This window comes from Gorilla gorilla, chromosome 21 (assembly GCF_029281585.2).
Source record: "Gorilla gorilla gorilla isolate KB3781 chromosome 21, NHGRI_mGorGor1-v2.1_pri, whole genome shotgun sequence".
In the NCBI taxonomy this organism is placed as follows: domain Eukaryota; kingdom Metazoa; phylum Chordata; class Mammalia; order Primates; family Hominidae; genus Gorilla; species Gorilla gorilla.
The window spans coordinates 1,002,566-1,074,654 of NC_073245.2; positions in this window are offsets into that span (position 1 = coordinate 1,002,566).

Sequence of the window (72,089 nt, forward strand, 5' to 3'; positions counted from 1 at the left end):
TATAAACATGGAAATATCTACACCGCCATCTGTATAAACATGGAAATATCTATACCGCTATCTGCATAAACATGGAAATATCTACACCGCCATCTCTAGGAACATGGAAATATCTACACCACCATGTGTACGAACATTTAAATATCTGTACCGCCATCTGTATGAACATGTAAATATCTACACCGCCATCTGTATGAACATGGAAATATCTACACCGCTATCTGTATGAACATGGAAATATCTACACCGTTATCTGTATGAACATGGAAATATCTACACCGCTATCTGTATGAACATGGAAATATCTACACCGCTATCTGGACGAACATGGAAATATCTACACCGCCATTTGTATGAACCTGGAAATATCTACACCACTATCTGCATGAACTTGGAAATATCTACACTGCTCTCTGTATAAAATTGAAATTATCTACACTACTATCTCTATAAACATGGAAATATATACACTGCTGTCTGTATAAACATGGAAATATCTACACCGCTATCTGTATAAACATGGAAATATCTTCACCGCTATCTGTATAAACATGGAAATATCTACAACGCTGTCTCTATAAACTTGGAAATAACAACAAAACTATCTCTGTAAACATGGAAATATCTAGACCGCCATCTCTATATACATGGAAATATCTACACCGCCATGTGTATGAACATGGAAATATCTACACCGCTAACTGTATGAGCATGGAAATATCTACACCGCTATCTGTATGAACATGGAAATATCTACACCGCTATCGGTATGAACATGGAAATATCTACACCGCTATCTGTATGAACATGGAAATATCTGCACCGCTATCTGTATAAACATGGAAATATCTGCCCAACTATCTGTATACACATGGAAGTATCCACACCGCTATCTGTATAAACATGGAAATATCTACACCGCTATGTGCATAAACATGGAAATATCCACACCGCTATCTGTGTAAACATGGAAATGTCTACACCGCTATCTGTTTAAACATGGAAACATCTACACCGCCATCTGAGTAAACATGAAAATATCTACACCGCCATCCCTATAAACATGGAAATATCTACACCGCCATTTGTATGAACATGGAAATACCTACACCGCCATCTGTAGCAATATGGAAATATCTTCACAGCCATCTGTATGAACATGGATATATATACACCGGCATCTTGATGAAGATGGAAGTATCTACACCGCTATCTGCATGAACATGGAAATATCTACACAGCTATCTGAATATACGTGGAAATATCTACACAGATTTCTCTATAAATATGGAAATAACTACAGCGCTATCTCTATAAACTTCGCAATATCTACACCGCCATCTGTATGAACATGGAAATATCTACACCGCCATCTGTACAAACATGGACATATCTACACCGCCATCTGTATTAAGATGGAAATATCTACACCGCTATCTGTATAAACATGGAAATATCTGCCCAACTATCTGTATAAACATGGAAATATCCGCACCGCTATCTGTATAAACATGGAAATATCTACACCGCTATCTGTACGAACATGGAAATATCTACACCGCTATCTGTATGAACATGCAAATATCTACACAGCTATCTGTATATCAATGGAAATATCTACACAGCTATCTCTATTAACATGGAAATACCTACACTGCTATCTGCATAAACATGGAAATATCTACACCGCCACCTGTATGAACATGGAAATATCTACACTGCCATCCGTACAAACATGGAAATATCTACACCGCCATCTGTATGAACATGGAAATATCTTCACCGCCATCTGTATGAACATGGATATATCTACACCTCTAAATGTATGAACATGGAAATGTCTACACCGCTATCGGTATGAACATGGAAATAACTACGCTGCTATCTGTATGAACATGGAAATATCTACACCGCTATCTGTATGAACATGGAAATATCTACACCGCCATCTGTATGAACATGTAAATATCTACACCGCCAACTATATGAACATGGAAATATCTACACAGCTAACTGTATGAACATGGAAATATCTACACCGCTATCTGTATGAACATGGAAATATCTACACCGCTATCTGTATGAACATGGAAATATGTACACCGTTAACTGTATGAACATGGAAATATCTACACCGCTATCTGTATGAACATGGAAATATCTACACCGGTATCTCTATGAACATGCAAATATCTACACAGCTATCTGTATGTCAACGGAAATATCTACACTGCTATCTCTATAAACATGGAAATAACTACACTGCTATCTGTATAAATATGGAAATATCTACACCGCCATCTCTATGAACATGGAGATATCTACACCGCCATTTGTATGAACATGGAAATATCTACACCGCCATCTCTATGAACATGGAAATATCTACACAGCCTTTTGTATGAACATGGAAATATCTACACCACCATCTGTATGAACATGGAAATATCTTCACCGCCATCTGTATGAACATGGATATATGTACACCGGCAACTGTATGAACATGGAAATATCTACACTGCCATCTGTACAAACATGGACATATCTACACCGCCATCTGTATTAAGATGGAAATATCTACACCGCTATCTGTAGAAACATGGAAATATCTGCCCAACTAACTGAATAAACATGGAAATATCCGCACCGCTATCTGAAAAAACATGGAAATATCCACACCGCTATACGTATAAACATGGAAATATCTACACTGCTATCTGCATAAACATGGAAATATCCACACCGCTATCTGTGTAAACATGGAAATGTCTACACCGCTATCGGTGTAAACATGGAAATATCTACACCGCCATCTGCATGAACATGTAAATATCTACACCGCCATCTGTATGAACATGGAAATATCTACACCGCTAACTGTATGAACATGGAAATATCTACACCGCTATGTGTATGAACATGGAAATATCTACACCGTTATCTGTATGAACATGGAAATATCTACACCGCTATCTGTATGAACATGGAAATATCTATACCGCTATCTGTACGAATATGGAAATATCTACACCGCTATCTGTGTGACCATGCAAATATCTACACAGCTATCTGTATATCAATGGAAACGTATACACTGCTATCTCTATAAACATGGATATAACTACACTGCTATCAGTATAAACATGGAAATATCTACACCGCCAGCTGTATGAACATGGAAATATCTACACTGCCATCCGTACGAACATGGAAATATCTACACCGCCATCTGTATGAAAATGTAAATATCTACACCGCCATCTGTATGAACATGGAAATATCTACACCGCTAACTGTAAGAACATGGAAATGTCTACACCGCTACTGGTATGAACATGGAAATATCTACACCGCTATCTGTATGAACATGGAAATATCTTCACCGCCATCTGTATGAACATGGATCTATCTACACCGCTAAATGTATGAACATGGAAATGTCTACACCGCTATCGGTATGAACATGGAAATAACTACGCTGCTATCTGTATGAACATGGAAATATCTACACCGCTATCTGTATGAACATGGAAATATCTACACCGCCATCTGTATGAACATGTAAATATCTACACCGCCAACTATATGAACATGGAAATATCTACACAGCTAACTGTATGAACATGGAAATATCTACACCGCTATCTGTATGAACATGGAAATATCTACACCGCTATCTGTATGAACATGGAAATATGTACACCGTTAACTGTATGAACATGGAAATATCTACACCGCTATCTGTATGAACATGGAAATATCTACACCGGTATCTCTATGAACATGCAAATATCTACACAGCTATCTGTATGTCAACGGAAATATCTACACTGCTATCTCTATAAACATGGAAATAACTACACTGCTATCTGTATAAATATGGAAATATCTACACCGCCATCTCTATGAACATGGAGATATCTACACCGCCATTTGTATGAACATGGAAATATCTACACCGCCATCTCTATGAACATGGAAATATCTACACAGCCTTTTGTATGAACATGGAAATATCTACACCACCATCTGTATGAACATGGAAATATCTTCACCGCCATCTGTATGAACATGGATATATGTACACCGGCAACTGTATGAACATGGAAATATCTACACCGCCATCTGTACAAACATGGACATATCTACACCGCCATCTGTATTAAGATGGAAATATCTACACCGCTATCTGTAGAAACATGGAAATATCTGCCCAACTAACTGAATAAACATGGAAATATCCGCACCGCTATCTGAAAAAACATGGAAATATCCACACCGCTATACGTATAAACATGGAAATATCTACACTGCTATCTGCATAAACATGGAAATATCCACACCGCTATCTGTGTAAACATGGAAATGTCTACACCGCTATCGGTGTAAACATGGAAATATCTACACCGCCATCTGCATGAACATGTAAATATCTACACCGCCATCTGTATGAACATGGAAATATCTACACCGCTAACTGTATGAACATGGAAATATCTACACCGCTATGTGTATGAACATGGAAATATCTACACCGTTATCTGTATGAACATGGAAATATCTACACCGCTATCTGTATGAACATGGAAATATCTATACTGCTATCTGTACGAATATGGAAATATCTACACCGCTATCTGTGTGACCATGCAAATATCTACACAGCTATCTGTATATCAATGGAAACGTATACACTGCTATCTCTATAAACATGGATATAACTACACTGCTATCAGTATAAACATGGAAATATCTACACCGCCAGCTGTATGAACATGGAAATATCTACACTGCCATCCGTACGAACATGGAAATATCTACACCGCCATCTGTATGAAAATGTAAATATCTACACCGCCATCTGTATGAACATGGAAATATCTACACCGCTAACTGTAAGAACATGGAAATGTCTACACCGCTACTGGTATGAACATGGAAATATCTACACCGCTATCTGTATGAACATGGAAATATCTACACCGCTATCTGTATGAACATGGAAATTTCTACACCGCTATCGGTATGAACATGGAAATATCTACACCGCCATCTGTATGAACATGTAAATATATACACCGCCATCTGTATGAACATGGAAATATCTACACCGCTATCTGTATGAACATGGAAATATCAACACCGCTATCTGTATGAACATGGAAATATCTACACCGCTATCTGTATGAACATGGAAATATCTACACCGCTATCTGTATAAACAAGGAAATATCTTCACAGCTATCTGTATAAACATGGAAATATTTACAACGCTGTGTCTATAAACTTGGAAATAACTACACCACTATCTCTGTAAACATGGAAATATCTAGACCTCCATCTCTATAAACATGGAAATATCTACACCACCATCTGTATAAACATGGAAATATCTATACCGCTATCTGCATAAACATGGAAATATCTACACCGCCATCTCTAGGAACATGGAAATATCTACACCACCATCTGTACCAACATTTAAATATCTGTACCGCCATCTGTATGAACATGTAAATATCTACACCGCCATCTATATGAACATGGAAATATCTACACCGCTATCTGTATGAACATGGAAATATCTACACCGCTATCTGTATGAACATGGAAATATCTACACCGCTATCTGTATGAACATGCAAATATCTACACAGCTATCTGTATATCAATGGAAATATCCACACTGGTATCTCTATAAACATGGAAATAACTACACTGCTCTCTGTATAAACATGGAAATATCTACACCGCCATCTCTATTAACATGGAAATATCTACACCGCCATCTGTATGAACATGGATATATGTACACCGGCATCTGGATGAACATGGAAATATCTACACCGCTATCTGCATGAACATGGAAATATCTACACAGCTATCTGAATATACATGGAAATATCTACACAGATTTCTCTGAACATATGGAAATAACTACAGCGCTATCTCTATAAACTTCGAAATATCTACACCGCCATCTGTATGAACATGGAAATATCTACACCGCCATCTGTACAAACATAGACATATCTACACCGCCATCTGTATTAAGATGGAAATATCTACATCGCTATCTGTATAAACATGGAAATATCTGCCCAACTATCTGTATACACATGGAAATATCCGCACCGCTATGTGTATAAACATGGAAATATCTACACTGCTATCCGCATAAACATGGAAATATCCACACCGCTATCTGTGTAAACATGGAAATGTCTACACCGCTCTCTGTGTAAACATGGAAGTATCTACACCGCCATCTGTGTAAACATGAAAATATCTACACCGCCATCCCTATAAACATGGAAATATCTACACCGCCATCTGTATGAACATGGAAATATCTACACCGCCATCTCTATAAACGTGGAAATATCTACACCGCTACCTGTATGAACTTGGAAATATCTACACAGCTCTCTGTATAAAATTGAAATTATCTACACCACTATCTCTATAAACATGGAAATATCTACACTGCTATCTGTATAAACATGGAAATATCTACACCGCTATCTGTATAAACAAGGAAATATCTTCACAGCTATCTGTATAAACATGGAAATATTTACAACGCTGTGTCTATAAACTTGTAAATTACTACACCACTATCTCTGTAAACATGGAAATATCTAGACCTCCATCTCTATAAACATGGAAATATCTACACCACCATCTGTATAAACATGGAAATATCTATACCACTATCTGCATAAACATGGAAATATCTACACCGCCATCTCTAGGAACATGGAAATATCTACACCACCATCTGTACCAACATTTAAATATCTGTACCGCCATCTGTATGAACATGTAAATATCTACACCGCCATCTGTATGAACATGGAAATATCTACACCGCTATCTGTATGAACTTGGAAATATCTACACTGCTCTCTGTATAAAATTGAAATTATCTACACCACTATCTCTATAAACATGGAAATATATACACTGCTATCTGTATAAACATGGAAATATCTACACCGCTATCTGTATAAACATGGAAATATCTTCACCGCTATCTGTATAAACATGGAAATATCTACAACGCTGTCTCTATAAACTTCGAAATAACTACACCACTATCTCTGTAAACATGGAAATATCTAGACCGCCATCTCTATATACATGGAAATATCTACACCGCCATCAGTATGAACATGGAAATATCTACACCGCTAACTGTATGAACATGGAAATATCTACACCGCTATCTGTATGAACATGGAAATATCTACACCGCTATCGGTATGAACATGGAAATATCTACACCGCTATCTGTATGAACATGGAAGTATCTACACCGCTAACTGTATGAACATGGAAATATCTACACTGCTGTCTGTATGAACATGGAAATATCTACACCGTTATCTGTATGAACATGGAAATATCTACACCGCTATCTGTATGAACATGGAAATATCTACACCGCTATCTGTACGAACATGGAAATATCTACACCGCTATTTGTATGAACATGCACATATCTACACAGCTATCTGTATATCAATGGAAATATCCACACAGCTATATCTATTAACATTGAAATAACTACACTGCTCTCCGTATAAACATGGAAATACCTACACCGCCACCTGTATGAACATGGAAATATCTACACTGCCATCCGTGCAAACATGGAAATATCTACACAGCCATCTGTATGAACATGGAAATATCTTCACCGCCATCTGTATGAACAAGGAAATATCTACACCGCTAAATGTATGAACATGGAAATGCCTACACCGCTATTGGTATGAACATGGAAATATCTACACCGCTATCTGTATGAACATGGAAATATCTAAACCGCTATCTGTATGAACATGGAAATATCCACACCTCTATCTGTATGAACATGGAAATATCTACACCGCCATCTGTATGAGCATGGAAATATCTACACCGCCATCTGTGTGAACATGGAAATATCTACACAGCTAACTGTAGGAACATGGAATTATCTACAAAGCTATCTGTAGGAACATGGAAATATCTACACCGCTATCTGTATGAACATGGAAATATCTACACCGCCATCTGTATGAACATGTAAATATCTACAACGCCATCTGTATGAAAATGGAAATATCTACACCGCTAACTGTATGAACATGGAATTATCTACACCGCTATCTGTATGAACATGGAAATATCCACACCGCTATCTGTATGAACATGGAAATATCCACACCGCTATCTGTATGAACATGGAAATATCTACACCGCCATCTGTATGAGCATGGAAATATCTACACCGCCATCTGTGTGAACATGGAAATATCTACACAGCTAACTGTAGGAACATGGAATTATCTACACCGCTATCTGTAGGAACATGGAAATATCTACACCGCTATCTGTATGAACATGGAAATATCTACACCGCCATCTGTATGAACATGTAAATATCTACACTGCCATCTATATGAAAATGGAAATATCTACACCGCTAACTGTATGAACATGGAATTATCTACACCGCTATCTGTATGAACATGGAAATATCTACACCGCTATCTGTATGAACATGGAAATATCTACACCGCTATCTGTATGAACATGGAAATATCTACACCGCTATCTGTATGAACATGGAAATATCTACACCGCTAACTGTATGAACATGGAAATGCTACACCGCTATTGGTATGAACATGGAAATATCTACACCGCTATCTGTATGAACATGGAAATATCTACACCGCTATCTGTATGAACATGGAAATCTCAACACCGCTATCTGTAGAACATGGAAATATCTACACCGCCATCTGTATGAACATGTAAATATCTACACCGCTATCTGTATGAACATGCAAATATCTACACAGCTATCTGTATATCAATGGAAATATCCACACCGGTATCTCTATAAACATGGAAATAACTACACTGCTATCTGTATAAACATGGAAATATCTACACCGCCATCTCTATGAACATGGAAATATCTTCACGGCCATTTGTATGAACCTGGAAATATCTACACCGCCATCTCTATGAACATGGAAATATCTACACCGCCATTTGTATGAACATGGAAATACCTACACCGCCATCTTTATGAACATGGAAATATCTTTGCCGCCATCTGTATGAACATGGATATATGTACACCGGCATCTGGATGAACATGGAAATATCTACACCGCTATCTGCATGAACATGGAAATATCTACACAGCTATCTGAATATACATGGAAATATCTACACCGATTTCTCTATAAATATGGAAATAACTACAGCGCTATCTCTATAAACTTCGAAATATCTACACCGCCATCTGTATGAACATGGAAATATCTACACCGCCAACTGTACGAACATGGACATATCTACACCGCCATCTGTATTAAGATGGAAATATCTACACCGCTATCTGTATAAACATGGAAATATCTGCCCAACTATCTGTATAAACATGGAAATATCCGCACCGCTATCTGAATAAACATGGAAATATCCGCACCACTATCTGTATAAACATGGAAATATCTACACTGCTATCTGCATAAACCTGGAAATATCCACACCGCTATCTGTGTAAACATGGAAATGTCTACACCGCTATCCGTGTAAACATGGAAATATCTACACCGCCTTCTGTGTAAACATGAAAATATCTACACCGCCATCCCTATAAACATGGAAATATCTACACCGTCTTCTGTATGAACATGTAAATATCTACACCGCCATCTGTACGAACATGGAAATATCTACACCGCTAACTGTATGAACATGGAAATATCTACACCGCCATCTGTATGAACATGGAAATATCTACACCGATATCTGTATGAACATGGAAATCTCTACACCGCAATCTGTATGAACATGGAAATATCTACACCGCCATCTGTATGAACATGTAAATATCTACACCGCCATCTGTATGAACATGGAAATACCTACACCGCTAACTGTATGAACATGGAAATATCTACACCGCTATCTGTATGAACATGCAAATATATACACCACTATGTGTATGAACATGGAAATATCTACACCGCTATCTGTATGAACATGAAAATATCTACACAGCTATCTGTATATCAATGAAAATATCTACACTGCTATCCCTATAAACATGGAAACAACTACACTGCTATCTGTATAAATATGGAAATATCTACACCGCCATCTCTATGAACATGGAAATATCTACACCGCCATTTGTATGAACATGGAATTATCTACACCGCCATTTCTATGAACATGGAAATATCTACACCGCCATTTGTATGAACATGGAAATATCTACACCACCATCTGTATGAACATGGAAATATCTTCACCGCCATCTGTATGAACATGGATATATGTACACCGGCATCTGGATGAACATGGAAATATCTACACCGCTATCTGCATGAACATGGAAATATCTACACAGCTGTCTGAATATACATGGAAATATCTACACAGATTTCTCTATAAATATGGAAATAACAACAGCGCTATCTCTATAAACTTCGAAATATCTACACCGCCATCTGTATGAACATGGAAATATCTACACCGCCATCTGTACAAACATGGACATATCTACACCGCCATCTGTATAAAGATGGAAATATCTACACCGCTATCTGTTTAAACATGGAAATATCTGCCCAACTATCTGTATAAACATGGAAATATCCGCACCGCTATCTGTATAAACATGGAAATATCTACACTGCTATCTGCATAAACATGGAAATATCCACACCGCTATCTGTGTAAACATGGAAATGACTACACCGCTATCTTTTTAAACATGGAAATATCTACACCGCCATCTGTGTAAACATGAAAATATCTACACCGCCATCCCTATAAACATGGAAATATCTACACCGTCTTCTGTATGAACATGGAAATATCTACACCGCCATCTCTATAAACGTGGAAATATCTACACCGCTATCTGTATGAACTTGGAAATATCTACACTGCTCTCTGTATAAAATTGAAATTATCTACACCACTATCTCTATAAACATGGAAATATCTACACTGCTATCTGTATAAACATGGAAATATCTACACCGCTATCTGTATAAACAAGGAAATATCTTCACAGCTATCTGTACAAACATGGAAATATTTACAATGCTGTCTCTATAAACTTGGAAATAACTACACTGCTATCTCTGTAAACATGGAAATATCTAGACCTCCATCTCTATAAACATGGAAATATCTACACCACCATCTGTATAAACATGGAAATATCTATACCACTATCTGCATAAACATGGAAATATCTACACCGCCATCTCTATGAACATGGAAATATCTACACCGCCATCTGTACGAACATGGAAATATCTATACCGCCATCTGTATGAACATGTAAATATCTACACCGCCATCTTTATGAACATGGAAATATCTACACCGCTATCTGTATGAACATGGAAATATCTACACCGTTATCTGTATGAACATGGAAATATCTACACCGCAATCTGTATGAACATGGAAATATCTACACCGCTATCTGCATGAACATGGAAATATCTACACAGCTATCTGAATATACGTGGAAATATCTACACAGGTTTCTCTATAAATATGGAAATAACTACAGCGCTATCTCTATAAACTTCGAAATATCTACATCGCCATCTGTATGAACATGGAAATATCTACACTGCCATCCATACAAACATGGAAATATCTACACCGCCATCTGTATGAGCATGGAAATATTTACACCGCCATCTGTATGAACATGGAAATAACTACACCTCTAACTGTATGAACATGGAAATATCTACACCGCTATCTGTATGAACATGGAAATATCTACACCGCTATCTGTATGAACATGGAAATATCTTCACCGCTATCTGTATGAACATGGAAATATCTACACCGCTATCTGTAAGAACATGGAATTATCTACACCGCTATCTGTATGAACAAGCAAATATCTACACAGCTATCTGTATATCAATGGAAATATCCACACTGGTATCAGCATAAACATGGAAATAACTACACTGCTATCTGTATAAACATGGAAATATCTACACCCCCATCTCTATGAACATGGAAATATCTGCACCGCCATTTGTATGAACCTGGAAATAACTACACCGCCATCTCTATGAACATGGAAATATCTACACCGCCATTTGTATGAACTTGGAAATAGCTTCACCGCCATCTGTAGGAACATGGAAATATCTTCACCGCCATCTGTAAGAACATGGATATATGTACACCGGCATCTTGATGAACATGGAAATATCTACACCGCTATCTGCATGAACATGGAAATATCTACACAGCTATCTGAATATACGTGGAAATATCTACACAGATTTCTCTATAAATATGGAAATAACTACAGCGCTATCTCTATAAACTTCGAAATATCTACACCGCCATCTGTATGAACATGGAAATATCTACACTGCCATCTGTACGAACATGGACATATCTACAAAGCCATCTGTATTAAGATGGAAATATCTACACCGCTATCTGTATAAACATGGAAATATCTGCCCAACTATCTGTATATACATGGAAATATCCGCACCGCAATCTGTATAAACATGGAAATATCTACACCGCTATCTCTACGAACATGGAAATATCTACACCGCTATCTGTATGAACATGCAAATATCTAAACAGCTATCTGTATATCAATGGAAATATCTACACAGCTATCTCTATTAACATGGAAATAACTACACTGCTATCTGCATAAACATGGAAATATCTACACCGTCGCCTGTATGAACATGGAAATATCTACACTGCCATCCGTACAAACATGGAAATATCTACACCGCCATCTGTATGAACATGGAAATATCTTCACCGCAATCTGTATGAACATGGAAATATCTACACCGCTAAATGTATGAACATGGAAATGTCTACACCGCTATCGGTATGAACATGGAAATATCTACACCGCTATCTGTATGAACATGGAAATATCTACACCTCTATGTGTATGAACATGGAAATATCTACACCGCTATATGTATGAACATGGAAATATCTACACCGCTATCTGTATGAACATGGAAATATCTACACCGTTAACTGTATGAACATGGAAATATCTACACCGCTATCTGTATGAACATGGAAATATCTACACCGCTATCTCTATGAACATGCAAATATCTACACAGCTACCTGTATATCAATGGAAATATCTACACTGCTATCTCTATAAACATGGAAATAACTACACTGCTATCTGTATAAATAAGGAAATATCTACACCGCCATCTCTATGAACACGGAAATATCTACACCGCCATTTGTATGAACATGGAAATATCTACACCGCCATCTCTATGAACATGGAAATATCTACACCGCCTTTTGTATGAACATGGAAATATCTACACCACCATCTGTATGAACTTGTTAATATTTTCACCGCCATCTGTATGAACATGGATATATGTACACCGGCATCTGTATGAACATGGAAATATCTACACCGCCATCTGTACAAACATGGACATATCTACACCGCCATCTGTATTAAGATGGAAATATCTACACCGCTATCTGTAGAAATATGGAAATATCTGCCCAACTATCTGAATAAACATGGAAATATCCGCACCGCTATCTGAAAAAACATGGAAATATCCACACCACTACGTATAAACATGGAAATATCTACACTGCTATCTGCATAAACATGGAAATATCCACACCGCTACATGTGTAAACATGGAAATGTCTACACCGCTATCTGTGTAAACATGGAAATATCTACACCGCCATCTGTGTAAACATGAAAATATCTACACCGCCATCCCTAAAAACATGGAAATATCTACACCGTCCTCTGTATGAACATGGAAATATCTACACCGCCATCTCTATAAATGTGGAAATATCTACACCGCTATCTGTATGAAGCTGTTAATATCTACACTGCTCTCTGTATAAAATTGAAATTATCTACACCACTATCTCTATAAACATGAAAATATATACACTGCTATCTGTATAAACATGGAAATATCTACACCGCTATCTGTATAAACATGGAAATATCTCCACCGCTATCTGTATAAACATGGAAATATCCACAACCCTGTCTCTATAAACTTGGAAATAACTACACCACTATCTCTGTAAACATGGAAATATCTAGACCGCCATCTCTATAAACATGGAAATATCTACACCACCATCTGTATAAAAATGGAAATATCTATACCGCTATCTGCATAAACATGGAAATATCTACACCGCCATATCTATGAACATGGAAATATCTACACCGCCATCTGTACGTACATGGAAATATCTATACCGCCATCTGTATGAACATGTAAATATCTACACCGCCATCTGTATGAACATGGAAATATCTACACCGCTAACTGTATGAACATGGAAATATCCACACCGCTATGTGTATGAACATGGAAATATCTACAACGTTATCTGTATGAACATGGAAATATCTACACCGCTATCTGTATGAACATGGAAATATCTACACCGCTATCTGTACGAACATGGAAATATCTACACCGCTATCTGTGTGACCATGCAAATATCTACACAGCTATCTGTATAACAATGGAAACGTATACACTGCTATCTCTATAAACATGGATATAACTACACTGCTATCTGTATAAACATGGAAATATCTACACCGCCACCTGTATGAACATGGAAATATCTACACTGCCATCCGTACGAACATGGAAATATCTACACCGCCATCTGTAGGAACATGTAAATATCTACACCGCCATCTGTATGAACATGGAAATATCTACACCGATAACTGTAAGAACATGGAAATGTCTACACCGCTATTGGTATGAACATGGAAATATCTACACCGCTATCTGTATGAACATGGAAATATCTACACCGCTATCTGTATGAACATGGAAATCTCTACACCGCCCTCTGTATGAACATGGAAATATCTACACCGCCATCTGTATGAACATGTAAATATCTACACCGCCTTCTGTATGAACATGGAAATACCTACACCGCTATCTGTATGAACATGGAAATATCTACACCGCTATCTGTATGAACATGGAAATATCTACACCGCTATCTGTATGAACATGGAAATATCTACACCGCTATCTGTATATCAATGGAAATATCCACACTGGTATCTCTATAAACATGGAAATAACTACACTGCTCTCTGTATAAACATGGAAATATCTACACCGCCATCTGTATGAACATGGATATATGTACACCGGCATCTGGATGAACATGGAAATATCTACACCGCTATCTGCATGAACATGGAAATATCTACACAGCTATCTGAATATACATGGAAATATCTACACAGATTTCTCTGTAAATATGGAAATAACTACAGCGCTATCTCTATAAACTTCGAAATATCTACACCGCCATCTGTATGAACATGGAAATATCTACACCGCCATCTGTACAAACATGGACATATCTACACCGCCATTTGTATTAAGATGGAAATATCTACACCGCTATCTGTATAAACATGGAAATATCTGCCCAACTATCTGTATACACATGGAAATATCCGCACCGCTATGTGTATAAACATGGAAATATCTACACTATCTGCATAAACATGGAAATATCCACACCGCTATCTGTGTAAACATGGAAATGTCTACACCGCTATCTGTGTAAACATGGAAGTACCTACACCGCCATCTGTGTAAACATGAAAATATCTACACCGCCATCCCTATAAACATGGAAATATCTACACCGCCATCTGTATGAACATGGAAATATCTACACCGCCATCTCTATAAACGTGGAAATATCTACACCGCTATCTGTATGAACTTGGAAATATCTACACAGCTCTCTGTATAAAATTGAAATTATCTACACCACTATCTCTATAAACATGGAAATATCTACACTGCTATCTGTATAAACATGGAAATATCTACACCGCTATCTGTATAAACAAGGAAATATCTTCACAGCTATCTGTATAAACATGGAAATATTTACAACGCTGTGTCTATAAACTTGGAAATAACTACACCACTATCTCTGTAAACATGGAAATATCTAGACCTCCATCTCTATAAACATGGAAATATCTACACCGCCATCTGTATAAACATGGAAATATCTATACCGCTATCTGCATAAACATGGAAATATCTACACCGCCATCTCTAGGAACATGGAAATATCTACACCACCATGTGTACGAACATTTAAATATCTGTACCGCCATCTGTATGAACATGTAAATATCTACACCGCCATCTGTATGAACATGGAAATATCTACACCGCTATCTGTATGAACATGGAAATATCTACACCGTTATCTGTATGAACATGGAAATATCTACACCGCTATCTGTATGAACATGGAAATATCTACACCGCTATCTGGACGAACATGGAAATATCTACACCGCCATTTGTATGAACCTGGAAATATCTACACCACTATCTGCATGAACTTGGAAATATCTACACTGCTCTCTGTATAAAATTGAAATTATCTACACTACTATCTCTATAAACATGGAAATATATACACTGCTGTCTGTATAAACATGGAAATATCTACACCGCTATCTGTATAAACATGGAAATATCTTCACCGCTATCTGTATAAACATGGAAATATCTACAACGCTGTCTCTATAAACTTGGAAATAACAACAAAACTATCTCTGTAAACATGGAAATATCTAGACCGCCATCTCTATATACATGGAAATATCTACACCGCCATGTGTATGAACATGGAAATATCTACACCGCTAACTGTATGAGCATGGAAATATCTACACCGCTATCTGTATGAACATGGAAATATCTACACCGCTATCGGTATGAACATGGAAATATCTACACCGCTATCTGTATGAACATGGAAATATCTGCACCGCTATCTGTATAAACATGGAAATATCTGCCCAACTATCTGTATACACATGGAAGTATCCACACCGCTATCTGTATAAACATGGAAATATCTACACCGCTATGTGCATAAACATGGAAATATCCACACCGCTATCTGTGTAAACATGGAAATGTCTACACCGCTATCTGTTTAAACATGGAAACATCTACACCGCCATCTGAGTAAACATGAAAATATCTACACCGCCATCCCTATAAACATGGAAATATCTACACCGCCATTTGTATGAACATGGAAATACCTACACCGCCATCTGTAGGAATATGGAAATATCTTCACAGCCATCTGTATGAACATGGATATATATACACCGGCATCTTGATGAAGATGGAAGTATCTACACCGCTATCTGCATGAACATGGAAATATCTACACAGCTATCTGAATATACGTGGAAATATCTACACAGATTTCTCTATAAATATGGAAATAACTACAGCGCTATCTCTATAAACTTCGCAATATCTACACCGCCATCTGTATGAACATGGAAATATCTACACCGCCATCTGTACAAACATGGACATATCTACACCGCCATCTGTATTAAGATGGAAATATCTACACCGCTATCTGTATAAACATGGAAATATCTGCCCAACTATCTGTATAAACATGGAAATATCCGCACCGCTATCTGTATAAACATGGAAATATCTACACCGCTATCTGTACGAACATGGAAATATCTACACCGCTATCTGTATGAACATGCAAATATCTACACAGCTATCTGTATATCAATGGAAATATCTACACAGCTATCTCTATTAACATGGAAATACCTACACTGCTATCTGCATAAACATGGAAATATCTACACCGCCACCTGTATGAACATGGAAATATCTACACTGCCATCCGTACAAACATGGAAATATCTACACCGCCATCTGTATGAACATGGAAATATCTTCACCGCCATCTGTATGAACATGGATATATCTACACCTCTAAATGTATGAACATGGAAATGTCTACACCGCTATCGGTATGAACATGGAAATAACTACGCTGCTATCTGTATGAACATGGAAATATCTACACCGCTATCTGTATGAACATGGAAATATCTACACCGCCATCTGTATGAACATGTAAATATCTACACCGCCATCTGTATGAACATGGAAATATCTACACCGCTAACTGTAAGAACATGGAAATGTCTACACCGCTACTGGTATGAACATGGAAATATCTACACCGCTATCTGTATGAACATGGAAATATCTTCACCGCCATCTGTATGAACATGGATCTATCTACACCGCTAAATGTATGAACATGGAAATGTCTACACCGCTATCGGTATGAACATGGAAATAACTACGCTGCTATCTGTATGAACATGGAAATATCTACACCGCTATCTGTATGAACATGGAAATATCTACACCGCCATCTGTATGAACATGTAAATATCTACACCGCCAACTATATGAACATGGAAATATCTACACAGCTAACTGTATGAACATGGAAATATCTACACCGCTATCTGTATGAACATGGAAATATCTACACCGCTATCTGTATGAACATGGAAATATGTACACCGTTAACTGTATGAACATGGAAATATCTACACCGCTATCTGTATGAACATGGAAATATCTACACCGGTATCTCTATGAACATGCAAATATCTACACAGCTATCTGTATGTCAACGGAAATATCTACACTGCTATCTCTATAAACATGGAAATAACTACACTGCTATCTGTATAAATATGGAAATATCTACACCGCCATCTCTATGAACATGGAGATATCTACACCGCCATTTGTATGAACATGGAAATATCTACACCGCCATCTCTATGAACATGGAAATATCTACACAGCCTTTTGTATGAACATGGAAATATCTACACCACCATCTGTATGAACATGGAAATATCTTCACCGCCATCTGTATGAACATGGATATATGTACACCGGCAACTGTATGAACATGGAAATATCTACACCGCCATCTGTACAAACATGGACATATCTACACCGCCATCTGTATTAAGATGGAAATATCTACACCGCTATCTGTAGAAACATGGAAATATCTGCCCAACTAACTGAATAAACATGGAAATATCCGCACCGCTATCTGAAAAAACATGGAAATATCCACACCGCTATACGTATAAACATGGAAATATCTACACTGCTATCTGCATAAACATGGAAATATCCACACCGCTATCTGTGTAAACATGGAAATGTCTACACCGCTATCGGTGTAAACATGGAAATATCTACACCGCCATCTGCATGAACATGTAAATATCTACACCGCCATCTGTATGAACATGGAAATATCTACACCGCTAACTGTATGAACATGGAAATATCTACACCGCTATGTGTATGAACATGGAAATATCTACACCGTTATCTGTATGAACATGGAAATATCTACACCGCTATCTGTATGAACATGGAAATATCTATACCGCTATCTGTACGAATATGGAAATATCTACACCGCTATCTGTGTGACCATGCAAATATCTACACAGCTATCTGTATATCAATGGAAACGTATACACTGCTATCTCTATAAACATGGATATAACTACACTGCTATCAGTATAAACATGGAAATATCTACACCGCCAGCTGTATGAACATGGAAATATCTACACTGCCATCCGTACGAACATGGAAATATCTACACCGCCATCTGTATGAAAATGTAAATATCTACACCGCCATCTGTATGAACATGGAAATATCTACACCGCTAACTGTAAGAACATGGAAATGTCTACACCGCTACTGGTATGAACATGGAAATATCTACACCGCTATCTGTATGAACATGGAAATATCTACACCGCTATCTGTATGAACATGGAAATTTCTACACCGCTATCGGTATGAACATGGAAATATCTACACCGCCATCTGTATGAACATGTAAATATATACACCGCCATCTGTATGAACATGGAAATATCTACACCGCTATCTGTATGAACATGGAAATATCAACACCGCTATCTGTATGAACATGGAAATATCTACACCGCTATCTGTATGAACATGGAAATATCTACACCGCTATCTGTATAAACAAGGAAATATCTTCACAGCTATCTGTATAAACATGGAAATATTTACAACGCTGTGTCTATAAACTTGGAAATAACTACACCACTATCTCTGTAAACATGGAAATATCTAGACCTCCATCTCTATAAACATGGAAATATCTACACCACCATCTGTATAAACATGGAAATATCTATACCGCTATCTGCATAAACATGGAAATATCTACACCGCCATCTCTAGGAACATGGAAATATCTACACCACCATCTGTACCAACATTTAAATATCTGTACCGCCATCTGTATGAACATGTAAATATCTACACCGCCATCTATATGAACATGGAAATATCTACACCGCTATCTGTATGAACATGGAAATATCTACACCGCTATCTGTATGAACATGGAAATATCTACACCGCTATCTGTATGAACATGCAAATATCTACACAGCTATCTGTATATCAATGGAAATATCCACACTGGTATCTCTATAAACATGGAAATAACTACACTGCTCTCTGTATAAACATGGAAATATCTACACCGCCATCTCTATTAACATGGAAATATCTACACCGCCATCTGTATGAACATGGATATATGTACACCGGCATCTGGATGAACATGGAAATATCTACACCGCTATCTGCATGAACATGGAAATATCTACACAGCTATCTGAATATACATGGAAATATCTACACAGATTTCTCTGAAAATATGGAAATAACTACAGCGCTATCTCTATAAACTTCGAAATATCTACACCGCCATCTGTATGAACATGGAAATATCTACACCGCCATCTGTACAAACATAGACATATCTACACCGCCATCTGTATTAAGATGGAAATATCTACATCGCTATCTGTATAAACATGGAAATATCTGCCCAACTATCTGTATACACATGGAAATATCCGCACCGCTATGTGTATAAACATGGAAATATCTACACTGCTATCCGCATAAACATGGAAATATCCACACCGCTATCTGTGTAAACATGGAAATGTCTACACCGCTCTCTGTGTAAACATGGAAGTATCTACACCGCCATCTGTGTAAACATGAAAATATCTACACCGCCATCCCTATAAACATGGAAATATCTACACCGCCATCTGTATGAACATGGAAATATCTACACCGCCATCTCTATAAACGTGGAAATATCTACACCGCTACCTGTATGAACTTGGAAATATCTACACAGCTCTCTGTATAAAATTGAAATTATCTACACCACTATCTCTATAAACATGGAAATATCTACACTGCTATCTGTATAAACATGGAAATATCTACACCGCTATCTGTATAAACAAGGAAATATCTTCACAGCTATCTGTATAAACATGGAAATATTTACAACGCTGTGTCTATAAACTTGTAAATTACTACACCACTATCTCTGTAAACATGGAAATATCTAGACCTCCATCTCTATAAACATGGAAATATCTACACCACCATCTGTATAAACATGGAAATATCTATACCACTATCTGCATAAACATGGAAATATCTACACCGCCATCTCTAGGAACATGGAAATATCTACACCACCATCTGTACCAACATTTAAATATCTGTACCGCCATCTGTATGAACATGTAAATATCTACACCGCCATCTGTATGAACATGGAAATATCTACACCGCTATCTGTATGAACTTGGAAATATCTACACTGCTCTCTGTATAAAATTGAAATTATCTACACCACTATCTCTATAAACATGGAAATATATACACTGCTATCTGTATAAACATGGAAATATCTACACCGCTATCTGTATAAACATGGAAATATCTTCACCGCTATCTGTATAAACATGGAAATATCTACAACGCTGTCTCTATAAACTTCGAAATAACTACACCACTATCTCTGTAAACATGGAAATATCTAGACCGCCATCTCTATATACATGGAAATATCTACACCGCCATCAGTATGAACATGGAAATATCTACACCGCTAACTGTATGAACATGGAAATATCTACACCGCTATCTGTATGAACATGGAAATATCTACACCGCTATCGGTATGAACATGGAAATATCTACACCGCTATCTGTATGAACATGGAAGTATCTACACCGCTAACTGTATGAACATGGAAATATCTACACTGCTGTCTGTATGAACATGGAAATATCTACACCGTTATCTGTATGAACATGGAAATATCTACACCGCTATCTGTATGAACATGGAAATATCTACACCGCTATCTGTACGAACATGGAAATATCTACACCGCTATTTGTATGAACATGCACATATCTACACAGCTATCTGTATATCAATGGAAATATCCACACAGCTATATCTATTAACATTGAAATAACTACACTGCTCTCCGTATAAACATGGAAATACCTACACCGCCACCTGTATGAACATGGAAATATCTACACTGCCATCCGTGCAAACATGGAAATATCTACACAGCCATCTGTATGAACATGGAAATATCTTCACCGCCATCTGTATGAACAAGGAAATATCTACACCGCTAAATGTATGAACATGGAAATGCCTACACCGCTATTGGTATGAACATGGAAATATCTACACCGCTATCTGTATGAACATGGAAATATCTAAACCGCTATCTGTATGAACATGGAAATATCCACACCTCTATCTGTATGAACATGGAAATATCTACACCGCCATCTGTATGAGCATGGAAATATCTACACCGCCATCTGTGTGAACATGGAAATATCTACACAGCTAACTGTAGGAACATGGAATTATCTACAAAGCTATCTGTAGGAACATGGAAATATCTACACCGCTATCTGTATGAACATGGAAATATCTACACCGCCATCTGTATGAACATGTAAATATCTACAACGCCATCTGTATGAAAATGGAAATATCTACACCGCTAACTGTATGAACATGGAATTATCTACACCGCTATCTGTATGAACATGGAAATATCCACACCGCTATCTGTATGAACATGGAAATATCCACACCGCTATCTGTATGAACATGGAAATATCTACACCGCCATCTGTATGAGCATGGAAATATCTACACCGCCATCTGTGTGAACATGGAAATATCTACACAGCTAACTGTAGGAACATGGAATTATCTACACCGCTATCTGTAGGAACATGGAAATATCTACACCGCTATCTGTATGAACATGGAAATATCTACACCGCCATCTGTATGAACATGTAAATATCTACACTGCCATCTATATGAAAATGGAAATATCTACACCGCTAACTGTATGAACATGGAATTATCTACACCGCTATCTGTATGAACATGGAAATATCTACACCGCTATCTGTATGAACATGGAAATATCTACACCGCTATCTGTATGAACATGGAAATATCTACACCGCTATCTGTATGAACATGGAAATATCTACACCGCTAACTGTATGAACATGGAAATGCTACACCGCTATTGGTATGAACATGGAAATATCTACACCGCTATCTGTATGAACATGGAAATATCTACACCGCTATCTGTATGAACATGGAAATCTCAACACCGCTATCTGTAGAACATGGAAATATCTACACCGCCATCTGTATGAACATGTAAATATCTACACCGCTATCTGTATGAACATGCAAATATCTACACAGCTATCTGTATATCAATGGAAATATCCACACCGGTATCTCTATAAACATGGAAATAACTACACTGCTATCTGTATAAACATGGAAATATCTACACCGCCATCTCTATGAACATGGAAATATCTTCACGGCCATTTGTATGAACCTGGAAATATCTACACCGCCATCTCTATGAACATGGAAATATCTACACCGCCATTTGTATGAACATGGAAATACCTACACCGCCATCTTTATGAACATGGAAATATCTTTGCCGCCATCTGTATGAACATGGATATATGTACACCGGCATCTGGATGAACATGGAAATATCTACACCGCTATCTGCATGAACATGGAAATATCTACACAGCTATCTGAATATACATGGAAATATCTACACCGATTTCTCTATAAATATGGAAATAACTACAGCGCTATCTCTATAAACTTCGAAATATCTACACCGCCATCTGTATGAACATGGAAATATCTACACCGCCAACTGTACGAACATGGACATATCTACACCGCCATCTGTATTAAGATGGAAATATCTACACCGCTATCTGTATAAACATGGAAATATCTGCCCAACTATCTGTATAAACATGGAAATATCCGCACCGCTATCTGAATAAACATGGAAATATCCGCACCACTATCTGTATAAACATGGAAATATCTACACTGCTATCTGCATAAACCTGGAAATATCCACACCGCTATCTGTGTAAACATGGAAATGTCTACACCGCTATCCGTGTAAACATGGAAATATCTACACCGCCTTATGTGTAAACATGAAAATATCTACACCGCCATCCCTATAAACATGGAAATATCTACACCGTCTTCTGTATGAACATGTAAATATCTACACCGCCATCTGTACGAACATGGAAATATCTACACCGCTAACTGTATGAACATGGAAATATCTACACCGCCATCTGTATGAACATGGAAATATCTACACCGATATCTGTATGAACATGGAAATCTCTACACCGCAATCTGTATGAACATGGAAATATCTACACCGCCATCTGTATGAACATGTAAATATCTACACCGCCATCTGTATGAACATGGAAATATCTACACCGCTATCTGTATGAACACGGAAATATCTGCACCGCTATATGTATGAACATGGAAATATCTACACCGTTATCCGTATGAACATGGAAATATCTACACCGCCATCCCTATAAACATGGAAATATCTACACCGCCATCTGTATGAACATGGAAATATCTACACCGCCATCTCTATAAACGTGGAAATATCTACACCGCTATCTGTATGAACTTGGAAATATCTACACCGCTATCTGTACGAACATGGAAATATGTACACCGCTATCAGTGTGACCATGCAAATATCTACACAGCTATCTGTATATCAATGGAAATGTATACACTGCTATCTCTATAAACATGGAAATAACTACACTGCTATCTGTATAAACATGGAAATATCTTCACCGCCACCTGTATGAACATGAAAATATCTACACTGCCATCCGTATGAACATGGAAATATCTACACCGCCATCTGTATGAACATGTAAATATCTACACCGCCATCTGTATGAACTTGGAAATATCTACACTGCTGTCTGTATAAAATTGAAATTATCTACACCACTATCTCTAAAAACATGGAAATATCTAAACTGCTATCTGTATAAACATGGAAATATCTACTCCGCTATCTGTATAAACATGGAAATATCTTCACAGCTATCTGTATACACATGGAAATATCTACAACGCTGTCTCTATAAACTTGGAAATAACTACACCACTATCTCTGTAAACATGGAAATATCTAGCCCTCCATCTCTATAAACATGGAAATATCTACACCACCATCTGCATAAACATGGAAATATCTATACCGCTATCTGTATGATCATGCAAATATCTACACAGCTATCTGTATATCAATGGAAATATCTACACTGCTATCTCTATAAACATGGAAATAACTACACTGCTATCTGTATAAATATGGAAATATCTACACCGCCATCTCTATGAAGATGGAAATATCTACACCGCCATTTGTATGAACATGGAAATATCTACACCGATATCTGTATGAACATGGAAATCTCTACACAGCAATCTGTATGAACATGGAAATATCTACACCGCCATCTGTATGAACATGTAAATATCTACACCGCCATCTGTATGAACATGGAAATACCTACACCGCTAACTGTATGAACATGGAAATATCTACACCGCTATCTGTATGAACATGGAAATATCTACACCGCTATCTGTATCAACATGGAAATATCTACACCGCTATCTGTATGAACATGGAAATATCTACACCGCTATCTGTATGAACATGGAAATATCTACACCGCTATCTGTATGAATATGCAAATATCTACACAGCTATCTCTATATCAATGGAAATATCCACACTGGTATCTCAATAAACATGGAAATAACTACACTGCTATATGCATAAACATGGAAATATCTACACCGCCATCTCTATGAACATGGAAATATCTACACTGCCATCCGTACGAACATGGAAATATCTTCACCGCCATCTGTATGAACATGGAAATATCTACACCGCTATCTATATGAACATGGAAATATCTACACCGCTATATGTATGAACATGGAAATATCTACACCGTTATCCGTATGAACATGGAAATATCTACACCGCCATCCCTATAAACATGGAAATATCTACACCGCCATCTGTATGAACATGGAAATATCTACACCGCCATCTCTATAAACGTGGAAATATCTACACCGCTATCTGTATGAACTTGGAAATATCTACACTGCTGTCTGTATAAAATTGAAATTATCTACACCACTATCTCTTTAAACATGGAAATATCTACACTGCTATCTGTATAAACATGGAAATATCTACACCGCTATCTGTATAAACATGGAAATATCTTCACAGCTATCTGTAAAAACATGGAAATATCTACAACGCTGTCTCTATATACTTGGAAATAACTACACCACTATCTCTGTAAACATGGAAATATCTAGACCTCCATCTCTATAAACATGGAAATATCTACACCACCATCTGTATAAACATGGAAATATCTATACCGCTATCTGTATGAACATGCAAATATCTACACAGCTATCTGAATATCAATGGAAATATCTACACTGCTATCTCTATAAACATGGAAATAACTACACTGCTATCTGTATAAATATGGAAATATCTACACCGCCATCTCTATGAAGATGGAAATATCTACACCGCCATTTGTATGAACATGGAAATATCTACACCGCCATCTCTATGAACATGGAAATATCTACACTGCCATCCGTACGAACATGGAAATATCTACACCGCCATCTGTATGAACATGGAAATATCTACACCGCAATCAGTATGAACATGGAAATATCTACACCGCTATATGTATGAACATGGAAATATCTACACCGCCATCCCTGTAAACATGGAAATATCTACACCGCCATCTGTTTGAACATGGAAATATCTACACCGCCATCTCTATAAACGTGGAAATATCTACACCGCTATCTGTATGAACTTTGAAATATCTACACTGCTCTCTGTATAAAATTGAAATTATCTACACCACTATCTCTATATACATGGAAATATCTACACTGCTATCTGTATAAACATGGAAATAACTACACTGCTTTCTGTATAAATATGGAAATATCTACACCGCCATCTCTATGAAGATGGAAATATCTACACCGCCATTTGTATGAACATGGAAATATCTACACCGCCATCTCTATGAACATGGAAATATCTACACCGCTAACTGTACGAACATGGAAATATCTACACCGCTATCTGTCTGAACGTGGAAATATCTACACCGTTATCTGTATGAACATGGAAATATCTACACCGCTATCTGTATGAACATGGAAATATCTACACCACTATCTGTACGAACATGGAAATATGTACACCGCTATCAGTGTGACCATGCAAATATCTACACAGCTATCTGTATATCAATGGAAATGTATACACTGCTATCTCTATAAACATGGAAATAACTACACTGCTATCTGTATAAACATGGAAATATCTGCACCGCCATCTGTACGAACATGGAAATATCTACACTGCCATCCGTATGAACATGGAAATATCTACACCGCCATCTGTATGAACATGTAAATATCTACACCGCCATCTGTATGAACATGGAAATACCTACACCGCTAACTGTATGAACATGGAAATATCTACACCGCTATCTGTATGAACATGGAAATATCTACACCGCTATCTGTATCAACATGGAAATATCTACACCGCTATCTGTATGAACATGGAAATATCTACACCGCTATCTGTATGAACATGGAAATATCTACACCGCTCTCTGTATGAACATGCAAATATCTACACAGCTATCTCTATATCAATGGAAATATCCACACTGGTATCTCTATAAACATGGAAATAACTACACTGCTATCTGCATAAACATGGAAATATCTACACCGCCATCTCTATGAACATGGAAATATCTACACTGCCATCCGTACGAACATGGAAATATCTACACCGCCATCTGTATGAACATGGAAATATCTACACCGCTATCTGTATGAACATGGAAATATCTACACCGCTATATGTATGAACATGGAAATATCTACACCGTTATCCGTATGAACATGGAAATATCTACACCGCCATCCCTATAAACATGGAAATATCTACACCACCATCTGTATGAACATGGAAATATCTACACCGCCATCTCTATCAACGTGGAAATATCTACACCGCTATCTGTATGAACTTGGAAATATCTACACTGCTGTCTGTATAAAATTGAAATTATCTACACCACTATCTCTATAAACATGGAAATATCTACACTGCTATCTGTATAAACATGGAAATATCTACACCGCTATCTGTATAAACATGGAAATATCTACACCGCTATATGTATGAACATGGAAATATCTACACCGCCATCCCTGTAAACATGGAAATATCTACACCGCCATCTGTTTGAACATGGAAATATCTACACAGCCATCTCTATAAACGTGGAAATATCTACACCGCTATCTGTATGAACTTTGAAATATCTACACTGCTCTCTGTATAAAATTGAAATTATCTACACCACTATCTCTATATACATGGAAATATCTACACTGCTATCTGTATAAACATGGAAATATCTTCACCGCTATCTGTATAAACATGGAAATATCTTCACAGCTATCTGTATAAACATGGAAATATCTACAATGCTGTCTCTATAAACTTGGAAATAACTACACCACTATCTCTGTAAACATGGAAATATCTAGACCTCCATCTCTATAAACATGGAAATATCTACACCACCATCTGTATAAACATGGAAATATCTATACCGCTATCTGTATGAACATGCAAATATCTACACAGCTATCTGTATATCAATGGAAATATCTACAATGCTATCTCTATAAACATGGAAATAACTACACTGCTATCTGTATAAATATGGAAATATCTACACCGCCATCTCTATGAAGATGGAAATATCTACACCGCCATTTGTATGAACATGGAAATATCTACACCGCCATCTCTATGAACATGGAAATATCTACACCGCTAACTGTATGAACATGGAAATATCTACACCGCTATCTGTATGAACATGGGAATATCTACACCGTTATCTGTATGAACATGGAAATATCTACACCACTATCTGTATGAACATGGAAAGATCTACACCGCTATCTGTACGAACATGGAAATATGTACACCGCTATCAGTGTGACCATGCAAATATCTACACAGCTATCTGTATATCAATGGAAATGTATACACTGCTATCTCTATAAACATGGAAATAACTACACTGCTATCTGTATAAACATGGAAATATCTGCACCGCCACCTGTATGAACATGAAAATATCTACACTGCCATCCGTACGAACATGGAAATATCTACACCGCCATCTGTATGAACATGTAAATATCTACACCGCCATCTGTATGAACATGGAAATATCTACACCGCTAACTGTATGAACATGGAAATGTCTACACTGCTATTGGTATGAACATGGAAATATCTACACCGATATCTGTATGAACATGGAAATCTCTACACCGCAATCTGTATGAACATGGAAATATCTACACCGCCATCTGCATGAACATGTAAATATCTACACCGCCATCTGTATGAACATGGAAATACCTACACCGCTAACTGTATGAACATGGAAATATCTACACCGCTATCTGTATGAACATGGAAATATCTACACCGCTATCTGTATGAACATGGAAATATCTACACCGCTATCTGTATGAACATGGAAATATCTACACTGTTATCTGTATGAACATGGAAATATCTACACCACTATCTGTATGAACATGCAAATATCTACACAGCTATCTGTATATCAATGGAAATATCCACACTGGTATCTCTATAAACATGGAAATAACTACACTGCTATCTGTATAAACATGGAAATATCTACACCGCCATCTCTATGAACATGGAAATATCTACACTGCCATCCGTACGAACATGGAAATATCTACACCGCCATCTGTATGAACATGGAAATATCTACACAGCAATCAGTATGAACATGGAAATATCTACACCGCTATATGTATGAACATGGAAATATCTACACCGCCATCCCTGTAAACATGGAAATATCTACACCGCCATCTGTTTGAACATGGAAATATCTACACCGCCATCTCTATAAACGTGGAAATATCTACACCGCTATCTGTATGAACTTTGAAATATCTACACTGCTCTCTGTATAAAATTGAAATTATCTACACCACTATCTCTATATACATGGAAATATCTACACTGCTATCTGTATAAACATGGAAATATCTTCACCGCTATCTGTATAAACATGGAAATATCTTCACAGCTATCTGTATAAACATGGAAATATCTACAATGCTGTCTCTATAAACTTGGAAATAACTACACCACTATCTCTGTAAACATGGAAATATCTAGACCTCCATCTCTATAAACATGGAAATATCTACACCACCATCTGTATAAACATGGAAATATCTATACCGCTATCTGTATGAACATGCAAATATCTACACAGCTATCTGTATATCAATGGAAATATCTACAATGCTATCTCTATAAACATGGAAATAACTACACTGCTATCTGTATAAATATGGAAATATCTACACCGCCATCTCTATGAAGATGGAAATATCTACACCGCCATTTGTATGAACATGGAAATATCTACACCGCCATCTCTATGAACATGGAAATATCTACACCACTAACTGTATGAACATGGAAATATCTACACCGCTATCTGTATGAACATGGGAATATCTACACCGTTATCTGTATGAACATGGAAATATCTACACCACTATCTGTATGAACATGGAAAGATCTACACCGCTATCTGTACGAACATGGAAATATGTACACCGCTATCAGTGTGACCATGCAAATATCTACACAGCTATCTGTATATCAATGGAAATGTATACACTGCTATCTCTATAAACATGGAAATAACTACACTGCTATCTGTATAAACATGGAAATATCTGCACCGCCACCTGTATGAACATGAAAATATCTACACTGCCATCCGTATGAACATGGAAATATCTACACCGCCATCTGTATGAACATGTAAATATCTACACCGCCATCTGTATGAACATGGAAATATCTACACCGCTAACTGTATGAACATGGAAATGTCTACACTGCTATCGGTATGAACATGGAAATATCTACACCGCTAACAGTATGAACATGGAAATAACTACACCGCTATCTGTATGAACATGGAAATATCTACACCGCTATCTGTATCAACATGGAAATATCTACACCGCTATCTGTATGAACTTGGAAATATCTACACCGCTATCTGTATGAACATGGAAATATCTACACCGCTCTCTGTATGAACATGCAAATATCTAGACAGCTATCTCTATATCAATGGAAATATCCACACTGGTATCTCTATAAACATGGAAATAACTACACTGCTATCTGCATAAACATGGAAATATATACACCGCCATCTCTATGAACATGGAAATATCTACACTGCCATCCGTACGAACATGGAAATATCTACACCGCCATCTGTATGAACATGGAAATATCTACACCGCTATCTGTATGAACATGGAAATATCTACACCGCTATATGTATGAACATGGAAATATCTACACCGTTATCCGTATGAACATGGAAATATCTACACCGCCGTCCCTATAAACATGGAAATATCTACACCACCATCTGTATGAACATGGAAATATCTACACCGCCATCTCTATCAACGTGGAAATATCTACACCGCTATCTGTATGAACTTGGAAATATCTACACTGCTGTCTGTATAAAATTGAAATTATCTACACCACTATCTCTATAAACATGGAAATATCTACACTGCTATCTGTATAAACATGGAAATATCTACACCGCTATCTGAATAAACATGGAAATATCTACACCGCTATATGTATGAACATGGAAATATCTACACCGCCATCCCTGTAAACATGGAAATATCTACACCGCCATCTGTTTGAACATGGAAATATCTACACAGCCATCTCTATAAACGTGGAAATATCTACACCGCTATCTGTATGAACTTGGAAATATCTACACTGCTCTCTGTATAAAATTGAAATTATCTACACCACTATCTCTATATACATGGAAATATCTACACTGCTATCTGTATAAACATGGAAATATCCACACCGCTATCTGTATAAACATGGAAATATCTTCACAGCTATCTGTATAAACATGGAAATATCTACAATGCTGTCTCTATAAACTTGGAAATAACTACACCACTATCTCTGTAAACATGGAAATATCTAGACCTCCATCTCTATAAACATGGAAATATCTACACCACCATCTGTATCAACATGGAAATATCTATACCGCTATCTGTATGAACATGCAAATATCTACACAGCTATCTGTATATCAATGGAAATATCTACACTGCTATCTCTATAAACATGGAAATAACTACACTGCTATCTGTATAAATATGGAAATATCTACACCGCCATCTCTATGAAGATGGAAATATCTACACCGCCATTTGTATGAACATGGAAATATCTACACCGCCATCTCTATGAACATGGAAATATCTACACCGCTAACTGTATGAACATGGAAATATCTACACCGCTATCTGTATGAACATGGGAATATCTACACCGTTATCTGTATGAACATGGAAATATCTACACCACTATCTGTATGAACATGGAAAGATCTACACCGCTATCTGTACGAACATGGAAATATGTACACTGCTATCAGTGTGACCATGCAAATATCTACACAGCTATCTGTATATCAATGGAAATGTATACACTGCTATCTCTATAAACATGGAAATAACTAAACTGCTATCTGTATAAACATGGAAATATCTGCACCGCCACCTGTATGAACATGAAAATATCTACACTGCCATCCGTACGAACATGGAAATATCTACACCGCCATCTGTATGAACATGTAAATATCTACACCGCCATCTGTATGAACATGGAAATATCTACACCGCTAACTGTATGAACATGGAAATGTCTACACTGCTATCGGTATGAACATGGAAATATCTACACCGATATCTGTATGAACATGGAAATCTCTACACAGCAATCTGTATGAACATGGAAATATCTACACCGCCATCTGTATGAACATGTAAATATCTACACCGCCATCTGTATGAACATGGAAATACCTACACCGCTAACTGTATGAACATGGAAATATCTACACCGCTATCTGTATGAACATGGAAATATCTACACCGCTATCTGTATGAACATGGAAATATCTACACTGTTATCTGTATGAACATGGAAATATCTACACCACTATCTGTATGAACATGCAAATATCTACACAGCTATCTGTATATCAATGGAAATATCCACACTGGTATCTCTATAAACATGGAAATAACTACACTGCTATCTGTAAAAACATGGAAATATCTACACCGCCATCTCTATGAACATGGAAATATCTACACTGCCATCCGTACGAACATGGAAATATCTACACCGCCATCTGTATGAACATGGAAATATCTACACCGCAATCAGTATGAACATGGAAATATCTACACCGCTATATGTATGAACATGGAAATATCTACACCGCCATCCCTGTAAACATGGAAATATCTACACCGCCATCTGTTTGAACATGGAAATATCTACACCGCCATCTCTATAAACGTGGAAATATCTACACCGCTATCTGTATGAACTTTGAAATATCTACACTGCTCTCTGTATAAAATTGAAATTATCTTCACCACTATCTCTATATACATGGAAATATCTACACTGCTATCTGTATAAACATGGAAATATCTACACCGCTATCTGTATAAACATGGAAATATCTTCACAGCTATCTGTATAAACATGGAAATATCTACAATGCTGTCTCTATAAACTTGGAAATAACTACACCACTATCTCTGTAAACATGGAAATATCTAGACCTCCATCTCTATAAACATGGAAATATCTACACCACCATCTGTATAAACATGGAAATATCTATACCGCTATCTGCATGAACATGCAAATATCTACACAGCTATCTGTATATCAATGGAAATATCTACACTGCTATCTCTATAAACATGGAAATAACTACACTGCTATCTGTATAAATATGGAAATATCTACACCGCCATCTCTATGAAGATGGAAATATCTACACCGCCATTTGTATGAACATGGAAATATCTACACCGCCATCTCTATGAACATGGAAATATCTACACCGCTAACTGTATGAACATGGAAATATCTACACCGCTATCTGTCTGAACATGGAAATATCTACACCGTTATCTGTATGAACATGGAAATATCTACACCGCTATCTGTATGAACATGGAAATATCTACACCGCTATCTGTACGAACATGGAAATATGTACACCGCTATCAGTGTGACCATGCAAATATCTACACAGCTTTCTGTATATCAATGGAAATGTATACACTGCTATCTCTATAAACATGGAAATAACTACACTGCTATCTGTATAAACATGGAAATATCTGCACCGCCACCTGTATGAACATGAAAATATCTACACTGCCATCCGTACGAACATGGAAATATCTACACCGCCATCTGTAGGAACATGTAAATATCTACACCGCAATCTGTATGAACATGGTAATATCTACACCGCTAACTGTATGAACATGGAAATGTCTACACCGCTATTGGTATGAACATGGAAATATCTACACCGCTATCTGTATGAACATGGAAATATCTACACCGATATCTGTATGAACATGGAAATCTCTACACAGCAATCTGTATGAACATGGAAATATCTACACCGCTATCTGTATGAACATGGAAATATCTACACCGCTATCTGTATGAACATGGAAATATCTACACTGTTATCTGTATGAACATGGAAATATCTACACCACTATCTGTATGAACATGCAAATATCTACACAGCTGTCTGTATTTCAATGGAAATATCCACACTGGTATCTCTATAAACATGGAAATAACTACACTGCTATCTGTATAAACATGGAAATATCTACACCGCCATCTCTATGAACATAGAAATATCTACACTGCCATCCGAACGAACATGGAAATATCTACACCGCCATCTGTATGAACATGGAAATATCTACACCACAATCAGTATGAACATGGAAATATCTACACCGCTATATGTATGAACATGGAAATATCTACACCGTTATCTGTATGAACATGGAAATATCTACACCGCCATCCCTATAAACATGGAAATATCTACACCGCCATCTGTATGAACATGGAAATATCTACACCGCCATCTCTATAAATGTGCAAATATCTACACCGCTATCTGTATGAACTTGGAAATATCTACACTGCTCTCTGTATAAAATTGAAATTATCTACACCGCTATCTCTATAAACATGGGAATATCTACACTGCTATCTGTATAAACATGGAAATATCTACACCGCTATCTGTATAAACATCGAAATATCTACAACGCTGTCTCTATAAACTTGGAAATAACTACACCACTATCTCTGTAAACATGGAAATATCTAGACCTCCATATCTATAAACATGGAAATATCTACACCACCATATGTATAAACATGGAAATATCTATACCGCTATCTGTATGAACATGAAAATATCTACACCGCTAACTGTATGAACATGGAAATATCTACACCGCTATCTGTATGAACATGGAAATATCTACAACGCTATCTGAATGAACATGCAAATATCTACACAGCTATCTGTATATCAATGAAAATATCTACACTGCTATCCCCATAAACATGGAAATAACTACACTGCTATCTCTATAAATATGGAAATATCTACACCGCCATCTCTATGAACATGGAAATATCTACACCACCATTTGTATGAACATGGAATTATCTACACTGCCATCTCTATGAACATGGAATTATCTACACGGCCATCTCTATGAACATGGAAATATCTACACCACCATCTGTATGAACATGGAAATACCTTCACCGCCATCTGTATGAACATGGATATATGTACACCGGCATCTGGATGAACATGGAAATATCTACACCGCTATCTGCATGAACATGGAAATATCTACAAAGCTATCTGAATATACATGGAAATATCTACAAAGATTTCTCTATAAATATGGAAATAACTACAGCGCTATCTCTATAAACTTCGAAATATCTACACCGTCATCTGTATGAACATGGATATATCTACACCGCCGTCTGTACAAACATGGACATATCTACACCGCCATCTGTATTAAGATGGAAATATCTACACCGCTATCTGTATAAACATGGAATTATCTGCCAAACTATCTGTGTAAACATGGAAATGTCTGCACCGCTATCTGTATAAACATGGAAATATCTACACTGCTATCTGCATAAACATGGAAATATCCACACCGTTATCTCTGTAAACATGGAAATGTCTTCACCGCTATCTGTGTAAACATGGAAATATCTACGCCGCCATCTGTGTAAACATGAAAATATCTACACCGCCATCCCTATAAACATGGAAATATCTACACCGCCATCTGTATGAACATGGAAATATCTACAACGCCATCTCTATAAACATGGAAATATCTACACCACCATCTGTATAAACATGGAAATATCTATACCGCTATCTGCATAAACATGGAAATATCTACACCGCCATCTCTATGAACATGGAAATATCTACACCGCCATCTGTACGAACATGGAAATATCTATACCGCAATCTGTATGAACATGTAAATATCTACACCGCCATCTGTATGAACATGGAAATATCTACACCGCTAACTGTATGAACATGGAAATATCTACACCGCTATCTGCATGAACATGGAAATATCTACACCGTTATCTGTATGAACATGGAAATATCTACACCGCTATCTGCATGAACATGGAAATATGTACACCGCTATCAGTACGAACATGGAAATATCTACACCGCTATCTGTATGAACATGCAAATATCTACACCGCTATCTGTATATCAATGGAAATATCTACACAGCTATCTCTATTAACATGGAAATACCTACACTGCTATCTGTATAAACATGGAAATATCTACACCGCCACCTGTATGAACATGGAAATATCTGCACTGCCTTCCGTACAAACATGGAAATATCTACACCGTCATCTGTATGAACATGGAAATATCTTCACCGCCCTCTGTATGAAAATGGAAATATCTACACCTCTAAATGTATGAACATGGAAATGTCTACACCGCTATTGGTATGAACATGGAAATATCTACAATGCTATCTGTATGAACATGGAAATATCTACACCGCTATCTGTATGAACATGGAAATATATACACCGCTATCTATGAACATGGAAATATCTACACCGCCATCTGTATGAACATGTAAATATCTTCACCGCCATCCATATGAACATGGATATATCTACACAGCTAACTGTATGAACGTGGAATTATCTACACCGCTATCTGTATGAACATGGAAATATCTACACTGCTATCTGTATGAACATGGAAATATCTACACCGCTATCTGTATGAACATGGAAATATCTACAGCGCTATCTCTATGAACATGCAAATAACTACACAGCTAACTGTATATCAATGGAAATATCTACACTGCTATCTCTATAAACATGGAAATAACTACACTGCTATCTCTATAAATATGGAAATATCTACACCACCATCTCTATAAACATGGAAATATCTACACCGCCATTTGTATGAACATGGAAATATCTACACCGCCATCTCTATGAACATGGAAATATCTACACCGCGATTTGTATGAACACGGAAATATATACACCACCATCTGTATGAACATGGAAATATCTTCACCGCCATCTGTATGAACATGGATATATGTACACCGGCATCTGGATGAACATGGAAATATCTACACCGCAATCTGCATGAATATGGAAATATCTAAACAGCCATCTGAATATACATGGAAATATCTACACAGATTTCTCTATAAATATGGAAATAACTACAGCGCTATCTCCATAAACTTCGAAATATCTACACCACCATCTGTATGAACATGGAAATATCTACACCGCCATCTGTACAAACATGGACATATCTACACCGCCATCTGTATTAAGATGGAAATATCTACACCGCTATCTCTATAAACATGGAAATATCTGCCCAACTATCTGTATAAACATGGAAATATCCGCACCGCTATCTGAATAAACATGGAAATATCCACACTGCTATATGTATAAACATGGAAATATCTACACTGCTATCTGCATAAACATGGAAATATCCACACCGCTATCTGTATGAACATGCAAATATCTACACAGCTATCTGTATATCAATGGAAATATCCACACTGGTATCTCTATAAACATGGAAATATCTACACTGCTATCTGCATAAACATGGAAATATCTACACCGCCATCTCTATGAACATGGAAATATCTACACTGCCATCCGTACGAACATGGAAATATCTACACCGCCATCTGTATGAACATGGAAATATCTACACCGCTATCTGTATGAACACGGAAATATCTACACCGCTATATGTATGAACATGGAAATATCTACACCGTTATCCGTATGAACATGGAAATATCTACACCGCCATCCCTATAAACATGGAAATATCTACACCGCCATCTGTATGAACATGGAAATATCTACACCGCCATCTCTATAAACGTGGAAATATCTACACCGCTATCTGTATGAACTTGGAAATATCTACACCGCTATCTGTACGAACATGGAAATATGTACACCGCTATCAGTGTGACCATGCAAATATCTACACAGCTATCTGTATATCAATGGAAATGTATACACTGCTATCTCTATAAACATGGAAATAACTACACTGCTATCTGTATAAACATGGAAATATCTTCACCGCCACCTGTATGAACATGAAAATATCTACACTGCCATCCGTATGAACATGGAAATATCTACACCGCCATCTGTATGAACATGTAAATATCTACACCGCCATCTGTATGAACTTGGAAATATCTACACTGCTGTCTGTATAAAATTGAAATTATCTACACCACTATCTCTAAAAACATGGAAATATCTAAACTGCTATCTGTATAAACATGGAAATATCTACTCCGCTATCTGTATAAACATGGAAATATCTTCACAGCTATCTGTATACACATGGAAATATCTACAACGCTGTCTCTATAAACTTGGAAATAACTACACCACTATCTCTGTAAACATGGAAATATCTAGCCCTCCATCTCTATAAACATGGAAATATCTACACCACCATCTGCATAAACATGGAAATATCTATACCGCTATCTGTATGAACATGCAAATATCTACACAGCTATCTGTATATCAATGGAAATATCTACACTGCTATCTCTATAAACATGGAAATAACTACACTGCTATCTGTATAAATATGGAAATATCTACACCGCCATCTCTATGAAGATGGAAATATCTACACCGCCATTTGTATGAACATGGAAATATCTACACCGATATCTGTATGAACATGGAAATCTCTACACAGCAATCTGTATGAACATGGAAATATCTACACCGCCATCTGTATGAACATGTAAATATCTACACCGCCATCTGTATGAACATGGAAATACCTACACCGCTAACTGTATGAACATGGAAATATCTACACCGCTATCTGTATGAACATGGAAATATCTACACCGCTATCTGTATCAACATGGAAATATCTACACCGCTATCTGTATGAACATGGAAATATCTACACCGCTATCTGTATGAACATGGAAATATCTACACCGCTATCTGTATGAATATGCAAATATCTACACAGCTATCTGTATGAATATGCAAATATCTACACAGCTATCTCTATATCAATGGAAATATCCACACTGGTATCTCTATAAACATGGAAATAACTACACTGCTATATGCATAAACATGGAAATATCTACACCGCCATCTCTATGAACATGGAAATATCTACACTGCCATCCGTACGAACATGGAAATATCTACACCACTATCTGTTTAAACATGGAAATATCTACACTGCCATCTCTGTAAACATGAAAATATCTACACCGCCATCCCTATAAACATGGAAATACCAACACCGCCATCTGTATGAACATGGAAATATCTACACCGCCATCTCTATAAACGTGGAAATATCTACACCGCTATCTGTATGAACTTGGAAATATCTACACTGCTCACTGTATAAAATTGAAATTATCTACACCACAATCTCTATAAACATGGAAATATCTACACTGCTATCTGTATAAACATGGAAATATCTACACCGCTATCTGTATAAACAAGGAAATATCTTCACAGCTATCTCTATAAACATGGAAATATTTACAACGCTGTCTCTATAAACTTGGAAATAACTACACCACTATCTCTGTAAACATGGAAATATCTAGACCTCCATCTCTATAAACATGGAAATATCTACACCACCATCTGTATAAACATGGAAATATCTATACCGCTATCTGTATGAACATGCAAATATCTACACAGCTATCTGTATATCAATGGAAATATCTACAATGCTATCTCTATAAACATGGAAATAACTACACTGCTATCTGTATAAATATGGAAATATCTACACCGCCATCTCTATGAAGATGGAAATATCTACACCGCCATTTGTATGAACATGGAAATATCTACACCGCCATCTCTATGAACATGGAAATATCTACACCGCTAACTGTATGAACATGGAAATATCTACACCGCTATCTGTATGAACATGGGAATATCTACACCGTTATCTGTATGAACATGGAAATATCTACACCACTATCTGTATGAACATGGAAAGATCTACACCGCTATCTGTACGAACATGGAAATATGTACACCGCTATCAGTGTGACCATGCAAATATCTACACAGCTATCTGTATATCAATGGAAATGTATACACTGCTATCTCTATAAACATGGAAATAACTACACTGCTATCTGTATAAACATGGAAATATCTGCACCGCCACCTGTATGAACATGAAAATATCTACACTGCCATCCGTACGAACATGGAAATATCTACACCGCCATCTGTATGAACATGTAAATATCTACACCGCCATCTGTATGAACATGGAAATATCTACACCGCTAACTGTATGAACATGGAAATGTCTACACTGCTATTGGTATGAACATGGAAATATCTACACCGATATCTGTATGAACATGGAAATCTCTACACCGCAATCTGTATGAACATGGAAATATCTACACCGCCATCTGTATGAACATGTAAATATCTACACCGCCATCTGTATGAACATGGAAATACCTACACCGCTAACTGTATGAACATGGAAATATCTACACCGCTATCTGTATGAACATGGAAATATCTACACCGCTATCTGTATGAACATGGAAATATCTACACCGCTATCTGTATGAACATGGAAATATCTACACTGTTATCTGTATGAACATGGAAATATCTACACCACTATCTGTATGAACATGCAAATATCTACACAGCTATCTGTATATCAATGGAAATATCCACACTGGTATCTCTATAAACATGGAAATAACTACACTGCTATCTGTATAAACATGGAAATATCTACACCGCCATCTCTATGAACATGGAAATATCTACACTGCCATCCGTACGAACATGGAAATATCTACACCGCCATCTGTATGAACATGGAAATATCTACACAGCAATCAGTATGAACATGGAAATATCTACACCGCTATATGTATGAACATGGAAATATCTACACCGCCATCCCTGTAAACATGGAAATATCTACACCGCCATCTGTTTGAACATGGAAATATCTACACCGCCATCTCTATAAACGTGGAAATATCTACACCGCTATCTGTATGAACTTTGAAATATCTACACTGCTCTCTGTATAAAATTGAAATTATCTACACCACTATCTCTATATACATGGAAATATCTACACTGCTATCTGTATAAACATGGAAATATCTTCACCGCTATCTGTATAAACATGGAAATATCTTCACAGCTATCTGTATAAACATGGAAATATCTACAATGCTGTCTCTATAAACTTGGAAATAACTACACCACTATCTCTGTAAACATGGAAATATCTAGACCTCCATCTCTATAAACATGGAAATATCTACACCACCATCTGTATAAACATGGAAATATCTATACCGCTATCTGTATGAACATGCAAATATCTACACAGCTATCTGTATATCAATGGAAATATCTACAATGCTATCTCTATAAACATGGAAATAACTACACTGCTATCTGTATAAATATGGAAATATCTACACCGACATCTCTATGAAGATGGAAATATCTACACCGCCATTTGTATGAACATGGAAATATCTACACCGCCATCTCTATGAACATGGAAATATCTACACCACTAACTGTATGAACATGGAAATATCTACACCGCTATCTGTATGAACATGGGAATATCTACACCGTTATCTGTATGAACATGGAAATATCTACACCACTATCTGTATGAACATGGAAAGATCTACACCGCTATCTGTACGAACATGGAAATATGTACACCGCTATCAGTGTGACCATGCAAATATCTACACAGCTATCTGTATATCAATGGAAATGTATACACTGCTATCTCTATAAACATGGAAATAACTACACTGCTATCTGTATAAACATGGAAATATCTGCACCGCCACCTGTATGAACATGAAAATATCTACACTGCCATCCGTATGAACATGGAAATATCTACACCGCCATCTGTATGAACATGTAAATATCTACACCGCCATCTGTATGAACATGGAAATATCTACACCGCTAACTGTATGAACATGGAAATGTCTACACTGCTATCGGTATGAACATGGAAATATCTACACCGCTAACAGTATGAACATGGAAATATCTACACCGCTATCTGTATGAACATGGAAATATCTACACCGCTATCTGTATCAACATGGAAATATCTACACCGCTATCTGTATGAACTTGGAAATATCTACACCGCTATCTGTATGAACATGGAAATATCTACACCGCTCTCTGTATGAACATGCAAATATCTAGACAGCTATCTCTATATCAATGGAAATATCCACACTGGTATCTCTATAAACATGGAAATAACTACACTGCTATCTGCATAAACATGGAAATATATACACCGCCATCTCTATGAACATGGAAATATCTACACTGCCATCCGTACGAACATGGAAATATCTACACCGCCATCTGTATGAACATGGAAATATCTACACCGCTATCTGTATGAACATGGAAATATCTACACCGCTATATGTATGAACATGGAAATATCTACACCGTTATCCGTATGAACATGGAAATATCTACACCGCCGTCCCTATAAACATGGAAATATCTACACCACCATCTGTATGAACATGGAAATATCTACACCGCCATCTCTATCAACGTGGAAATATCTACACCGCTATCTGTATGAACTTGGAAATATCTACACTGCTGTCTGTATAAAATTGAAATTATCTACACCACTATCTCTATAAACATGGAAATATCTACACTGCTATCTGTATAAACATGGAAATATCTACACCGCTATCTGAATAAACATGGAAATATCTACACCGCTATATGTATGAACATGGAAATATCTACACCGCCATCCCTGTAAACATGGAAATATCTACACCGCCATCTGTTTGAACATGGAAATATCTACACAGCCATCTCTATAAACGTGGAAATATCTACACCGCTATCTGTATGAACTTGGAAATATCTACACTGCTCTCTGTATAAAATTGAAATTATCTACACCACTATCTCTATATACATGGAAATATCTACACTGCTATCTGTATAAACATGGAAATATCCACACCGCTATCTGTATAAACATGGAAATATCTTCACAGCTATCTGTATAAACATGGAAATATCTACAATGCTGTCTCTATAAACTTGGAAATAACTACACCACTATCTCTGTAAACATGGAAATATCTAGACCTCCATCTCTATAAACATGGAAATATCTACACCACCATCTGTATCAACATGGAAATATCTATACCGCTATCTGTATGAACATGCAAATATCTACACAGCTATCTGTATATCAATGGAAATATCTACACTGCTATCTCTATAAACATGGAAATAACTACACTGCTATCTGTATAAATATGGAAATATCTACACCGCCATCTCTATGAAGATGGAAATATCTACACCGCCATTTGTATGAACATGGAAATATCTACACCGCCATCTCTATGAACATGGAAATATCTACACCGCTAACTGTATGAACATGGAAATATCTACACCGCTATCTGTATGAACATGGGAATATCTACACCGTTATCTGTATGAACATGGAAATATCTACACCACTATCTGTATGAACATGGAAAGATCTACACCGCTATCTGTACGAACATGGAAATATGTACACTGCTATCAGTGTGACCATGCAAATATCTACACAGCTATCTGTATATCAATGGAAATGTATACACTGCTATCTCTATAAACATGGAAATAACTAAACTGCTATCTGTATAAACATGGAAATATCTGCACCGCCACCTGTATGAACATGAAAATATCTACACTGCCATCCGTACGAACATGGAAATATCTACACCGCCATCTGTATGAACATGTAAATATCTACACCGCCATCTGTATGAACATGGAAATATCTACACCGCTAACTGTATGAACATGGAAATGTCTACACTGCTATCGGTATGAACATGGAAATATCTACACCGATATCTGTATGAACATGGAAATCTCTACACAGCAATCTGTATGAACATGGAAATATCTACACCGCCATCTGTATGAACATGTAAATATCTACACCGCCATCTGTATGAACATGGAAATACCTACACCGCTAACTGTATGAACATGGAAATATCTACACCGCTATCTGTATGAACATGGAAATATCTACACCGCTATCTGTATGAACATGGAAATATCTACACCGCTATCTGTATGAACATGGAAATATCTACACTGTTATCTGTATGAACATGGAAATATCTACACCACTATCTGTATGAACATGCAAATATCTACACAGCTATCTGTATATCAATGGAAATATCCACACTGGTATCTCTATAAACATGGAAATAACTACACTGCTATCTGTAAAAACATGGAAATATCTACACCGCCATCTCTATGAACATGGAAATATCTACACTGCCATCCGTACGAACATGGAAATATCTACACCGCCATCTGTATGAACATGGAAATATCTACACCGCAATCAGTATGAACATGGAAATATCTACACCTCTATATGTATGAACATGGAAATATCTACACCGCCATCCCTGTAAACATGGAAATATCTACACCGCCATCTGTTTGAACATGGAAATATCTACACCGCCATCTCTATAAACGTGGAAATATCTACACCGCTATCTGTATGAACTTTGAAATATCTACACTGCTCTCTGTATAAAATTGAAATTATCTTCACCACTATCTCTATATACATGGAAATATCTACACTGCTATCTGTATAAACATGGAAATATCTACACCGCTATCTGTATAAACATGGAAATATCTTCACAGCTATCTGTATAAACATGGAAATATCTACAATGCTGTCTCTATAAACTTGGAAATAACTACACCACTATCTCTGTAAACATGGAAATATCTAGACCTCCATCTCTATAAACATGGAAATATCTACACCACCATCTGTATAAACATGGAAATATCTATACCGCTATCTGTATGAACATGCAAATATCTACACAGCTATCTGTATATCAATGGAAATATCTACACTGCTATCTCTATAAACATGGAAATAACTACACTGCTATCTGTATAAATATGGAAATATCTACACCGCCATCTCTATGAAGATGGAAATATCTACACCGCCATTTGTATGAACATGGAAATATCTACACCGCCATCTCTATGAACATGGAAATATCTACACCGCTAACTGTATGAACATGGAAATATCTACACCGCTATCTGTATGAACATGGAAATATCTACACCGCTATCTGTATGAACATGGAAATATCTACACCGCTATCTGTACGAACATGGAAATATGTACACCGCTATCAGTGTGACCATGCAAATATCTACACAGCTTTCTGTATATCAATGGAAATGTATACACTGCTATCTCTATAAACATGGAAATAACTACACTGCTATCTGTATAAACATGGAAATATCTGCACCGCCACCTGTATGAAGATGAAAATATCTACACTGCCATCCGTACGAACATGGAAATATCTACACCGCCATCTGTAGGAACATGTAAATATCTACACCGCAATCTGTATGAACATGGTAATATCTACACCGCTAACTGTATGAACATGGAAATGTCTACACCGCTATTGGTATGAACATGGAAATATCTACACCGCTATCTGTATGAACATGGAAATATCTACACCGATATCTGTATGAACATGGAAATCTCTACACAGCAATCTGTATGAACATGGAAATATCTACACCGCTATCTGTATGAACATGGAAATATCTACACCGCTATCTGTATGAACATGGAAATATCTACACTGTTATCTGTATGAACATGGAAATATCTACACCACTATCTGTATGAACATGCAAATATCTACACAGCTGTCTGTATTTCAATGGAAATATCCACACTGGTATCTCTATAAACATGGAAATAACTACACTGCTATCTGTATAAACATGGAAATATCTACACCGCCATCTCTATGAACATAGAAATATCTACACTGCCATCCGAACGAACATGGAAATATCTACACCGCCATCTGTATGAACATGGAAATATCTACACCACAATCAGTATGAACATGGAAATATCTACACCGCTATATGTATGAACATGGAAATATCTACACCGCTAACTGTATGAACATGGAAATGTCTACACTGCTATCGGTATGAACATGGAAATATCTACACCGATATCTGTATGAACATGGAAATCTCTACACAGCAATCTGTATGAACATGGAAATATCTACACCGCCATCTGTATGAACATGTAAATATCTACACCGCCATCTGTATGAACATGGAAATACCTACACCGCTAACTGTATGAACATGGAAATATCTACACCGCTATCTGTATGAACATGGAAATATCTACACCGCTATCTGTATGAACATGGAAATATCTACACCGCTATCTGTATGAACATGGAAATATCTACACTGTTATCTGTATGAACATGGAAATATCTACACCACTATCTGTATGAACATGCAAATATCTACACAGCTATCTGTATATCAATGGAAATATCCACACTGGTATCTCTATAAACATGGAAATAACTACACTGCTATCTGTAAAAACATGGAAATATCTACACCGCCATCTCTATGAACATGGAAATATCTACACTGCCATCCGTACGAACATGGAAATATCTACACCGCCATCTGTATGAACATGGAAATATCTACACCGCAATCAGTATGAACATGGAAATATCTACACCGCTATATGTATGAACATGGAAATATCTACACCGCCATCCCTGTAAACATGGAAATATCTACACCGCCATCTGTTTGAACATGGAAATATCTACACCGCCATCTCTATAAACGTGGAAATATCTACACCGCTATCTGTATGAACTTTGAAATATCTACACTGCTCTCTGTATAAAATTGAAATTATCTTCACCACTATCTCTATATACATGGAAATATCTACACTGCTATCTGTATAAACATGGAAATATCTACACCGCTATCTGTATAAACATGGAAATATCTTCACAGCTATCTGTATAAACATGGAAATATCTACAATGCTGTCTCTATAAACTTGGAAATAACTACACCACTATCTCTGTAAACATGGAAATATCTAGACCTCCATCTCTATAAACATGGAAATATCTACACCACCATCTGTATAAACATGGAAATATCTATACCGCTATCTGTATGAACATGCAAATATCTACACAGCTATCTGTATATCAATGGAAATATCTACACTGCTATCTCTATAAACATGGAAATAACTACACTGCTATCTGTATAAATATGGAAATATCTACACCGCCATCTCTATGAAGATGGAAATATCTACACCGCCATTTGTATGAACATGGAAATATCTACACCGCCATCTCTATGAACATGGAAATATCTACACCGCTAACTGTATGAACATGGAAATATCTACACCGCTATCTGTCTGAACATGGAAATATCTACACCGTTATCTGTATGAACATGGAAATATCTACACCGCTATCTGTATGAACATGGAAATATCTACACCGCTATCTGTACGAACATGGAAATATGTACACCGCTATCAGTGTGACCATGCAAATATCTACACAGCTTTCTGTATATCAATGGAAATGTATACACTGCTATCTCTATAAACATGGAAATAACTACACTGCTATCTGTATAAACATGGAAATATCTGCACCGCCACCTGTATGAACATGAAAATATCTACACTGCCATCCGTACGAACATGGAAATATCTACACCGCCATCTGTAGGAACATGTAAATATCTACACCGCAATCTGTATGAACATGGTAATATCTACACCGCTAACTGTATGAACATGGAAATGTCTACACCGCTATTGGTATGAACATGGAAATATCTACACCGCTATCTGTATGAACATGGAAATATCTACACCGATATCTGTATGAACATGGAAATCTCTACACAGCAATCTGTATGAACATGGAAATATCTACACCGCTATCTGTATGAACATGGAAATATCTACACCGCTATCTGTATGAACATGGAAATATCTACACTGTTATCTGTATGAACATGGAAATATCTACACCACTATCTGTATGAACATGCAAATATCTACACAGCTGTCTGTATTTCAATGGAAATATCCACACTGGTATCTCTATAAACATGGAAATAACTACACTGCTATCTGTATAAACATGGAAATATCTACACCGCCATCTCTATGAACATAGAAATATCTACACTGCCATCCGAACGAACATGGAAATATCTACACCGCCATCTGTATGAACATGGAAATATCTACACCACAATCAGTATGAACATGGAAATATCTACACCGCTATATGTATGAACATGGAAATATCTACACCGTTATCTGTATGAACATGGAAATATCTACACCGCCATCCCTATAAACATGGAAATATCTACACCGCCATCTGTATGAACATGGAAATATCTACACCGCCATCTCTATAAACGTGCAAATATCTACACCGCTATCTGTATGAACTTGGAAATATCTACACTGCTCTCTGTATAAAATTGAAATTATCTACACCGCTATCTCTATAAACATGGGAATATCTACACTGCTATCTGTATAAACATGGAAATATCTACACCGCTATCTGTATAAACATCGAAATATCTACAACGCTGTCTCTATAAACTTGGAAATAACTACACCACTATCTCTGTAAACATGGAAATATCTAGACCTCCATATCTATAAACATGGAAATATCTACACCACCATATGTATAAACATGGAAATATCTATACCGCTATCTGTATGAACATGCAAATATCTACACAGCTATCTGTATATCAATGGAAATATCTACACTGCTATCTCTATAAACATGGAAATAACTACACTGCTTTCTGTATAAATTTGGAAATATCTACACCACCATCTCTATGAAGATGGAAATATCTACACCGCCATTTGTATGAACATGGAAATATCTACACCGCCATCTCTATGAACATGGAAATATCTACACCGCTAACTGTACGAACATGGAAATATCTACACCGCTATCTGTCTGAACATGGAAATATCTACACCGTTATCTGTATGAGCATGGAAATATCTACACCGCCATCTCTATAAACGTGGAAATATCTACACCGCTATCTGTATGAACTTGGAAATATCTACACTGCTCTCTGTATAAAATTGAAATTATCTACACCACTATCTCTATAAACATGGAAATATCTACACCGCTATCTGCATGAACATGGAAATATCTACACAGCTATCTGAATATACATGGAAATATCTACACCGATTTCTCTATAAATATGGAAATAACTACAGCGCTATCTCTATAAACTTCGAAATACCTACACCGCCATCTGTATGAACATGGAAATATCTACAACGCCATCTGTACGAACATGGACATATCTAAACCGCCATCTGTATTAAGATGGAAATACCTACACCGCTATCTGTCTAAACATGGAAATATCTGCGCAACTATCTGTATAAACATGGAAATAACCGCACCGCTATCTGAATAAACATGGAAATATCCGCACAGCTATCTGTATAAACATGGAAATATCTACACTGCTATCTGCATAAACCTGGAAATATCCACACCGCTATCTGTGTAAACATGGAAATGTCTACACCGGTATCCGCGGAAACATGGAAATATCTACACCGCCATCTGTGTAAACATGAAAATATCTACACCGCCATCCCTATAAACATGGAAATATCCACACCGTCCTCTGTATGAACATGGAAATATCTACACCGCCATCTCTATAAAGGTGGAAATATCTACACCGCTATCTGTATGAACTTGGAAATATCTACACTGCTCTCTGTATAAAATTGAAATTATCTACACCACTATCTCTATAAACATGGAAATATCTACACTGCTGTCTGTAAAAACATGGAAATATCTACACCGCTATCTGTATAAACATGGAAATATCTTCACCGCTATCTGTATAAACATGGAAATATCTACAACGCTGTCTCTATAAACTTGGAAATAAATACACCACTATCTCTGTAAACATGGACATATCTAGACCGCCATCTCTATAAACATGGAAATATCTACACCACCATCTGTATAAACATGGAAATATCTATACCGCTATCTGCATAAACATGGAAATATCTACACCGCCATCTCTATGAACATGGAAATATCTACACCGCCATCTGTACGAACATGGAAATATCTCTACTGCCATCTGTATGAACATGTAAATATTTACACCGCCTTCTGTATGAACATGGAAATATCTACACCGCTATCTGTACGAACATGGAAATATCTACACCGCTATCTGTATGAACATGGAAATATCTACACCGCCATCTGTATGAACATGTAAATATCTACACCGCCATCTGTATGAACATGGAAATACCTACACCGCTAACTGTATGAACATGGAAATATCTACACCGCTATCTGTATGAACATGGAAATATCTACACCGCTATCTGTATGAACATGGAAATATCTACACCGCTATCTGTATGAACATGGAAATATCTACACTGTTATCTGTATGAACATGGAAATATCTACACCACTATCTGTATGAACATGCAAATATCTACACAGCTATCTGTATATCAATGGAAATATCCACACTGGTATCTCTATAAACATGGAAATAACTACACTGCTATCTGTATAAACATGGAAATATCTACACCGCCATCTCTATGAACATGGAAATATCTACACTGCCATCCATACGAACATGGAAATATCTACACCGCCATCTGTATGAACATGGAAATATCTACACCGCAATCAGTATGAACATGGAAATATCTACACCGCTATATGTATGAACATGGAAATATCTACACCGCCATCCCTGTAAACATGGAAATATCTACACCGCCATCTGTTTGAACATGGAAATATCTACACCGCCATCTCTATAAACGTGGAAATATCTACACCGCTATCTGTATGAACTTTGAAATATCTACACTGCTCTCTGTATAAAATTGAAATTATCTTCACCACTATCTCTATATACATGGAAATATCTACACTGCTATCTGTATAAACATGGAAATATCTACACCGCTATCTGTATAAACATGGAAATATCTTCACAGCTATCTGTATAAACATGGAAATATCTACAATGCTGTCTCTATAAACTTGGAAATAACTACACCACTATCTCTGTAAACATGGAAATATCTAGACCTCCATCTCTATAAACATGGAAATATCTACACCACCATCTGTATAAACATGGAAATATCTATACCGCTATCTGTATGAACATGCAAATATCTACACAGCTATCTGTATATCAATGGAAATATCTACACTGCTATCTCTATAAACATGGAAATAACTACACTGCTATCTGTATAAATATGGAAATATCTACACCGCCATCTCTATGAAGATGGAAATATCTACACCGCCATTTGTATGAACATGGAAATATCTACACCGCCATCTCTATGAACATGGAAATATCTACACCGCTAACTGTATGAACATGGAAATATCTACACCGCTATCTGTCTGAACATGGAAATATCTACACCGTTATCTGTATGAACATGGAAATATCTACACCACTATCTGTATGAACATGGAAATATCTACACCGCTATCTGTACGAACATGGAAATATGTACACCGCTATCAATGTGACCATGCAAATATCTACACAGCTTTCTGTATATCAATGGAAATGTATACACTGCTATCTCTATAAACATGGAAATAACTACACTGCTATCTGTATAAACATGGAAATATCTGCACCGCCACCTGTATGAACATGAAAATATCTACACTGCCATCCGTACGAACATGGAAATATCTACACCGCCATCTGTAGGAACATGTAAATATCTACACCGCAATCTGTATGAACATGGTAATATCTACACCGCTAACTGTATGAACATGGAAATGTCTACACCGCTATTGGTATGAACATGGAAATATCTACACCGCTATCTGTATGAACATGGAAATATCTACACCGATATCTGTATGAACATGGAAATCTCTACACAGCAATCTGTATGAACATGGAAATATCTACACCGCTATCTGTATGAACATGGAAATATCTACACCGCTATCTGTATGAACATGGAAATATCTACACTGTTATCTGTATGAACATGCAAATATCTACACCACTATCTGTATGAACATGCAAATATCTACACAGCTGTCTGTATTTCAATGGAAATATCCACACTGGTATCTCTATAAACATGGAAATAACTACACTGCTATCTGTATAAACATGGAAATATCTACACCGCCATCTCTATGAACATAGAAATATCTACACTGCCATCCGAACGAACATGGAAATATCTACACCGCCATCTGTATGAACATGGAAATATCTACACCACAATCAGTATGAACATGGAAATATCTACACCGCTATATGTATGAACATGGAAATATCTACACCGTTATCTGTATGAACATGGAAATATCTACACCGCCATCCCTATAAACATGGAAATATCTACACCGCCATCTGTATGAACATGGAAATATCTACACCGCAATCAGTATGAACATGGAAATATCTACACCGTTATCTGTATGAAGATGGAAATATCTACACCGCCATCCCTATAAACATGGAAATATCTACACCGCCATCTGTATGAACATGGAAATATCTACACCGCCATCTCTATAAACGTGCAAATATCTACACCGCTATCTGTATGAACTTGGAAATATCTACACTGCTCTCTGTATAAAATTGAAATTATCTACACCGCTATCTCTATAAACATGGGAATATCTACACTGCTATCTGTATAAACATGGAAATATCTACACCGCTATCTGTATAAACATCGAAATATCTACAACGCTGTCTCTATAAACTTGGAAATAACTACACCACTATCTCTGTAAACATGGAAATATCTAGACCTCCATATCTATAAACATGGAAATATCTACACCACCATATGTATAAACATGGAAATATCTATACCGCTATCTGTATCAACATGCAAATATCTACACAGCTATCTGTATATCAATGGAAATATCTACACTGCTATCTCTATAAACATGGAAATAACTACACTGCTTTCTGTATAAATATGGAAATATCTACACCACCATCCCTATGAAGATGGAAATATCTACACCGCCATTTGTATGAACATGGAAATATCTACACCGCCATCTCTATGAACATGGAAATATCTACACCGCTAACTGTACGAACATGGAAATATCTACACCGCTATCTGTCTGAACATGGAAATATCTACACCGTTATCTGTATGAGCATGGAAATATCTACACCGCCATCTCTATAAACGTGGAAATATCTACACCGCTATCTGTATGAACTTGGAAATATCTACACTGCTCTCTGTATAAAATTGAAATTATCTACACCACTATCTCTATAAACATGGAAATATCTACACCGCTATCTGCATGAACATGGAAATATCTACACAGCTATCTGAATATACATGGAAATATCTACACCGATTTCTCTATAAATATGGAAATAACTACAGCGCTATCTCTATAAACTTCGAAATACCTACACCGCCATCTGTATGAACATGGAAATATCTACAACGCCATCTGTACGAACATGGACATAGCTAAACCGCCATCTGTATTAAGATGGAAATACCTACACCGCTATCTGTCTAAACATGGAAATATCTGCGCAACTATCTGTATAAACATGGAAATAACCGCACCGCTATCTGAATAAACATGGAAATATCCGCACAGCTATCTGTATAAACATGGAAATATCTACACTGCTATCTGCATAAACCTGGAAATATCCACACCGCTATCTGTGTAAACATGGAAATGTCTACACCGGTATCCGTGGAAACATGGAAATATCTACACCGCCATCTGTGTAAACATGAAAATATCTACACCGCCATCCCTATAAACATGGAAATATCCACACCGTCCTCTGTATGAACATGGAAATATCTACACCGCCATCTCTATAAAGGTGGAAATATCTACACCGCTATCTGTATGAACTTGGAAATATCTACACTGCTCTCTGTATAAAATTGAAATTATCTACACCACTATCTCTATAAACATGGAAATATCTACACTGCTGTCTGTAAAAACATGGAAATATCTACACCGCTATCTGTATAAACATGGAAATATCTTCACCGCTATCTGTATAAACATGGAAATATCTACAACGCTGTCTCTATAAACTTGGAAATAAATACACCACTATCTCTGTAAACATGGACATATCTAGACCGCCATCTCTATAAACATGGAAATATCTACACCACCATCTGTATAAACATGGAAATATCTATACCGCTATCTGCATAAACATGGAAATATCTACACCGCCATCTCTATGAACATGGAAATATCTACACCGCCATCTGTACGAACATGGAAATATCTCTACTGCCATCTGTATGAACATGTAAATATTTACACCGCCATCTGTATGAACATGGAAATATCTACACCGCTATCTGTACGAACATGGAAATATCTACACCGCTATCTGTATGAACATGCAAATATCTACACAGCTATCTGTATATCAATGGAAATATCCACACAGCTGTCTCTATAAACATGGAAATAACTACACTGCTATCTGTATAAACATGGAAATATCTACACCGCCACCTGTATGAACATGGAAATATCTACACTGCCATCAGTACGAACATGGAAATATATACACCGCCATCTGTTTGAACATGTAAATATCTACACCGCCATCTGTATGAAAATGGAAATATCTACACCGCCAACTGTATGAACATGGAAATATCTACACCGCCATCGGTATGAACATGGAAATATCAACACCGCTATCTGTATGAACATGGAAATATCTACACCGCCATCTGTATGAACATGGAAATATCTACACCGCCATCTGTATGAACATGGAAATATCTACACCGCCATCTGTATGAACATGGAAATATCTACACCGCCATCTGTATGAACATGGAAATATCTACACCGATAACTATATGAACATGGAAATATCTACACCGCTATCTGTATGAACATGGTAATATCTACACCGCTATCTGTATGTACATGGAAATATCTACACCGCTATCTGTGTGAACATGCAAATATCTACACAGCTATCTGTATATCAATGGAAATATCTACACTGCTACCTCTATAAACATGGAAATAACTACACTGCTATCTGTATAAATATGGAAATATCTGCACCGCCACCTGTATGAACATGGAAATATCTTCAATGCCATCCGTACGAACATGGAAATATCTACACCGCCATCTGTATGAACATGTAAATATCTACACCGCCATCTGTATGAACATGGAAATATCTACACCGCTAACTATATGAACATGGAAATATCTACACCGCTATCTGTATGAACATGGAAATATCTACAACGCTATCTGTATGAACATGGAAATATCTACACCGCTATCTGTATGAACATGGAAATATCTACACCGCTATATGTATGAACATGGAAATATCTACACCGCTATCTGTATGAACATGGAAATATCTACACCGCTATCTGTATGAACATGCAAATATCTACACAGCTATCTGTATATCAATGGAAATATCTACACTGCTATCTCTATAAACATGGAAATAACTACACTGCTATCTGTATAAATATGGAAATATCTACACCGCCATCTCTATGAAGATGGAAATATCTACACCGCCATTTGTATGAACATGGAAATATCTACACCGCCATCTCTATGAACATGGAAATATCTACACCGCTAACTGTATGAACATGGAAATATCGACACCGCTATCTGTATGAACATGGAAATATCTACACCGTTATCTGAACATGGAAATATCTACACCGCTATCTGTATGAACATGGAAATATCTACACCGCTATCTGTGCGAACATGGAAATATCTACACCGCTATCAGTGTGACCATCCAAATATCTACACAGCTCTCTGTATATCAATGGAAATGTATACACTGCTATCTCTATAAACATGGAAATAACTACACTGCTATCTGTATAAACATGGAAATATCTACACCGCCACCTGTATGAACATGGAAATATCTACACTGCCATCGGTATGAACATGGAAATATCTACACCGCCATCTGTATGAACATGTAAATATCTACACCGCCATCTGTATGATCGTGGAAATATCTACACCGCTAACTGTATGAACATGGAAATATCTACACCGCTATTGGTATGAACATGGAAATATCTACACCGCTATCTGTATGAACATGGAAATATCTACACCGCTAACTGTATGAACATGGAAATATCTACACCGCCATCTCTATAAACGTGGAAATATCTACACCGCTATCTATATGAACTTGGAAATATCTACACTGCTCTCTGTATAAAATTGAAATTATCTTCACCACTATCTCTATAAACATGGAAATATCTACACTGCTATCTGTATAAACATGGAAATATCTACACCGCTATGTGTATAAACATGGAAATATCTTCACAGCTATCTGTATAAACATGGAAATATCTACAACGCTGTCTCTATAAACTTGGAAATAACTACACCACTATCTCTGTAAACATGGAAATATCTAGACCTACATCTCTATAAACATGGAAATATCTACACCACCATCTGTATAAACATGGAAATATATATACCGCTATCTGTATGAACATGCAAATATCTACACAGCTATCTGTATATCAATGGAAATATCTACACGGCTATCTCTATAAACATGGAAATAACTACACTGCTATCTGTATAAATATGGAAATATCTACACCGCCATCTCTATGAAGATGGAAATATCTACACCGCCATCTCTATGAACATGGAAATATCTACACCGCTAACTGTATGAACATGGAAATATCTACACCGCTATCTGTATGAACATGGGAATATCTACACCGTTATCTGTATGAACATGGAAATATCTACACCGCTATCTGTATGAACATGGAAAGATCTACACCGCTATCTGTACGAACATGGAAATATGTACACCGCTATCAGTGTGACCATGCAAATATCTACACAGCTATCTGTATATCAATGGAAATGTATACACTGCTATCTCTATAAACATGGAAATAACTACACTGCTATCTGTATAAACATGGAAATATCTGCACCGCCACCTGTATGAACATGAAAATATCTACACTGCCATCCATACGAACATGGAAATATCTACACCGCCATCTGTATGAACATGCAAATATCTACACAGCTATCTGTATATCAATGGAAATATCCACACTGGTATCTCTATAAACATGGAAATAACTACACTGCTATCTGTATAAACATGGAAATATCTACACTGCCATCTCTATGAACATGGAAATATCTACACCGCTATTTGTATGAACCTGGAAGTATCTACACCGCCATCTCTATGAACTTGGAAATATCTACACCGCCATTTGTATGAACATGGAAATACCTACACCGCCATCTGTATGAACATGGAAATATCTTCACCGCCATCTGTAAGAACATGGATATATGTACACCGGCATCTGGATGAACATGGAAATATCTACACCGCTATCTGCATGAACATGGAAATATCTACACAGCTATCTGAATATACATGGAAATATCTACACCGATTTCTCTATAAATATGGAAATAACTACAGCGATATCTCTATAAACTTCGAAATACCTACACCGCCATCTGTATGAACATGGAAATATCTACACCGCCATCTGTACGAACATGGACATATCTAAATCGCCATCTGTATTAAGATATAAATATCTACACCGCTATCTGTATAAACATGGAAATATCTGCGCAACTATCTGTATAAACATGGAAATAACCGCACCGCTATCTGAATAAACATGGAAATATCCGCACCGCTATCTGTATAAACATGGAAATATCTACACTGCTATCTGCATAAACCTGGAAATATCCACACCGCTATCTGTGTAAACATGGAAATGTCTACACCGCTATCCGTGTAAACATGGAAATATCTACACCGCCATCTGTGTAAACATGAAAATATCTACACCGCCATCCCTATAAACATGGAAATATCTACACCGTCCTCTGTATGAACATGGAAATATCTACACCGCTAACTGTATGAACATGGAAATATCTACACCGCTATCTGTATGAACATGGATATATGTACACCGGCATCTGGATCAACATGGAAATATCTACACCGCTATCTGCATGAACATGGAAATATCTACACAGCTATCTGAATAAACATGGAAATATCTACACCGATTTCTCTATAAATATGGAAATAACTACAGCGCTATCTCTTTAAACTTCGAAATACCTACACCGCCATCTGTATGAACATGGAAATATCTACACCGCCATCTGTACGAACATGGACATATCTAAACCGCCATCTGTATTAAGATGGAAATACCTACACCGCTATCTGTATAAACATGGAAATATCTGCACAACTATCTGTATAAACATGGAAATAACCGCACCGCTATCTGAATAAACATGGAAATATCCGCACCGCTATCTGTATAAACATGGAAATATCTACACTGCTATCTGCATAAACCTGGAAATATCCACACCGCTATCTGTGTAAACATGGAAATGACTACACCGCTATCCGTGTAAACATGGAAATATCTACACCGCCATCTGTGTAAACATGAAAATATCTACACCGCCATTCCTATAAACATGGAAATATCCACACCGTCCTCTGAATGAACTTGGAAATATCTACACCGCCATCTCTATAAAGGTGGAAATATCAACACCACTATCTGTATGAACTTGGAAATATCTACACTGCTCTCTGTATACAATTGAAATTATCTACACCACTATCTCTATAAACATGGAAATATCTACTCTGCTATCTGTATAAACATGGAAATATCTACACCGCTATCTGTATTAACATGGAAATATCTTCACCGCTATCTGTATAAACATGGAAATATCTACAACGCTGTCTCTATAAACTTGGAAATAACTACACCACTATCTCTGTAAACATGGAAATATCTAGACCTCCATCTCTATAAACATGGAAATATCTACACCACCATCTGTATAAACATGGAAATATCTATACCGCTATCTGCATAAACATGGAAATATCTACACCGCCATCTCTATGAACTTGGAAATATCTACACCACCATCTGTACGAACATGGAAATATCTCTACTGCCATCTGTATGAACATGTAAATATCTACACCGCCATCTGTATGAACATGGAAATATCTACACCGCTATCTGTACGAACATGGAAATATCTACACCGCTATCTGTATGAACATGCAAATATCTACACAGCTATCTGTATATCAATGGAAATATCTACACAGCCGTCTCTATAAACATGGAAATACCTACACTGCTATCTGTATAAACATGGAAATATCTACACCGCCACATGTATGAACATGGAAATATCTACACTGCCATCAGTACGAACATGGAAATATCTACACCGCCATCTGTATGAACATGGAAATATCTACACCGCCATCTGTATGAAAATGGAAATATCTACACCGCCAACTGTATGAACATGGAAATATCTACACCGCCATCGGTATGAACATGGAAATATCTACACCGCTATCTGTATGAACATGGAAATATCTACACCGCTATCTGTATGAACATGGAAATAACTACACAGCTATCTGTATATCAATGGAAATATCTACACTGCTACCTCTATAAACATGGAAATAACTACACTGCTATCTGTATAAATATGGAAATATCTGCACCGCCACCTGTATGAACATGGAAATATCTTCAATGCCATCCGTACGAACATGGAAATATCTACACCGCCATCTGTATGAATATGTAAATATCTACACCGCCATCTGTATGAACATGGAAATAACTACACCGCTAACTATATGAACATGGAAATATCTACACCGCTATCTGTATGAACATGGAAATATCTACAACGCTATCTGTATGAACATGGAAATACCTACACCGGTATCTGTATGAACATGCAAATATCTACACCGCTATATGAATGAACATGGAAATATCTACACCGCTATCTGTAAGAACATGGAAATATCTACACCGCTATCTGTATGAACATGCAAATATCTACACAGCTATCTGTATATCAATGGAAATATCTACACTGCTATCTCTATAAACATGGAAATAACTACACTGCTATCTGTATAAATATGGAAATATCTACACCGCCATCTCTATGAAGATGGAAATATCTACACCGCCATTTGTATGAACATGGAAATATCTACACCGCCATCTCTATGAACATGGAAATATCTACACCGCTAACTGTATGAACATGGAAATATCTACACCGCTATCTGTATGAACATGGAAATATCTACACCGTTATCTGTATGAACATGGAAATATCTACACCGCTATCTGTATGAACATGGAAATATCTACACCGCTATCTGTGCGAACATGGAAATATCTACACCGCTATCAGTGTGACCATCCAAATATCTACACAGCTCTCTGTATATCAATGGAAATGTATACACTGCTATCTCTATAAACATGGAAATAACTACACTGCTATCTGTATAAACATGGAAATATCTACACCGCCACCTGTATGAACATGGAAATATCTACACTGCCATCCGTATGAACATGGAAATATCTACACCGCCATCTGTATGAACATGTAAATATCTACACCGCCATCTGTATGATCGTGGAAATATCTACACCGCTAACTGTATGAACATGGAAATATCTACACCGCTATTGGTATGAACATGGAAATATCTACACCGCTATCTGTATGAACATGGAAATATCTACACCGCTAACTGTATGAACATGGAAATATCTACACCGCCATCTGTATAAACGTGGAAATATCTACACCGCTATCTGTATGAACTTGGAAATATCTACACTGCTCTCTGTATAGAATTGAAATTATCTACACCACTATCTCTATAAACATGGAAATATCTACACTGCTATCTGTATCAACATGGAAATATCTACACCGCTATCTGTATAAACATGGAAATATCTTCACCGCTATCTGTATAAACATGGAAATATCTACAACGCTGTCTCTATAAACTTGGAAATAACTACACCACTATCTCTGTAAACATGGAAATATCTAGACCGCCATCTCTATGAACATGGAAATATCTACACCACCATCTGTATCAACATGGAAATATCTATACCGCTATCTGCATAAACATGGAAATATCTACACCGCCATCTCTATGAACATGGAAATATCTACACCGCCATCTGTATGAACATGGAAATGTCTCTACTGCCATCTGTATGAACATGTAAATATCTACACCGCCATCTGTATGAACATGGAAATATCTACACCGCTATCTGTACGAACATGGAAATATCTACACCGCAATCTGTATGAACATGCAAATATCTACACAGCTATCTGTATATCAATGGAAATATCTACACAGCTGTCTCTATAAACATGGAAATAACTACACTGCTATCTGTATGAACATGTAAATATTTACACCGCCATTTGTATGAACATGGAAATATCTACACCGCTAACTGTATGAACATGGAAATATCTACACCGCTATCTGTATGAACATGGAAATATCTACACCGCCATTTGTATGAACATGGAAATACCTACACCGCCATCTGTATGAACATGGAAATATCTTCACCGCCATCTGTATGAACATGGATATATGTACACCGGCATCTGGATGAACATGGAAATATCTACACCGCTATCTGCATGAACATGGAAATATCTACACAGCTATCTGAATATACATGGAAATATCTACACCGATTTCTCTATAAATATGGAAATAACTACAGCGCTATCTCTATAAACTTCGAAATACCTACACCGCCATCTGTATGAACATGGAAATATCTACGCAGCCATCTGTACGAACATGGACATATCTAAACCGCCATCTGTATTAAGATGGGAATATCTACACCGCTATCTGTATAAACATGGAAATATCTGCCCAACTATCTGTATAAACATGGAAATAACCGCACCGCTATCTGAATAAACATGGAAATATCCGCACCGCTATCTGTATAAACATGGAAATATCTACACTGCTATCTGCATAAACCTGGAAATATCCACACCGCTATCTGTGTAAACGTGGAAATGTCTACACCGCTATCCGTGTAAACATGGAAATATCTACACCGCCATCTGTGTAAACATGAAAATATCTACACCGCCATCCCTATAAACATGGAAATATCTACACCGTCCTCTGTATGAACATGGAATTATCTACACCGCTAACTGTATGAACACGGAAATATCTACACCGCTATCTGTATGAACATGGAAATATCTACACCGCTATCTGTATGAACATGGAAATATCTACACCGCTATCTGTATGAACATGCAAATATCTACACAGCTATCTGTATATCAATGGAAATATCCACACTGGTATCTCTATAAACATGGAAATAACTACACTGCTATCTGTATAAACATGGAAATATCTACACCGCCATCTCTATGAACATGGAAATATCTACACCGCCATTTGTATGAACCTGGAAATATCTACACCGCCATCTCTATGAACATGGAAATATCTACACCGCCATTTGTATGAACATGGAAATACCTACACCGCCATCTGTATGAACATGGAAATATCTTCACCGCCATCTGTATGAACATGGATATATGTACACCGGCATCTGGATCAACATGGAAATATCTACACCGCTATCTGCATGAACTTGGAAATATCTACACAGCTATCTGAATATAAATGGAAATATCTACACCGATTTCTCTATAAATATGGAAATAACTACAGCGCTATCTGTATAAACTTCGAAATACCTACACCGCCATCTGTAGGAACATGGAAATATCTACCCCGCCATCTGTACGAACATTTACATATCTAAACCGCCATCTGTATTAAGATGGAAATATCTACACCGCTATCTGTATAAACATGGAAATATCTGCCCAACTATCTGTATAAACATGGAAATAACCGCACCGCTATCTGAATAAGCATGGAAATATCCGCACCGCTATCTGTATAAACATGGAAATATCTACACTGCTATCTGCATAAACCTGGAAATATCCACACCGCTATCAGTGTAAACATGGAAATGTCTACACCGCTATCCGTGTAAACATGGAAATATCTACACCGCCATCTGTGTTAAGATGAAAATATCAACACCGCCATCCCTATAAACATGGAAATATCTACACCGTCCTCTGTATGAACATGGAAATATCTACACCGCCATCTCTATAAAGGTGGAAATATCTACACCGCTACCTGTATGAACTTGGAAATATCTACACTGCTCTCTGTATAAAATTGAAATTATCTACACCACTATCTCTATAAACATGGAAATATCTACACTGCTATCTGTATAAACATGGAAATATCTACACCGCTATCTGTATAAACATGGAAATATCTTAACCGCTATCTGTATACACATGGAAATATCTACAACGCTGTCTCTATAAACTTGGAAATAACTACACCACTATCTCTGTAAACATGGAAATATCTAGACCGCCATCTCTATGAACATGGAAATATCTACACCACCATCTGTATCAACATGGAAATATCTATACCGCTATCTGCATAAACATGGAAATATCTACACCGCCATCTCTATGAACATGGAAATATCTACACCGCCATCTGTATGAACATGGAAATGTCTCTACTGCCATCTGTATGAACATGTAAATATCTACACCGCCATCTGTATGAACATGGAAATATCTACACCGCTATCTGTATGAACATGGAAATATCTACACCGCAATCTGTATGAACATGCAAATATCTACACAGCTATCTGTATATCAATGGAAATATCTACACAGCTGTCTCTATAAACATGGAAATAACTACACTGGTATCTGTATAAACATGGAAATATCTACACCGCCACCTGTATGAACATGGAAATATCTACACTGCCATCAGTACGAACATGGAAATATCTACACCGCCATCTGTATGAACATGTAAATATCTACACCGCCATCTGTATGAACATGGAAATATCTACACCGCCAACTGTATGAACATGGAAATATCTACACCGCCATCGTTATGAACATGGAAATATCTACACCGTTATCTGTATGAACATGGAAATATCTGCACCGCTATCTGTATGAACATGGAAATATCTATACCGCCATCTGTATGTACATGGAAATATCTACACCGCCATCTGTATGAACATGTAAATATCTACACCGCCATCTGTATGAACATGGAAATATCTACACCGCTAACTGTATGAACATGGAAATATCTACACCGCTATCTGTATGAACATGGAAATATCTACACTGCCATCCGTATGAACATGGAAATATCTACACCGCCATCTGTATGGTCATGTAAATATCTACACCGCCATCTGTATGAACATGGAAATATCTACACCGCTAACTGTATGAACATGGAAATGTCTACACCGCTATTGGTATGAACATGGAAATATCTACACCGCTATCTGTAAGAACATGGAAATATTTACACCGCCATCTGTATGAACATGGAAATATCTACACCGCCATCTGTATGAACATGGAAATATCTACACCGCTATCTGTACGAACATGGAAATATGTACACCGCTATCAGTGTGACCATGCAAATATCTACACAGCTATCTGTATATCAATGGAAATGTATACACTGCTATCTCTATAAACATGGAAATAACTACACTGCTATCTGTATAAACATGGAAATATCTGCACCGCCACCTGTATGAACATGAAAATATCTACACTGCCATCCGTACGAACATGGAAATATCTACACCGCCATCTGTATGAACATGGAAATATCTACACCGATAACTGTATGAACATGGAAATGTCTACACCGCTATAGGTATGAACATGGAAATATCTACACCGCTATCTGTATGAACATGGAAATATCTACACCGATATCTGTATGAACATGGAAATCTCTACACCGCAATCTGTATGAACATGGAAATATCTACACCGCCATCTGTATGAACATGTAAATATCTACACCGCCATCTGTATGAACATGGAAATACCTACACCGCTAACTGTATGAACATGGAAATATCTACACCGCTATCTGTATGAACATGGAAATATCTACACCGCTATCTGTATGAACATGGAAATATCTACACCGCTTTCTGTATGAACATGGAAATATCTACACCGCTATCTGTATGAACATGCAAATATCTACACCGCTATCTGTATGAACATGCAAATATCTACACAGCTATCTGTATATCAATGGAAATATCCACACTGGTATCTCTATAAACATGGAAATAACTACACTGCTATCTGTATAAACATGGAAATATCTACACCGCCATCTCTATGAACATGGAAATATCTACACGGCCATTTGTATGAACCTGGAAATATCTACACCGCCATCTCTATGAACATGGAAATATCTACACCGCCATTTGTATGAACATGGAAATACCTACCCCGCCATCTGTATGAACATGGAAATATCTTCACCGCCATCTGTATGAACATGGATATATGTACACCGGCATCTGGATGAACATGGAAATATCTACACCGCTATCTGCATGAACATGGAAATATCTACACAGCTATCTGAATATACATGGAAATATCTACACCGATTTCTCTATAAATATGGAAATAACTACAGTGCTATCTCTATAATCTTCGAAATACCTACACCGCCATCTGTACGAACATGGAAATATCTACACCGCAATCTGTACGAATATGGACTTATCTAAACTGCCATCTGTATTAAGATGGGAATATCTACACCGCTATCTGTATAAACATGGAAATATCTGCCCAACTATCTGTATAAACATGGAAATAACCGCACCGCTATCTGAATAAACATGGAAATATCCGCACCGCTATCAGTATAAACATGGAAATATCTACACTGCTTTCTGTATAAACATGGAAATATCTACACCGCCATCTCTATGAACATGGAAATATCTACACCGCCATTTGTATGAACATGGAAATACCTACACCGCCATCTGTATGAACATGGAAATATCTTCACCGCCATCTGTATGAACATGGATATATGTACACCGGCATCTGGATCAACATGGAAATATCTACACCGCTATCTGCATGAACTTGGAAATATCTACACAGCTATCTGAATATAAATGGAAATATCTACACCGATTTCTCTATAAATATGGAAATAACTACAGCGCTATCTGTATAAACTTCGAAATACCTACACCGCCATCTGTAGGAACATGGAAATATCTACCCCGCCATCTGTACGAACATTTACATATCTAAACCGCCATCTGTATTAAGATGGAAATATCTACACCGCTATCTGTATAAACATGGAAATATCGGCCCAACTATCTGTATAAACATGGAAATAACCGCACCGCTATCTGAATAAGCATGGAAATATCCGCACCGCTATCTGTATAAACATGGAAATATCTACACTGCTATCTGCATAAACCTGGAAATATCCACACCGCTATCAGTGTAAACATGGAAATGTCTACACCGCTATCCGTGTAAACATGGAAATATCTACACCGCCATCTGTGTAAAGATGAAAATATCTACACCGCCATCCCTATAAACATGGAAATATCTACACCGTCCTCTGTATGAACATGGAAATATCTACACCGCCATCTCTATAAAGGTGGAAATATCTACACCGCTACCTGTATGAACTTGGAAATATCTACACTGCTCTCTGTATAAAATTGAAATTATCTACACCACTATCTCTATAAACATGGAAATATCTACACTGCTATCTGTATAAACATGGAAATATCTACACCGCTATCTGTATAAACATGGAAATATCTTAACCGCTATCTGTATACACATGGAAATATCTACAACGCTGTCTCTATAAACTTGGAAATAACTACACCACTATCTCTGTAAACATGGAAATATCTAGACCGCCATCTCTATGAACATGGAAATATCTACACCACCATCTGTATCAACATGGAAATATCTATAACGCTATCTGCATAAACATGGAAATATCTACACCGCCATCTCTATGAACATGGAAATATCTACACCGCCATCTGAATGAACATGGAAATGTCTCTACTGCCATCTGTATGAACATGTAAATATCTACACCGCCATCTGTATGAACATGGAAATATCTACACCGCTATCTGTATGAACATGGAAATATCTACACCGCAATCTGTATGAACATGCAAATATCTACACAGCTATCTGTATATAAATGGAAATATCTACACAGCTGTCTCTATAAACATGGAAATAACTACACTGCTATCTGTATAAACATGGAAATATCTACACCGCCACCTGTATGAACATGGAAATATCTACACTGCCATCAGTACGAACATGGAAATATCTACACCGCCATCTGTATGAACATGTAAATATCTACACCGCCATCTGTATGAACATGGAAATATCTACACCGCCAACTGTATGAACATGGAAATATCTACACCGCCATCGTTATGAACATGGAAATATCTACACCGTTATCTGTATGAACATGGAAATATCTACACCGCTATCTGTATGAACATGGAAATATCTATACCGCCATCTGTATGTACATGGAAATATCTACACCGCCATCTGTATGAACATGTAAATATCTACACCGCCATCTGTATGAACATGGAAATATCTACACCGCTAACTGTATGAACATGGAAATATCTACACCGCTATCTGTATGAACATGGAAATATCTACACTGCCATCCGTATGAACATGGAAATATCTACACCGCCATCTGTATGGTCATGTAAATATCTACACCGCCATCTGTATGAACATGGAAATATCTACACCGCTAACTGTATGAACATGGAAATGTCTACACCGCTATTGGTATGAACATGGAAATATCTACACCGCTATCTGTAAGAACATGGAAATATTTACACCGCCATCTGTATGAACATGGAAATATCTACACCGCCATCTGTATGAACATGGAAATATCTACACCGCTATCTGTACGAACATGGAAATATGTTCACCGCTATCAGTGTGACCATGCAAATATCTACACAGCTATCTGTATATCAATGGAAATGTATACACTGCTATCTCTATAAACATGGAAATAACTACACTGCTATCTGTATAAACATGGAAATATCTGCACCGCCACCTGTATGAACATGAAAATATCTACACTGCCATCCGTACGAACATGGAAATATCTACACCGCCATCTGTATGAACATGGAAATATCTACACCGATAACTGTATGAACATGGAAATGTCTACACCGCTATAGGTATGAACATGGAAATATCTACACCGCTATCTGTATGAACATGGAAATATCTACACCGATATCTGTATGAACATGGAAATCTCTACACCGCAATCTGTATGAACATGGAAATATCTACACCGCCATCTGTATGAACATGTAAATATCTACACCGCCATCTGTATGAACATGGAAATACCTACACCGCTAACTGTATGAACATGGAAATATCTACACCGCTATCTGTATGAACATGGAAATATCTACACCGCTATCTGTATGAACATGGAAATATCTACACCGCTTTCTGTATGAACATGGAAATATCTACACCGCTATCTGTATGAACATGCAAATATCTACACCGCTATCTGTATGAACATGCAAATATCTACACAGCTATCTGTATATCAATGGAAATATCCACACTGGTATCTCTATAAACATGGAAATAACTACACTGCTATCTGTATAAACATGGAAATATCTACACCGCCATCTCTATGAACATGGAAATATCTACACGGCCATTTGTATGAACCTGGAAATATCTACACCGCCATCTCTATGAACATGGAAATATCTACACCGCCATTTGTATGAACATGGAAATACCTACCCCGCCATCTGTATGAACATGGAAATATCTTCACCGCCATCTGTATGAACATGGATATATGTACACCGGCATCTGGATGAACATGGAAATATCTACACTGCTATCTGCATGAACATGGAAATATCTACACAGCTATCTGAATATACATGGAAATATCTACACCGATTTCTATATAAATATGAAAATAACTACAGCGCTATCTCTATAAACTTCGAAATACCTACACCGCCATCTGTATGAACATGGAAATATCTACACCGCAATCTGTACGAACATGGACTTATCTAAACTGCCATCTGTATTAAGATGGGAATATCTACACCGCTATCTGTAAAAACATGGAAATATCTGCCCAACTATCTGTATAAACATGGAAATAACCGCACCGCTATCTGAATAAACATGGAAATATCCGCACCGCTATCTGTATAAACATGGAAATATCTACACTGCTATCTGCATAAACCTGGAAATATCCACACCGCTATCTGTGTAAACATGGAAATGTCTACACCGCTATCCGTGTAAACATGGAAATATCTACACCGCCATCTGTGTAAACATGAAAATATCTACACCGCCATCCCTATAAACATGGAAATATCTACACCGTCCTCTGTATGAACATGGAATTATCTACACCGCTAACTGTATGAACACGGAAATATCTACACCGCTATCTGTATGAACATGGAAATATCTACACCGCTATCTGTATGAACATGGAAATATCTACACCGCTATCTGTATGAACATGGAAATATCTACACCGCTATCTGTATGAACATGGAAATATCTACACTGCTATCTGTATGAACATGCAAATATCTACACAGCTATCTGTATATCAAAGGAAATATCCACACTGGTATCTCTATAAACATGGAAATAACTACACTGCTATCTGTATAAACATGGAAATATCTACACCGCCATCTCTATGAACATGGAAATATCTACACCGCCATTTGTATGAACCTGGAAATATCTACACCGCCATCTCTATGAACATGGAAATATCTACACCGCCATTTGTATGAACATGGAAATACCAACACCGCCATCTGTATGAACATGGAAATATCTTCACCGCCATCTGTATGAACATGGATATATGTACACCGGCATCTGGATGAACATGGAAATATCTACACCGCTATCTGCATGAACATGGAAATATCTACACAGCTATCTGAATATAAATGGAAATATCTACACCGATTTCTCTATAAATATGGAAATAACTACAGCGCTATCTCTATAAACTTCGAAATACCTACACCGCCATCTGTATGAACATGGAAATATCTACACCGCCACCTGTATGAACATGGAAATATCTACACTGCCATCAGTACGAACATGGAAATATCTACACCGCCATCTGTATGAACATGTAAATATCTACACCGCCATCTGTATGAACATGGAAATATCTACACCGCAAACTGTATGAACATGGAAATATCTACACCGCCATCGTTATGAACATGGAAATATCTACACCGTTATCTGTATGAACATGGAAATATCTACACCGCTATCTGTATGAACATGGAAATATCTACACCGCCATCTGTATGAACATGGAAATATCTACACCGCTAACTGTATGAACATGGAAATATCTACACTGCTATCTGTATGAACATGGAAATATCTACAACGCTAACTGTATGAACATGGAAATGTCTACACCGCTATTGGTATTAACATGGAAATATCTACACCGCTATCTGTGTGAACATGGAAATATTTACACCGCCATCTGTAGGAACATGGAAATATCTACACCGCCATCTGTATGAACATGGAAATATCTACACCGCCATCTGTATGAACATGGAAATATCTACACCGCTAACTGTATGAACATGGAAATATCTACACCGCTATCTGTATGAACATGGAAATATCTACAACGCTATCTGAATGAACATGCAAATATCTACACCGCTATCTGTGAACATGGAAATATCTACAACGCTATCTGTACGAACATG